The 60,948-nt window shown below is 38.0% G+C and overlaps 2 protein-coding genes across 2 annotated transcripts; both read right to left on the bottom strand.

Moving 5' to 3' along the window:
* Positions 1-1,007: 1,007 nt before the first annotated feature.
* Positions 1,008-7,845, bottom strand: LOC120531811 (extracellular calcium-sensing receptor-like). Its single transcript, XM_039757612.1, has 6 exons — positions 7,649-7,845; positions 6,693-6,987; positions 5,572-6,378; positions 5,099-5,326; positions 2,609-2,732; positions 1,008-1,915 (listed from the first exon to the last, which is right to left on the bottom strand). The coding sequence occupies exons 1-6, from the start codon at positions 7,843-7,845 to the stop codon at positions 1,008-1,010; spliced, it is 2,559 nt and encodes an 852-aa protein (XP_039613546.1).
* Positions 7,846-23,510: 15,665 nt separating this feature from the next.
* LOC120531751 (extracellular calcium-sensing receptor-like) lies at positions 23,511-44,382 on the bottom strand. Its single transcript, XM_039757483.1, has 11 exons — positions 44,186-44,382; positions 43,509-43,806; positions 42,588-43,397; positions 41,117-41,344; positions 40,565-40,599; positions 30,168-30,323; positions 29,225-29,519; positions 28,104-28,910; positions 27,631-27,858; positions 25,113-25,236; positions 23,511-24,418 (listed from the first exon to the last, which is right to left on the bottom strand). Exons 1-11 carry the CDS (start codon positions 44,380-44,382, stop codon positions 23,511-23,513), a joined length of 4,086 nt encoding a protein of 1,361 aa, XP_039613417.1.
* Between the last annotated feature and the right edge of the window lie 16,566 nt (positions 44,383-60,948).

The following is a 60,948-nucleotide window of genomic DNA, read 5'->3' as shown; positions in this document are numbered from 1 at the left end:
ACAAAGATCAAGATCTAAATGAAGATCTCTTTAGTTAATTTAAAGCACATCAATTTGTTTAGTTTGAATGTCTGTCTGTGTTTTGAGGTGTGACTGGAGTACTACAGTCTTCAGTAGTATAAGCCTGGAGGATTGCAATGCCTATGTTTTAGCTGTCTCTCTACTATGGAGGAATATTTCGGACAAAATGAAATAAATAAATAAATGCGTAAATAAATAAAAGTACTTTGAAATGTGAGCAGAAATAAATAAATGTGTCATGAAATGAGAGCCTTAATAAATAAATATGTCATGAAATGAGAGCATAAATAAATAAATGTGTCACGAAATATGTTTTTCGTTGCTTATTTATTTATTTCATTATGTCCGTAACATTCCTGCAAACCGTCATGAAATACGGCTTGAAATAAAACTGTCACTTTCACTCGTCAAAGTTGAGAGGGTGGGCTCTAACACGCCCTCTAGTTACTGATTGGTGAATCGATAGCACAAGAATTAATTAGAAAAATTAAGAATATTGCTAAGTGCTGCTGTCTCTGAGATCTATTGCCCAGGATTTAAATTCTAGACCTGGTCATAATTTTTGTGGAGTTTGCTTATTCTCATCATGTATCTGGGCTTTCCTCCAGGTATTCTGGTTTCTCCCACACCCACAGAGATGTGTAAGTTTGGTTAATTAATGATTTTAAAATGGTTTGTGTGTATGTGTGTCTAGTGATGGAGCGCCTTTTGCTCTTCACAACTCTAAATTTGTGTAAACAGCTTCATAAATATTAACTGATGAACTAATGGTAAACATTAGCAATACTTACTAATAGAATAGATTCTTCTTGTTTATAACATTTATTATGTATATTTCTTATATATTATGTTATGTTATTCATACATTCAAGAGGAAAGTGCAGCAACAAGTTTTGAAAAAGGTACATTTTAATCTTAAGTGAGATGGCCTAGGTTACAGTAATGGTGCATTTTCTGCCAGACATGGGGATTTACCATATTTCACACTAATTTGTCAATGCCTTACCCATTAAGTGTTTCTTTGTGTTTTCTTCTGGTTTTAAAAGAATTATATAGCATTTTGGAGCAAAAATACAGAGTAGCAAACCAAAGCTTGAAGTTAAAATAGCAAAGATTTCTACTGCCACAGTATACTTTCCTGGGGAACTGATGTATGCTGGGATAAAAGAGATCCAGACAGCACAAAACAAAAGCATACTAAAAGTGATGAATTTTGCTTCATTAAAGTTGTCAGGTAATTTCCGAGCCAAAAATGCCAAAGTAAAACACATGGCAGAGAGAAAGCCAATATATCCTAAAACTGCATAAAAGGCTGTAGGTGAGCCCAAATCACATTCAAAAATAATTTTCTCTTTGTATAACACAATATTTTTGTGTGGAAATGGTGGCGAAATTATCAGCCATAATGCACAGATCAACACCTGGATGAGGGTAAAGGCTAAAACACTTAACCGCTGTTGAGTTGGCCCAAACCATTTCATAATGTTATTTCCTGGAAGTGTTGCCCTGAAAGCCATTAGTACTACAATGGTTTTTGCCAGAATACAAGAAATACAAAGAACAAAAGTGATGCCAAAGGTTGTGTGACGAATGGTGCAGGACCATTCAGAGGGCTCACCAATGAAAGTGAGGGAGCAACTGAAGCACAGCATTAATGAAAGCAGAAGAAGAAAACTTAGTTCCGAGTTGTTAGCTTTAACAACAGGGGTTTCCTTGTAATAGAAAAAAATAGAGGCTACAAGTGCAGTGAGTGTGACACCAAATAGGGAGCATGTGACCAGAATTATACCCATGATTTCACCAAATGACAAAAATTCTATTACTTTTAATACACAATGATCTTTCTGTTCATTTGAATTGTAATCCAATGGACAGCTCATACAATCAATGGAATCTGTAGGAGAACAAAAAATGAAAAGAAAATACACATTATGGAATGAGCAAAACCCTCCAATACTAAAAGAAAAAGAAATATTCCTACTGGTTTTGAATATTTAAAGAGTGATTCATTAGGTAAGGATACTTGTGATCAGTTTATTTTTCACTATTTGAACCCACTGCTTTTCACCATATGTTTCTATTTTGTCATTTCTGAGGGAATGGGCAGATTAGCATTTTCAACATGCTTTCCCCATCAATCAAAATTGCTATTGCCAAACATGTCTAGAAACACAATATGACCAAAGGTAATGAGGAATCAGAGTTTGATTCAGGAAGGGACAGCCAGAAGGCGCACAAATTACAATGCCCAGTGCCAAGGAGATAGTGATATTAAGTAACTTTTTGAGATTTTTTAAGGCCTTGAAAGTAGAATGAGTACAGTTCATGTTCTTGCACAAGAGTCCTTTGGAGGACATGTTACAGGTTTATAACATTCTCTCTGTGTATAAATCATTCAACCAATACAAATCCTTTTGTTATTCAATTCAATGCAACTACTATTCATATTTGCTTACTTTTCTTAATGTATATACTTATAGTGAACATTATTTTTATTGTATATTTTGTTCATTTAAATTAAATAAATGATAACATCTAAACTGTTAAACCATTAGACAACTTCTAACTTTTACTTAACAAAACATACTTGTTGCGTTGCTAAATTCTCCTTCAGCACATGGAACACAGTCAAAACAGCAAATGGGTTTCCCCTTTTGAACAGCTTTTCGTGTGCCTGGCAGGCAGTCATCACTGCAGACTGATCTGGGAATCTTAAAAATTAATCACTTAGTGTTAGAAAACAAATGAAGCACTCACTAGTATGCAGTGTGTATTAGACAGTCTGAAATAGTTTCTAATGACTTTCTTACCAGCTGCCAAATTTACATTTAATGACCTCAATTACTTAATTATATTTTACTTCAGGGATTAACTAACTATAATACACAATTTAAAATGTGAGCTCAGTAGTTAATGAATGTACTGTATATTTATTGCAGTAGTATATAATGTGATTTTTCTCTCATAATCTCTTTGCAGTACAGTTTTGCTGTTGAAGTATGTTTCCTGCCTAGGTGCAGAAGCAGATATGATGCATTTTTGGGTCATTTAGGATAACTATAAAAGTGCACATAACAATAAATTACAAGAGAGTATCCATCCATTTTGCAACCCACTGAACCCGAACACAGGGTCATGGGGGCCTGCTGGAGCCAATCCCAGCCAACACAGGGCACAACGCCGGAATCAATCCTGGGCAGGGTGCCAACCCACCACAGGACACACACAAACACATCAAGCACACACTAGGGCCAATTTAGAATCGCCAATCCACTTAACCGGCAGTCTTTGGACTGTGGGAAGAAACCGGAGCGTCCGGAGGAAACCCACGCAGATACGGGGAGAACATGCAAACTCCATGCAGGGAGGACCCAGGAAGCAAACCTGGGTCTCCTAACTGCGAGGCAGCAGTGCTACCACTGCGCCACCATGCCGCCCTAAAAGAAAGTAGGATAATCTAATTTTTGCATGTGTCCTGTTGAATGTGTCCATTTAAAAATATATTTGACATATATAGTAAATCCTCTTCATACAAGATATAGAATTTTTTCATAGCTAACATGCAAAACATAAATGAAAAATGTAGAATTTTTTTTGTTATGCCAAAATGTTAATAAGAGGCAGTGCCGTTAATTTAACAAGTTAGGAAATGTAGACATGGAGTAACATTCAGGTTCATTCTGGGACTTGGAACATTTAACAGTTTCTTAGTTACTTAATCAAACAGCCAGTTATCACATTTTTGCAGTGGCATGCACAGCAAATACATGCTTTTAAATTGGACCTTCAAAGTAGCCCAAATAGACTTGTGGTGGCTCAATAACTTTCACAGACAGCAAATTCCAATTCAAGTGATGAAAAAATGAATCAATTGATGAGCGATTGTTAGTTGTTGGTGATGGAAGGTCTGTGGCCAACTGTTTTTCAGATTTCCTAAATAAAACAGCTTTGATAAAAGTATCAGTAGAGATTTAAAATTTCTGTTAAAAGTCTTAAGGTAAAATTGTTGGCTGCTTTGGACTGTGATGGAGAACAGGTCCGAAGTTTTACATTATACATATGTTATAGATAACATATTTTAAAAATATTGGATCATTACAATCTGAGCAGATAATGCAGCCAGGAGGTTTTTAGTGTCATGTAAATACTGAGTAGATATTTGTTCACTCTATGTTTATGGAGCAATGTTTAACATAATTTCTTTCCTACTACATAGATGACTTTTTTTTAAAAAACTTTTACAGTAAACTGACATCAAGAGACAGGAGAAGCAAGCTGGTATACCAGCAGTGCTGTTTGCACATGGCGAGTGTTTCTCCTGGTATTTGAAAAGCTTGCATTTCAGATCCATTTTGCCATTAGCAGCAGTTATTGGACAAATAAAACAAAAAAATATAAAAAATATACAAGATGGAGTGCCCTGTCTTTTGGTAAATTTGAAACAGTAATCACACAGAATGTTTCTCTGTTTTAAGATACATGAATTTTCTAATTCACCAATGCTTTTGAATATGATAGTTTAAAAATTTTTAAATTTAAACAGCACATTATATCTCTGTAAACAAAATATACTATCATTATGTCTCTTTAAGAGTGTAGAAATTAATAAAGAATTAAAAAAATTATACAGTGTATCTGAAAATTTCTCACGTTTAGAAGATGACCACGTTTCCATATTCTATATACCATATACAGTATTCTTTGATTGGTTTATTGTTAACTTATTAGTCAATCCATTAATTAAGTAACTGAATTTTTTTTAGACCTCATTTGCCGAGTGCTCTCTGGTTAGTGTAACTTCAGTACTGATAAGTGATCCTGATAATGATAAACGTTTTTTGATATAATCTACTCTATGTAATATTTAGACTTTTAACAGAGTTTTAGAAACTTTTCTTTATAAGGTACTGTTACTGCATACACTCAGAATTACACTACGGCATATATATGCTAATAAGGCTATTGATTCATATTTTACTTTTATTTATGGTTTTCATCTCCACCGCAAAACAAAAACAGAGTTTGATAAGTGAACAGTCATGCAGCACTTGTAAATAAGAGTACTAAACATTCTTACCCATGTCCTGTTTCCTGCCCACACAATGCCAATATTATTCATTATAAACTGGTGCCCATCAGGTAAAGATGCATCATAAATACCAATTTTAACAAATTTTACGGTCCCCAGATTATTCATTTGCCAGTTCACTAATTCATATTTTGCTGCTGGATCACCATTTCTATCAAAATAAATATTTTCTCCATAGATGGTTGTGAAATTAACATTTTTTAAGTGCTGAACCACCTAAAACCAAATACAAGCAATGTAAGATATACCTTTTACATGTGAAAAAACGTCTTTTATATTTATCTATAACAATGAAGATAATTAGGATATAAATATAAGGGCATAGATATATAGTATATATTATATTTACACACACTCACTCACAGATGAGCGGATGCCTATGCTGGTAGCACCAGTTGTAAGCCAGAAAACAGTGCAGGACACATCTTTTAGAGTTTAGTGCAAAAATCTAAATGTCATACCTGCCATGGCTCTACTGGTAATTCATTTTCACAGGTTTTGTTGCCTACGGCTACTTGCTCCTGTTTGCATTTCAAAAGACTATGCAATGAATATGCTACAGCATATGCAGCCTTATAAACATTATTAGGAATTCTTAGTTCTGTGACATCAGTATACTCATTTTTCATTTCTCTTAAATTTTCCAAACCCGTACATTTTGATGCATTGGTATTTGAATTCATTGAGCAGCTGAAAATAGTTTCCCAAAACTCATTCATCAAAGCATTGCCAGGAGTGTCAGATGGATGTACATTTAGCATATAGTCTTTTAATCCAGGTATTAAAGAGTCTGTAATGGCAAACCCAATTGCACCACCAAGAATTTGATTGACCTCTTCAGTTGAAAAGATTCTTGCTGAAATCCACCCTTCACTTCCAATCCATTGTAAACCTGTAACATTCTGCAAAATCAGTTCTTTCAATAGTATGTCCATATCCAATAAAGAGAGAAAAGCTACAATCACTTTAGAAGAAGATTGTTTTATAACATGTGCAGTTTTTATAATTTTTTCTCTTGGGTAACTAATATACACAGTCTCTGTATATTCAATACATATCCCTTCCTGCTGAACAGCTTGTATAAAGGTAGCCATTCCTAGGTTACCATAATCATTGTCACTTCTTACTGTCCCAATCCAAGTCCACCCAAAGTGCTTCACAAGCTGGGCTAGGGCTCGGCTTTGGTAATAGTCACTTGGTATTGTCCTGAAGAAAGTTGGATACTCCTGTTTGTTACTAAGACAAGCACAGGTCGCAACATAGCTTATCTACAGACATGAAAACATGTTGGAAAATATTAAGATGTTATGTTATTTTCTTTCTGTGCTTTTACCTTTCAATTAAAAACATTTGCAATTAGAATGTCCCAGTAAGAACAAATGCACATACTTTTATTGTGAATATTTACAGTGTGTACAGCAGTACACTTCTTAAAATATTTATTTAAGGCATTCTAACAATATATACAAAATAAATTGTTATATATGTTCCATTTATTTTAAAAAATGAAAAAATTACAGTAGATAAAGAGGTGATTTAGTCTGTAAATGGATATCAATGCGTTACTTTTTCATTTTCTTACCAGTGGTATGTGAAAGGACCGAATTACTCTGGCAACTCCAATGGTGTGTGAAGAACCTGACATCCCTATGATAGCGTGAACATTTGAGGATTTCTTGCAAGAATTGTCAGAGAACATGTCTTCATCAGGAGCGTTCATTAAAGCCATTGCAGCTCTTATACCCAGATGAATTGAAGTACAAGCATCATATATTCTGTAGCCAACAGAAACTCCTGGTAGTATATCTGAACTGTTGTTAATTTCTTCTATGGCAAAGATCATAGCTTTAGCAAGCTGGAATTCCCTAAAATTTAAACTTACCAAAAAACAAAAAAAAACATTCTTTATACGCTGTCAACAAAATGTAATACTATGTGTTATATGTGAAACATCTTAATCACTAAAGTCAAAGCACTTCAAGAAATATCATTATTAAATATTCTCAATGAAAACTTCAGAATTGAAGGCACAGTAAAACAACCATATTTATCATAGCTGGCACAAAAATACCACAAAGTTAAGTTTAGTTCAAGTCAACTTTTGCAACAAATGATTTTAGTTAAATGCATTTTTCACATTATACTGTGTGCAGTACATATCAATAATTAATTTTCACTGAAACATAATGGTTTTTTAAACCACTAGTAGAAAATCTTAATATTAAATATCATATTTTACATGATCAATTTTTTATAGGTACAGAAAGAAATCATCATTAATTTTCTATTAAAAATAAAAAGAATGAAAATAAATTGAATCAAAAATGTTATAAGGCAATGCTGTCATTTATGCATAGTACTATATACATGCTATGTCAGCAAAAATGTAAATTTTTGTGCATAATCATTTACATTTTTTTTTTTTTGCTGCAATAAACCCAGTATGTATTTTTTTTTACTTTTATAAATTTGACACTTATTAATTCTCTTTTGTAAATCTGCAACACCCTGTAATTACTTTTTAATCTGCCTTCTTACCCTTTACACTTAGGTAGTACAGGAACATCTTTAAATGCATTCTTGGTGTTTTCAAGACCATGAAAAACAAATATCCCTCCGATTATAATGTCTCCTTCCTTTGTGAAAACAGGCATTGCTGGGCTTGCTAGCAGACGGCAGGTAGGCTCCTCTGCCCTTATTAAAATAGCAAATAACATCAATGCAATTTGTAGCATTTCAGGTTTATTTTGTATAGTACATACTGTGTAAAGCTGTTTTCTGCTGCTGGTTATATAAACTGATGTGGATGACGTGGCTTAAAAAAAAACAATGTCAATTGGCACTCTGTACAAGTGCATTAATTCTCCAAGGTAAAATTTCACCATTGTGATCTGCTTCACATTAAGGAACTGGGGAGTGCAGTCAAGTGTCTCTCTGCTTCTGAAGTAAGAAGCAAGAAATTATTTTTAGAAGCTAGAAATCTTTCTGACATTGTATAAACACATTTAAATAATACATTTTTATTAATATTAACAGCCTATTTAGTAACATTTTTTAAACCCTAATTTTAATGTAATCACACGGCAATCTACATATAAGTATGTTAAATTGTATGCTCTCATTTTCTAACCTATTAATTCACTTTAAGGTCTGAGTCCAGAGTCCAGTTTGACTAGTTTACTTTCACGTCTTTGAATATTTTACCAAAATTCTATATTTCAGATGTTTTCCACAAATATATATTAGACTATGGAGTCTGCACTTAAGATATGTTGTTCAATATTTAGTTATTTTAATGAAGAGACCAAAGGATTTATAATAAAAGTCAAAAACATCCTTAGCTCTACCTTCATCGTAGAATCTTTCAACTTGGTTTTGTCAAATTTCACTTGCTTGCATGGGATGTTACTTCCTTTTAATAAATTCAACAAAATGAAAGAAAAAATCTTTAGAGTTCAGTCATTCAATAACAAGTCCATGAAGATTTACCATCACTCAAAATTTCAGTGTACACAATATTTTTTCTTATTCTCAAGTTAATGCTGTTTTGAACCCAAGGCTATATGAATTAGTATCAGTCTGCGTGACATTATTTCGTATGACTGGAGATATTTTTTGAAGTGCTCAGTATTAATATGTTGCATACAACAAGGCAACTTCAGATTAACAAGAAGTCAGTCATTATCCAACCCGCTATATCCTAACACAGGTTCACGGGGGTCTGCTGGAGCCAATCCCAGCCAACACAGGGCACAAGGCAGGAAACAAACCACGGGCAGAGTGCCAGCACACCGCAGGGCACACACACCCACACATTAGGGACAATTTAGGATCTGCAATACGCCTAACCTGTATATCTTTGGACTGTGGGAGGAAACTGGAGCACCCGGAGGAAACCAATGCAGACACGAGGAGAGCATGCAAACTCCATGCAGGGAGGACCCAGGAAGCGAACGCAGATCTCCTTACAGCGATGCAGCAGTGCTACCACTGTGCCACCATGCTGCCCATTAATAAGAAGTAAAAAAAAATTTTTTTTCTTTTTGCCTGACACTGCCTTTTTAATTTGCATCAATAAAAGCTGATATTAGCTTGTCAGACAATTGCAAACAAATACAACTCACAATTTAGTCTACAATGAAAATTGTGAGTTGGCATTTATACATAAATGACAGGTTAAGTGCTAAATGTTCTTAACTCAAATATATAGTCACTAAAAAGTTAACTGTTTTAACCCTAAAGATTGAAGTTTTCAAAAAAAAGTAAATAAGCACATGATGTTCAGCAGCTGATTTTTTTTTTATACACTTACATATTACAGTAAATCTTTTCCTTACCTAAGTAATTTAAAATACCCCAGGTACTTTCTCACCTAACAGGTCTAAATGCTAAAATTGTATTTTTACAGGAAACCCACTTACTAAGTAAGGATCAGTTCCGGCTGCAAAAAGACTGGACTGGCCAAATGTTCCATTCTAGTTTTACAAAGAAAACTAGAGGGGTGGGAATTCTCATACATAGAACAGTACCATTTGTAGCATCAGATGTAGTATTGGATCCTGAAGGGAGATATGTGATGGTCATGGGAGACTTATCTAACTGTAAAATGATTTTGATAAATGTTTATGCACCTAATGTTGATGATAAGGAATTTATACAAAATTTATTTGCATCCATTCCCAATCTGAACACTCATAAACTTATAATGGCTGGGGACTTTAATTGTGTTCTAAATCCACTTTTAGATAAGACTTCCTCCACAGGGGGAACGGCAACTAACACCGCAAAGATAATTACAAAGTTTATAACTGATCACAACTTATCAGATCCCTGGAGGTTTTTAAACCCAAATTCAAGAACATATTCTTTCTACTCACCAGTACATCATTGCTACTCAAGGATTGATTACTTCTTTATAGATAATAACTTCTTGCCTAAGATTAAATCTTGTAAATACGATGCTATTGTTATTTCAGACCATGCTCCGATGATCTTGGAGCTGAAATTACTAAGCCCCATACACTCACCCCAAGAGATGGCGTCTCAATCCGCTTCTATTAGCTGACGAGAATTGTACTGAATTTATATCCAAACAAATTGAATTCTTTCTAGAGACAAATACATCCCCTGAGATCTCTGCAGGAATACTCTGGGAAACTCTTAAGGCCTTCTTAAGAGGACAGATTATCTCATATCTTTCCCACAGAAATAAATCCGAAGCGAAGAAAGTAGCAGAGATAAAAAGCGAAATTACTAAAATAGATGAAGAACATGCCAGACTACCAAGCGAGACTCTACATAAGAGGAGGCAGGCTCTACATTCAGAATTAAACCTCTTGACAACTAAAGAAACCGAACAACTAATTTACAAATCCAGACATCATTATTATGAACATGGAGAGAAAGCTAATAAGCTTTTAGCGCAACAAATTCACAAGCAAGATGTACGCAACGCAATCTCGTAATTACTAACACGAACGGAGATAAAATCATCGAACACAAAAATATAATGTACACTTTTAGAGACTACTATAAATCCCTATATACTACTGAGTTTAAAGAAGACAATATACAATCTAATGCATTTCTGGATAAATTACAGATACCACAAATTGACGCTATTAGTGTGGAGGAGCTCGATAAACCTCTGTCATTATCAGAATTACTGGATGCTATAAAGTCACTCCAAGGTGGAAAAGCAGCAGGCCCTGACGGCTACCCTGCAGAGTTTTACAAGAAATTCTCCGCTCAGCTAGCTCCCTCCTATTAGCAACATTTACAGAAGCCAGAGATAACCAATCTCTTCCACAAACTTTTGCCAAGCACTAATCACTGTCTTTCCAAAACAAAATAAGGACTTATTACAATGTGCATCATACAGACCAATTTCACTTCTGAATAACGACGTTAAAATACTCTCTAAAATCATAGCTAGAAGGATGGAGAAAGTGCTCCCTCAGTAATATCACAAGACCAAACTGGATTTATTAGGGGCCGACACTTATCTTCAAATCTTCGACCCTGTTTAATGTAATATACTCACCAACTAAATCAAACACCCCAGAAATATTATTATCATTGGATGCAGAAAAGCATTCGACATGATTGAATGGAAATACCTTTTACTATTTTGGAGAAGTTTGGGTTTGGCCCAACATTTGTGCATGGATTAAATTACTGTATACTAACCCAGAAGCTTCAGTTTGCATCAATAACATTTGCTCAGACTACTTTAAACTAGAACGTGGCACAAGACAAGGATGCCCTTTGTCACCACTGCTGTTTGCAATTGCCATTGAACCACTGGCAATACATTGTCGAAATACTGATCAGATAAAGGGGATTAGCAGAGAAGGACTGGAACAGAAAATCTCATTATATGCAGATGACATGGTACTGTATATATCGGACCCAGAAAATTCTGTGCCTGCAGTCTTAGCAGCACTCACAGAATTTCAAAAGCTCTCTGGTCTCAGAATTAATCTGAATAAAAGTGTACTCTTTCCGGTGAATTCGCAAGCATATAATATTAGATTAGACACCCTTCCTTTTATCATTGCAGAACAGTTTAAATACCTCGGGGTAAACATCACAAGTAAACATAAAGCTCTTTATCAACAAAATTTCGTCGTCTGCATGGAAAAAATTAAACAAGACTTGCATAGATGGTCAACCCTTCATCTCACACTAGCTGGAAGAATTAACACTGTTAAGATGAATATTCTTCCTAAGCTCCTTTTTATTTCAAAACATACCAATATACATTAATAAATCGTTCTTTAAGCAATTAGATTCAACAATAACCTCATTTATTTGGAATTCTAAACATCCACGCATCAAAAGAGCGACCCTACAAAGACAAAAGGCAGAAGGCGGCATGGCTCTACCTAACTTCCAGTTTTATTACTGGGCGCAAATATACAGTCGATAAGAACCTGGACACAAATAGAAGAACATACACAGGCATGGACCGCAATAGAAGTAAAATCCTGCAGTACTTCTTTGTATTCCTTGCTTTGTGCTCCAATAAACACACGCTATCGGCAATACACTAATAACCCAATTGTGCTCCACTCACTTAGAATCTGGAACCAATGTAGAAAGCATTTTAAGACGGAGAAGCTTCTTTCTGTGGCACCCTGCAAAAGAACCACCTCTTTCAACCCTCACAAACATATGCAGTTTTAATATCTGGAAAAATTTGGAATTAACTTGCTTAGAGATCTTTATATAGACAACGTCTTTGCATCCTATGAACAATTACATTCCAAATTTAACATTCCAGCTACAAATTTCTTTCACTATCTTCAAATCAGGAACTTTGTTAAACAGAACCTTCCAGATTTTCCTCATCTTGCACCCTCATCCACGCTGGAAAAATTATTGCTCAATTTCAAGGAGTTAGACTCCATCTCTACAATATATAAAATCCTTTTACAATCCCTTCCTTTCAAAGATCCAAGAGGACACTGGGAAAATGACCTCTCAATTAATATATCAGAAAAGGAGTGGAAAGTAGCAATGCAGAGAATTCACTCAAGCTCCATATGCAAAGCATACAATTATACAACTCAAAATTATATATCGAGCACATCTGTCTCGACTAAAACTCTCCAAAATGTTTCCAGGGCATGATCCAACCTGCGAACGTTGCAACCAAGCCCCAGCCTCACTAGGTCACATGTTCTGGGCCTGCTCCAAATTAACATTATTCTGGACAAAAATTTTTAATTACCTCTCAGACAGTCTTGGACTCACAATCCCTCCTAACCCATTAACAGCTGTGTTTGGGGTTCTTCCAGAGGGTCTTAAAGTGGAGAAAGACAAACAAATTGTGATTGCATTCACTACACTGTTGGCACGCAGACTTATTCTGATAAACTGGAAGAACCCAAACTCTCCTCTTTTAAGTCAGTGGGAAACTGATGTGTTATATTATTTAAAATTGGAAAAAATCAAATACTCAGTTAGAGGATCTGTGCAGACTTTTTTCAAAACATGGCAGGATCTAATCAGTAATATTTTGAAATGATTTTACAAAGCACAGAGAATTTGTTGATTTAGGTATTTTTAAAAGCCTTAAATTTTACACCGTTTGGCTTGCTCTCTCTCTCAAGGGTGGGGATCGATCTGTTCTTAGCATAATTCTTTTTTTTTTTTGTAAAAACTTGATTGCTATGTATTGATTGTAATAAAATTAATAAATATAAAAAAAAAAAAAAAAATACCCCAGGCAGCCTAGGGCACAAAGTGGGAACAAACCATGGCCATCACAGTCCAAACACAAACACAAACCCACACATCAAACACGTCAATTTAGTGTCACTAATTCACCTAATCTGCATGTCTTTGGACAGTGGGAGGAAACCCACACAGACAATGGGAGAACATGCAAGCTTCACACAAGGAGGACCCAGTGTGCGAACCCTTGTCTTCTTACAGCGAGACAGCAGTGCTACCACTCTGCCAACATGCTGCCCCTCTGTATTAAAATCAGTCAGTCAGTCATTTTCTAAACTGCTTAGTCCTGAAAAGAGTCACTGAGGTGCTGAAGCCTATCCCAGGTAGCATAGGGGGCAAGGCAGGAACAAAACCTGGACAGGGTGCAAGTCCATCACAGGGTGAACACACACAAATATCCCAACCTCACATTAGGGCCAATTTAGTGTTGCTAGTCCACCTAACCTGCATGTCTTTGGACTGTGGGAGGAAACCCATGCAGACACAGGGAAAACATACAAAATCCACACAGGGAGAACTCAGGTCACAAGTTTCAGTCTTCTTACAACCACTATGCCACTGTGCCACCCCTGTATTAAAGTGTCTGCATTCATTTGTTTAATCTTTGTAAATTATACACATTAAAACATAATGAGCACACACAATAAAGGACCATGACTCCTCTTGTGTAAATGCTCTACATGGGTGCATTGTTTTCAATTTTCCTCCATTACATAAAAAAATCATGTTACTTTACATCTTTATTAGCTCAGGTGGCACCATTTGTGCTACCTTATTTCTATGTATCTGCTTTCAAAACCATTTGCAGAACTTTTGTAGTGGAAAAAATACTTTACTCTGTTTCCCAAGAAGTTATTCATGAAGACCAGATGAAAATGCAGCACAATTGTAATGCTCATAAAATACATATAAAGTTTGCTTCAATTGTTCAATTGTCAGACTTGCGCTTGACTTTGGTTGTCCAAAAACTGTGCTCAGTGCTGCCACTCATTGTGCTGTAATTTGTAATCTTCTACAAGAAGAGGAAGCAATGCATTGATCCAGTGCTGAATTACTGCCCCCACCTTTACTTTAGGATTAACCTCTTCAGTGTTTTGTTTACCTGAGGAAAAACGAGCCAAAGACAACTAGAAAAAAATATTATTACATGTAAGAGGAAAAAAAAAGTAAACACCAAAATGTCTTCATATATGCAGAAAAGATATATCCAGTGTACACAGCTGAACTGATGCAGATATAGCACATGTTCTTTGTGTGATGTTTTGAAACAGTGCACAGCCCAATGTTGTAACCGGGACAGTAGAAGCATGTTTATTTGTGTTTTTTCTTATAGTTTTTTCTCTTGCTTGCACATTAAAGAGTAAAATATCAGTGCGTGAATGACATGATTGATGCGGCCTTGGTGTTATTGTAGACTACCACAGTGCAAGGGTTAGTGACTTCCACATTTCCCTTGACATGAACATTGACAGTTGCTGCATTGAGAGCAGTGCTTATGGGCTAATGTCTTGGTTCTTCTTGCATTCGATCGCCATTATTTTGCCATTTTATCACACAGCTACTGTCATACCACGCTGAAGCTTCATGTGACCAATCATATCATGGTGGTTTGCTTGTATGGTTCGATTTCATGCAATAGATTCATTTTCTGTGTTAATGTCTGATTACTAATTCATATTGTCATCACTATTGCTTCAATCAAGCAAAGGTTCAGTTTCAGTTCATCCAGAAAATGCCTTTGCAGCTTTTCATTTGTTATTGTGTTTTTAGGTGGAGGCTCTACGCCACTAATAAATATTGACGAGTTACCTTAGAGTAACAAAATGCCTGGAAATATTCATGATTTGTTGCAGAATAATGTTACTTCATTCCCCTCCAGACTGCAGCAGAATATTGTCATGAGCACTATTTGGGCTTAAAAATGTAAAGCAGTTCATTTCATGTCATTCCAAGTGTGATTCATGGTTAACCATAATTGCATAGATTTCTGAGCCCAAGTCACACTTAGGGCTAACATCAAGGAGGTTAAGCTTGGAAGGGCGGACCATTCCTGCCTTGCCACACCAAGGTACTGTTTCAGATAAGGTGAAATATTTAAATGAAAAAAAGCCAGAAATTATATAGACCAGGGTTGATAATTTTAAGAACTCCAGGCATAGTAGACTGTTCAAGGAAATTAAGCAGAAAATTGTCAGCGAATGACAATGTTTCAGTGACTAGTACAATTTCTTAGTCTGAGAGCAAGCTGGGATTAAAAAAATCAAGAGAGCAGAATGAGTAAAGATGTCAAAAAGGACAGTAAACAAAAATTGTAGTCAGAAGAACAAAGGTAAATATTGACCTTTTTATTTGCTCCTAATTAACAGTAAAGAAAAGTCAAGAGAATAAATCATGAATCCAATGATAGGATTTCAGGATACTATGCCACCATCTTAAAATATGAATTGTGTGATGATGGCACAGTGTTTTCTGATTCTGCTGTGGCTTTGGGCCTGGTAGACTTACTCCTATAAGAATTTCCTCCTGTTTCCAAGCTCCTTTTGATGGTATAGGAAATTGTACTTACTTACATCTTGACTTTCTTTGCAATTACTATAAAGAAAAAAGTTGCACTTTTAAGGATTGTAAAGGTCAGTCTGTCTTGCATTTTTAATTGCCCATTTCTCACCATTATTATAGCAATATACAGTGCAAAATAGTCCAAATAATGCTTCAGAGGGTGTAGCAATATAGTTTGTTCCAATATTGCTTTTGTACAGACAGATGGTTTGTAAGTAATCAACAAAAGAATGGGACACCTGTAGGAATTGTTTACATCAACTTATTTAACTTCCATTGCTGCAGAGAAGTTGTAAGTTGTTAACCCATTATTTGTTCCATGTTTCAGTTTTTAGTAACCTAAACTTGAACTTGTTAAATTTAAACAAAAATTGGAAAATGGGAGTTGCTCTAAAACTATTGACTGGTAGTGTATAAAAATGTTACATTTTCTTAAAGTGATTTTGCGAGTGTTTTTCCCATTAGATGCTTTCTAGTGTTTTGGTCTGGTTTGAATATTATTACATAACATTTTGGAACAAATATGCAAAAGAGTAATCCAAAACTAGAAGCCAATATTGCAAATATTTCAACTGCTACTGTGTATTTGCCAGGTGAACTAATACAAGCTGGGATAAAAGTGATCCAGACTGAGCAGAATATCAGCATGCTAAAAGTAATAAGCTGAGCTTCATTGAAGTTGTCTGGAAGTTTACGAGCAAGAAAAGCAAGGATGAAGCACACAGCAGAAAGAAATCCAATGTAGCCGAGCACGACACAAAATGCTACCATGGACCCTACCTCACACTCTAAAATAATTTTTTCTTTGTATGACTTAACATTTTTATGAGGCAATGGAGGTGACAACAATAACCAAAGCATGCAAATTAAAGTTACAGAGTCACAAGGCAGGAACAAACCCTGGACAGGACACCAGTCCATCGCAGGTGAAGGAATGTTTCAAATAAATTTACAACCACTTTGGGCATCCGGTAAAAAATGACTTAAGATATCCAAAATATTTAGTAGATCTTTTTCAGGTGTGTTCTTTAATGTAGTCTCACTAGTACTGTTGTAAAATGGAGTCTCACACATGGTGAAATGGGTGTGTCATGCCTCCAAATGACCCATAAAACAGGTCAGCACCTTTATTTGTCTACTTGAAAGAGACTCACTGAAAATCAGGTAGCCCGCCAACTATAACCTGCAGGCTTCAACCTAAGCAAGCCCAACAATGGAAATCCGGCTTTTAAAAATAGGCACTAAAGTACCAAACTGAACAAAAATAATTTACAAGGGACAAACTGTGAAATTTCTGCCTTGTGAAGACTATCATAGAACATAATCTTTATAAAATAAGATTTAATAACAAAAATAAAAAAACTGGAAAAGGGGGGAAAATAAGACATAATGTTCAAAACAACAAAAAATGGGTTGTCTAAAAGGACCACAAATTCTAAAATAACCCAAATTTACAATTCAATAAGCAGTCAAGCATATTCAGAAATCAGGAAAACATGAAATAACAATACTAATTTTCTAAGCTCCAATGTAAACTCGGTGCACTACTATTGGATTCTCTTTCTTGTTATTGTATAAAGCCAGAAGGAAGACCCAACAACATTGACGTCAGTGGATCCTTCTCTTGGGGTTTCACCCAGAAAGTACACGGAATGACTGCACGACTGCATCGATGTTGCTGATAGAATCAATTTTTAAGTTTATCTTACTCTGCCTTTATCAGTGGAAGCCAAGTTAAATGTTTCATTGAGATTCTGAAGAATGCAGTGGCAGGTTTTGGGAGGTGACTAGCAGGAAAACTAGCTAAGGGGAGGAGGGAGAAGGAGATCGATGACCTGGTGGCAATGTGAAAACTGTTCTGCAAGTTTTGGCGGTAACCAGGGGAGCCTAAAATGGGATGAGTTAAGAGGAAGGCTGGCAAATCTAAGGAGAGCTGCGCACATTCAGTGATCAAGGAAAAGGAAGGATTAAGAGAGAGCATGTTTTTTCAGGATCCCATTCAGATATATGTATGGGCTCCACAAGGAGAAAGCTACTGGAACACTTGAAGTCACCGAAGAAGCAGCTGCAAAATATGATCCGTGGTAAATTCAGTGACCCTGCAAGGAAAAATCCATTGGAGCCACCAGGATACTTGCCCAAGCCTGCAGAGCCATCAACTCTGCTTGACATGTTTTTCCCCAAACTTAGTAATTTAGCAAGATCATCTGTTACATGGACAAATAGAACTCCGTACAAGCTGTACAAAACTACTCCTGAAATCTATCACCCTCAAGTACAGGCAAAAGAATGTAAGGCTAGTGATGAAGCTGAGACACTCTTCTGATACGGCAATGAAGAATATGAATGCCTGAGTAGGAAGCTGCAGAGGAGACAGGGCAATGTCCAGGCTTCAGCACCAGGAGGTAATGAACAGGGCAGGCAGGCTTTGGATGGGGGTAATCCTACATTTAGTCTATGATCAAAGGCCAGAAAGAAGGCCAGAGGTGACCAAGGTAGAGCAGGAGGATTAAAGTGTGAAAGCAGTAACACAAGTTCAACATGGGATCAAATTGTGAGCTAAGCAGTAAACTGAGCAATACTTATGGAAGCTTCCACAGGCTTGACTCAGTTTTCTTATCAGAGCTACCTTCTTAACACTGCAAAGCCCCCAGAATATCCAGCAGTGATTTTGCATAGAGCAAGTCCTTGATCTATGTAAGACCAGAAATGCCACCATCTAGCATATACTGTCTGGCTGTAAAATCTCACTGGCACAAAGTTGTTTCAGATAGCAGCATATCCAGGTGCTCAAGAAGCTGGCAAATGTGGTGAAGAAAGGACATCTTGAAGGCAGTCATGAGATCCCAGTAGCAAACCAGCAAATCTATTTTCAGAGGGAGCGAGAGTCCATGGATAGCTGCAGCAGAAAGCCAGCAACAACAACTTACCCATTGGAGACCTGCAGCACCATACTGCAGCTAGACATGATGCTGTGGGCTACAACTATAAAATATGTGCTTCTTGTTGATCTCACAGTGCCATGGTTATAAGGGATAGAGGAGGCAAATAAGAGGAAGAGAGTGGAATACTTAGACCTGGTCACAGAGTGCAGGAAAGCCATATGGTGTGTGAAGCTCTGCCTGGTTGAGGTGGAAACCAAAGGATCTGTGGGCCTATCAATGACATACCTGTTCAAGGACTTGTATTTACAGTGAAGCAGCCTGCAGAACACAACCAGGGAATTGTTGGGAAAAGCAGAAAAGAAAAGTTTTTGTTTGTGGCTGAGGAGAAGTGACAAAGATTGGGAATTGAATAACTAATGAGGAAAGCTGTAGGTGCCATCAGGAAGACATCTTTTTTCACTGCCCCACTATCAGGATATGTTCTGGGATATAAGGGGCATAAGATCAGGGAATGGAGGTCCCAACTGGTTACACTGCAGCTAACCAAGCAGACATGGGTGGAGATGCAGCAGGAAAACATCTTCCTGTGTATGTATGATCATTACAAAAGATAAGGTTTACTATATACAGACATTATTCTTTGTTCCACTGTAACAGTTTAATCAAGCATTAATTTAATTTTCCCTTCTGTATTTCCAAAAGTGGTTCGTAATCTGTGTTTCCAAATTTAAAAACTATCATGATCACCACATCCTCTTAATAGCACATACAGTAAGTCTTATTTGGTTAAATAATATGCTGTTGTATAAGCTATAATAATGTGATGGTCTGGAGCAAATTTCAATCACTAAATCTCTAGAATCTCTAAACTTTTTTTCTTACTAACCAGATTCATGGTGACTCTGATATGTTCTCTTCCTTGAGTGGAAGATGTTGATCTTTTAAGCCTGAATATCATTTTTTGGCATTTAATACCATACCCCCATCTAATCTACTTTGGCTGTCTTGCATAGCAGACAACACTGAGGCCCTATTCTTGGTAATGCCTGCATAGGCTGACTCTCTCCTTTATTCATTTTTGTATCTTATATTTATTATAAGATGCACAGTGGGACCTGGGTGGGCTTTTGTTCACAAATCCCCAGAAAATATATTTTCTGAACTGGAGATTTTTTCCCCTTCCCCACCTACCATCTAACCCATACTATAATTGTTTATTTTGGTCTTTTTTTTTTGTTTTGACTTGTTACCATTTGTAAAGCACCTTGTATTGAAAGGTACTATATAAATAAATGTTATGGCGGTTGTTTAGACCTTTGTGGTATAGCTGGTCCACAGCTCGTTTAGTAAAGGCCATTTTTAAATAAATAATCACTGCTCTCGCGGCGGCTTAGCGAGGGGGCATTGGGCCATAGCAAGCTACGGGGCGATCTGCGGTGTGGGCGTTTCTCACCGAGTGCACAGGTGAGGGACTGCCCACATCCGTGATTATTCCCGGGGCTAATATGCTACAGCTGCTATGGCCCCTCGCATTATAAGAAGCACGAGTCGGTTTAGAGAAAAGAGAGCAAAAAGTAAAGAGAAAGAGAAGGAAACAGAGGTGGACAACAGGAAGCAGTAAGGAGAGAGAGAGAGAGAGAGAGAGAGAGAGACCAAATCGGTGCTGCAGGAAGCGAGCGAGTGAGTGAACGCTAGCAGGCAGCTGAAGGCAGCCCAGGTGTTTGGCCAACACCTGGGAGAAGTTGTGGTCGCTCCCGCAGTGTTTGTTTTGAAGGGCGGGAGTGACCGGGAAGGTGCAGTACTCTCCGCGGAAGGTAGCAGGTGTCAGGACTTGGGACGTGGTGTTCCCTGTGTGAGAGCCTTGGTCACAGTGGAATTCCCAAGTCACTGTCAGGGGGAGCCAACCGGAGCCAAGGATCAGAAAGGCGACTGACAGTAGCAGCAGGAGTAGGCAGAAGGTCAGCTGCATTGAGAGCGTCACACCTGTTGCAGGGCCCGTATGGGAGAAGCAGGTGAGACGCTAACGATAACAGGGAAGAAGCACCGGGTTTGTTATTTGTTTTTAAAGACTGCTTCCTAAGAAACATTTTAACCTCTGGTTTTAAGGATTGTTTTTCTATCTATTGATTTTAACCTCCACATTTTCCTTTAATGGATTATTTATTTAATGAAGAATTAGAAAGCACTGTACTTTATTTAATTGAGCACTTTGACTGTTTTTGTTGACTGTTTTAATAAAAGCACTGTTGCACTTTTTTACCATCCCCTTTGCTTAATTGTTGCCTTCACTGACTATCTCACTCGGTAACCTTATCGACGGTGTTGGGTTCAAGGGCTCCCAAACAGCGATGGGAGCGTGGAGCCAGAACCCGCATCGTCACAACCTTTGATATGAAAATCGTCATCATCATTTTGAGGTGCTACTGTTATTACTTCCTCTTATATTGACATCTTACATAGAGCTACTTTTATAAAAAATCTATTGTTCTGACAATTTCTCTAAATAATAAGAATACAGAATAATCATTCTTAATCAACATCAGTTTATTTAGCATGCTGTCCTTTTCCTAATTAAAAAGCTATAGGGATGCCAGTTTACATGCCTGGCTACTTCCTATGTTTAACTTATAGCTTTCCACCATATTTTAATGAAGTTCCATTATGGTTAATTCTTACATCCCTATGTGATTAAAACATCAATTATATATTTCCTTGTTCTTGTGACAATTATTCTGATTGTCCCTTTCATTCATCTTATTCATCATTCTCTGCAAATAGAGCACTTACAGTATATATCATAATATCAGATTTAATTTGAGTGCTGTAATGATGGACTGGGAACAAGGTGAATCATTTTAAGCAGTGCTATATGTAATATATAATTCTGACAAAATTAAACATTATTTTCATGTTTTATTTATTTCATATTTAGCTATTTGAAATGTATGGCAGTTATTAAAATAAGAGTGATCACAAACACGGAGCAATGGTTATAAAAGGGGACACATAGGTATCCAGGCTGTTTAAAGCATAAACAGGGATCACTTCACTGACATGTGAGCAAGCCATGGTACAACTGTGAGATGCGCAGCACTTGCTGGCTACAACGTAACAATAATTTCCGGAACGTGCTGTTACGTTGTCATTCATTTTACCCACTGTCTTTCTTTCATTCATATGTTAGGAAGGCACGTACCTTTTATCTTCGGCAATCACATTCTCTAACCAGGCCTCAGGAGCTAATCAGCGTAACACTGTCCACCACCCCTTTCGTTATTCCGGCACATTGTTGACATCCGTGAGTAACAACAACTTACTAAACTGGAAGGTGGTCTAAGCATGCGTGGAATTCACGGACAAACAAAGATCAAGATCTAAATGAAGATCTCTTTAGTTAATTTAAAGCACATCAATTTGTTTAGTTTGAATGTCTGTCTGTGTTTTGAGGTGTGACTGGATTACTACAGTCTTCAGTAGTATAAGCCTGGAGGATTGCAATGCCTATGTTTTAGCTGTCTCTCTACTGCCATCTAGTGCTTCTTCTTCTAATTCATTCGCGGACAAGCAAAGGTCAAGATCCAAATGAAGATTATATATAGAGATATTATATCATTCAAGTGGTATTATTCTGCCATTGTTACTATGTGTCAGCTGCTTTTACAAGTTAAACATTCATTAAACTAAATCCATTTATATTTTTTAAAAGTCGTCTGCTCTGTATACAACAAGCAAAACATATTTTTCAAATGCATATTCTCAATAAACTCTACTATATAGTAGTGACCTATGCAGATTCAGCTCCTATCCTGTGCCTAAAGCTGCCAAAAACTCCTTACCCCAGCAGCCTAAATGGAATGAGCAAGATGAGAAAATGAATGGTTAGACAGATGAATGTATGGATTCTCTAATAGTTTTGTTTTTCAAACTCATGGTGAATAGTCTGCTCTAATTATTTTTATCCTCTTCAATCTTGAATAGAGAAGGCTATATACTGTAAGTGCCAATCCCAGATCTACAAAAATTTTAGTTAATCCAAAAAATTCTATACACTAAGTATTGAAATGTGCAGGGTCAAGGACAAAAAAAAATCAAACTCACATTATGGAAGCATTTATTTACATTTGTTCATCTTGAAGAAACTACAGAGTCTTATAATAAAGATGTGGAAACCATCGCAGTCTTTAAAAGTATATGGATGATCTAGAAGCTGTGTAATGTAAGAATATTGCTAAGTGCTGCTGTCTCTGAGATCTATTGCCCAGGATTTAAATTCTAGACCTGGTCATAATTTTTGTGGAGTTTGCTTATTCTCATCATATCTCTGGGCTTTCCTCCAGGTATTCTGGTTTCTCCCACACCCACAGAGATGTGTAAGTTTGGTTAATTAATGATTTTAAAATGGATTGTGTTTATGTGTGCCTAGTGATGGAGGGCCTTTTGCTCTTCACAACTCTAAATTTGTGTAAACAGCTTCATAAATATTAACTGATGGACTAATGGTAAACCTTAGCAATAATTACTAATAGAATAGATTCTTCTTGTTTATAACATTTATTATGTATATTTCTTATATATTATGTTATGTTATTCATACATTCAAGAGGAAAGTGCAGCAGCAAGTTTTGAAAAATGTCAATTTTATTCTTAAGTGAGATGGCCTAGGTTACAGTAATGGTGCATTTTCTGCCAGACATGGGGATTTACCATATTTCACACTAATTTGTCAATGCCTTACCCATTAAGTGTTTCTTTGTGTTTTCTTCTGGTTTTAAAAGAATTATATAGCATTTTGGAGCAAAAATACAGAGTAGCAAACCAAAGCTTGAAGTTAAAATAGCAAAGATTTCTACTGCCACAGTATACTTTCCTGGGGAACTGATGTATGCTGGGATAAAAGAGATCCAGACAGCACAAAACAAAAGCATACTAAAAGTGATGAATTTTGCTTCATTAAAGTTGTCAGGTAATTTCCGAGCCAAAAATGCCAAAATAAAACACATGGCAGAGAGAAAGCCAATATATCCTAAAACTGCATAAAAGGCTGTAGGTGAGCCCAAATCACATTCAAAAATAATTTTCTCTTTGTATAACACCATATTTTTGTGTGGAAATGGTGGCGAAATTATCAGCCATAATGCACAGATCAACACCTGGATGAGGGTAAAGGCTAAAACACTTAACCGCTGTTGAGTTGGCCCAAACCATTTCATAATGTTATTTCCTGGAAGTGTTGCCCTGAAAGCCATTAGTACTACAATGGTTTTTGCCAGAATACAAGAAATACAAAGAACAAAAGTGATGCCAAAGGTTGTGTGACGAATGGTGCAGGACCATTCAGAGGGCTCACCAATGAAAGTGAGGGAGCAACTGAAGCACAGCATTAATGAAAGCAGAAGAAGAAAACTTAGTTCCGAGTTGTTAGCTTTAACAACAGGGGTTTCCTTGTAATAGAAAAAAATAGAGGCTACAAGTGCAGTGAGTGTGACACCAAATAGGGAGCATGTGACCAGAATTATACCCATGATTTCACCAAATGACAAAAATTCTATTACTTTTAATACACAATGATCTTTCTGTTCATTTGAATTGTAATCCAATGGACAGCTCATACAATCAATGGAATCTGTAGGAGAACAAAAAATGAAAAGAAAATACACATTATGGAATGAGCAAAACCCTCAATACTAAAAGAAAAGAAATATTCCTACTGGTTTTGAATATTTAAAGAGTGATTCATTAGGTAAGGATACTTGTGATCAGTTTATTTTTCACTATTTTAACCCACTGCTTTTCACCATATGTTTCTATTTTGTCATTTCTGAGGGAATGTGCAGATTAGCATTTTCAACAAGGCTTTCCCCATCAATCAAAATTGCTATTGCCAAACATGTCTAGAAACACAATATGACCAAAGGTAATGAGGAATCAGAGTTTGATTCAGGAAGGAACAGCCAGAATGCGCACAAATTACAATGCCCAGTGCCAAGGAGATAGTGATATTAAGTAACTTTTTGAGATTTTTTAAGGCCTTGAAAGTAGAATGAGTACAGTTCATGTTCTTGCACAAGAGTCCTTTGGAGGACATGTTACAGGTTTATAACATTCTCTCTGTGTATAAATCATTCAACCAATACAAATCCTTTTGTTATTCAATTCAATGCAACTACTATTCATATTTGCTTACTTTTCTTAATGTATATACTTAATAGTGAACATTATTTTTATTGTATTTTTTTGTTTATTTAAATTAAGTAAATGATAACATCTAAACTGTTAAACCATTAGACAACTTCTAACTTTTACTTAACAAAACATACTTGTTGCGTTGCTAAATTCTCCTTCAGCACATGGAACACAGTCAAAACAGCAAATGGGTTTCCCCTTTTGAACAGCTTTTCGTGTGCCTGGCAGGCAGTCATCACTGCAGACTGATCTGGGAATCTTAAAAATTAATCACTTAGTGTTAGAAAACAAATTAAGCACTCACTAGTATGCAGTGTGTATTAGACAGTCTGAAATAGTTTCTAATGACTTTCTTACCAGCTGCCAAATTTACATTTAATGACTTCAATTACTTAATTATATTTTACTTCAGGGATTAACTAACTATAATACACAATTTAAAATGTGAGCTCAGTAGTTAATGAATGTACTGTATATTTATTGCAGTAGTATATAATGTGATTTTTCTCTCATAATCTCTTTGCAGTACAGTTTTGCTGTTGAAGTATGTTTCCTGCCTAGGTGCAGAAGCAGATATGATGCATTTTTGGGTCATTTATGATAACTATAAAAGTGCACATAACAATAAATTAAAAGAGAGTATCCATCCATTTTGCAACCCGCTGAACCCGAACACAGGGTCATGGGGGCCTGCTGGAGCCAATCTCAGCCAACACAAGGCACAACGTAGGAATCAATCCTGGGCAGGGTGCCAACCCACCACAGGATACACACAAACACATCAAGCACACACTAGGGCCAATTTAGAATCGCCAATCCACTTAACCGGCATGTCTTTGGATTGTGGGAGGAAACCGGAGCGCCCGGAGGAAACCCACGCAGATACGGGGAGAACATGCAAACTCCACGCAGGGAGGACCCAGGAAGCAAACCTGGGTCTCCTAACTGCTGAGGCAGCAGTGCTACCACTGCGCCACCATGCCGCCCTAAAAGAAAGTAGGATAATCTAATTTTTACATGTGTCCTGTTGAATGTGTCCATTTAAAAATATATTTGACATATATAGTAAATCCTCTTCATACAAGATATAGAATTTTTTCATAGCTAACATGCAAAACATAAATGAAAAATGTAGAATTTTTTTTGTTATGCCAAAATGTTAATAAGAGGCAGTGCCGTTAATTTAACAAGTTAGGAAATGTAGACATGGAGTAACATTCAGGTTCATTCTGGGACTTGGAACATTTAACAGTTTCTTAGTTACTTAATCAAACAGCCAGTTATCACATTTTTGCAGTGGCATGCACAGCAAATACATGCTTTTAAATTGGACCTTCAAAGTAGCCCAAATAGACTTGTGGTGGCTCAATAACTTTCACAGACAGCAAATTCCAATTCAAGTGATGAAAAAATGAATCAATTGATGAGCGATTGTTAGTTGTTGGTGATGGAAGGTCTGTGACCAACTGTTTTTCAGATTTCCTAAATAAAACAGCTTTGATAAAAGTATCAGTAGAGATTTAAAATTTCTGTTAAAAGTCTTAAGGTAAAATTGTTGGCTGCTTTGGACTGTGATGGAGAACAGGTCCGAAGTTTTACATTATACATATGTTATAGATAACATATTTTAAAAATATTGGATCATTACAATCTGAGCAGATAATGCAGCCAGGAGGTTTTTAGTGTCATGTAAATACTGAGTAGATATTTGTTCACTCTATGTTTATGGAGCAATGTTTAACATAATTTCTTTCCTACTACATAGATGACTTTTTTTTCAAAAAACTATTACAGTAAACTGACATCAAGAGACAGGAGAAGCAAGCTGGTATACCAGCAGTGCTGTTTGCACATGGCGAGTGTTTCTCCTGGTATTTGAAAAGCTTGCATTTCAGATCCGTTTTGCCATTAGCAGCAGTTATTGGACAAATAAAACAAAAAAATATAAAAAATATACAAGATGGAGTGCCCTGTCTTTTGGTAAATTTGAAACAGTAATCACCCAGAATGTTTCTCTGTTTTAAGATACATGAATTTTCTAATTCACCAATGCTTTTGAATATGATAGTTTAAAAATGTTAAAATTTAAACAGCACATTATATCTCTGTAAACAAAATATACTATCATTATGTCTCTTTAAGAGTGTAGAAATTAATAAAGAATTAAAAAAATTATACAGTGTATCTGAAAATTTCTCACATTTAGAAGATGACCACGTTTCCATATTCTATACAGTATACCATATACAGTATTCCTTGATTGGTTTATTAATTTATTAGTCAATCCATTAATTAAGTAACTGAATTTTTTTTAGACCTCATTTGCGGAGTGCTCTCTGGTTAGTGCAACTTCAGTACTGATAAGTGATCCTGATAATGATAAACGTATATTTTTTGATATAATCTACTCTAATATATTAATAAATAAATAAATTAATATTTAGACTTCTAACAGAGTTTTAGAAACTTCTCTTTATAAGGTACTGTTACTGCATACACTCAGAATTACACTACGCCATATATATGCTAATAAGGCTATTGATTCATATTTTACTTTTATTTATGGTTTTCATCTCCACCACAAAACAAAAGCAGAGTTTGATAAGTGAACAGTCATGCAGCACTTGTAAACAGAGTACTAAACATTCTTACCCATGTCCTGTTTCCTGCCCACACAATGCCAATATTATTCATTATAAACTGGTGCCCATCAGGTAAAGATGCATCATAAATACCAATTTTAACAAATTTTACGGTCCCCAGATTATTCATTTGCCAGTTCACTAATTCATATTTTGCTGCTGGATCACCATTTCTATCAAAATAAATATTTTCTCCATAGATGGTTGTGAAATTAACATTTTTTAAGTGCTGAACCACCTAAAACCAAATACAAGCAATGTAAGATATACCTTTTACATGTGAAAAAACGTCTTTTATATTTAACTATAACAATGAAGATAATTAGGATATAAATATAAGGGCATAGATATATAGTATATATTATATTTACACACACTCACTCACAGATGAGCGGATGCCTATGCTGGTAGCACCAGTTGTAAGCCAGAAAACAGCGCAGGACACATCTTTTAGAGTTTAGTGCAAAAATCTAAATGTCATACCTGCCATGGCTCTACTGGTAATTCATTTTCACAGGTTTTGTTGCCTACGGCTACTTGCTCCTGTTTGCATTTCAAAAGACTATGCAATGAATATGCTACAGCATATGCAGCCTTATAAACATTACTAGGAATTCTTAGTTCGGTGACATCAGTATACTCATTTTTCATTTCTCTTAAATTTTCCAAACCCGTACATTTTGATGCATTGGTATTTGAATTCATTGAGCAGCTGAAAATAGTTTCCCAAAACTCATTCATCAAAGCATTGCCAGGAGTGTCAGATGGATGTACATTTAGCATATAGTCTTTTAATCCAGGTATTAAAGAGTCTGTAATGGCAAACCCAATTGCACCACCAAGAATTTGATAGACCTCTTCAGTTGCAAATATTCTTGCTGAAATCCACCCTTCACTTCCAATCCATTGTAAACCTGTAACATTCTGCAAAATCAGTTCTTTCAATAGTATGTCCATATCCAATAAAGAGAGAAAAGCTACAATCACTTTAGAAGATGATTGTTTTATAACATGTGCAGTTTTTATAATTTTTTCTCTTGGGTAACTAATATACACAGTCTCTGTATATTCAATACATATCCCTTCCTGCTGAACAGCTTGTATAAAGGTAGCCATTCCTAGGTTACCATAATCATTGTCACTTCTTACTGTCCCAATCCAAGTCCACCCAAAGTGCTTCACAAGCTGGGCTAGGGCTCGGCTTTGGTAATAGTCACTTGGTATTGTCCTGAAGAAAGTTGGATACTCCTGTTTGTTACTAAGACAAGCACAGGTCGCAACATAGCTTATCTACAGACATGAAAACATGTTGGAAAATATTAAGATGTTATGTTATTTTCTTTCTGTGCTTTTACCTTCCAATTAAAAACATTTGCAATTAGAATGTCCCAGGAAGAACAAATGCACATACTTTTATTGTGGATATTTACAGTGTGTACAGCAGTACACTTCTTAAAATATTTATTTAAGGCATTCTAACAATATATACAAAATAAATTGTTATATATGTTCCATTTATTTTAAAAAATGAAAAAATTACAGTAGATAAAGAGGTGATTTAGTCTGTAAATGGATATCAATGCGTTACTTTTTCATTTTCTTACCAGTGGTATGTGAAAGGACCGAATTACTCTGGCAACTCCAATGGTGTGTGAAGAACCTGACATCCCTATGATAGCGTGAACATTTGAGGATTTCTTGCAAGAATTGTCAGAGAACATGTCTTCATCAGGAGCGTTCATTAAAGCCATTGCAGCTCTTATACCCAGATGAATTGAAGTACAAGCATCATATATTCTGTAGCCAACAGAAACTCCTGGTAGTATATCTGAACTGTTGTTAATTTCTTCTATGGCAAAGATCATAGCTTTAGCAAACTGGAATTCCCTAAAATTTAAACTTACCAAAAAAAAAAAAAAAACATTCTTCATACGCTGTCAACAAAATGTAATACTATGTGTTATATGTGAAATATCTTAATCACTAAAGTCAAAGCACTTCAAGAAATATCATTATTAAATATTCTCAATGAAAACTTCAGAATTGAAGGCACAGTAAAACAACCATGTTGATCATAGCTGGCACTAAAATACCACAAAGTTAAGTTTAGTTCAAGTCAACTTTTGCAACAAATGATTTTAGTTAAATGCATTTTTCACATTATACTGTGTGCAGTACATGTCTATTTTCACTGAAACATAATGGTTTTTTAAACCACTAGTAGAAAATCTTAATATTAAATATATTTTTACATGACTTAAGTTTTTATAGGTACAGAAAGAAATCATCATTAATTTTCTATTAAAAATAAAAAGAATGAAAATAAATTGAATCAAAAATGTTATAAGGCAATGCTGTCATTTATGAATAGTACTATATACATGCTATTTCAGCAAAAATGTAAATTTTTGTGCATAATCATTTACATTTTTTTTGCTGCAATAAACCCAGTATGTACTTTTTTTTACTTTTATAAATTTGACACTTATTAATTCTCTTTTGTAAATCTGCAACACCCTGTAATTACTTTTTAATCTGCCTTCTTACCCTTTACACTTAGGTAGTACAGGAACATCTTTAAATGCATTCTTGGTGTTTTCAAGACCATGAAAAACAAATATCCCTCCGATTATAATGTCTCCTTCCTTTGTGAAAACAGGCATTGCTGGGCTTGCTAGCAGACGGCAGGTAGGCTCCTCTGCCCTTATTAAATTAGCAAATAACATCAATGCAATTTGTAGCATTTCAGGTTTATTTTGTATAGTACATACTGTGTAAAGCTGTTTTCTGCTGCTGGTTATATAAACTGATGTGGATGACGTGGCTTAAAAAAAAACAACGTCAATTTGCACTCTGTACAAGTGCATTAATTCTCCAAGGTAAAATTTCACCATTGTGATCTGCTTCACATTAAGGAACTGGGGAGTGCAGTCAAGTGTCTCTCTGCTTCTGAAGTAAGAAGCAAGAAGTTATTTTTAGAAGCTAGAAATCTTTCTGACATTGTATAAACACATTTAAATAATATATTTTCATTAATATTAACAGCCTATTTAGTAACATTTTTTAAACCCTAATTTTAATGTAATCACACGGCAATCTACATATAAGTATGTTAAATTGTATGCGCTCATTTTCTAACCTATTAATTCACTTTAAGGTCTTGATGAGACTCAACAGAATCCAGTTTGTTTAGTTTACTTTCACGTCTTTGAATATTTTACCAAAATTCTATATTTCAGATGTTTTCCGCAAATATACATTAGACCATGGAGTCTGCACTTAAGATATGTTGTTCAATATTTAGTTATTTTAATGAAGAGACCGAAGGATTTATAATAAAAGTCAAAAACATCCTTAGCTCTACCTTCATCGTAGAATCTTTAGAGTTTCAACTTGGTTTTGTCAAGTTTCACTTGCTTGCATGGGATGTTACTTCCTTTTAATAAATTCAACAAAATGAAAGAAAAAATCTTTAGAGTTCAGTCATTCGATAACAAGTCCATGAAGATTTACCATCACTCAAAATGTCAATGTACACAATATTTTTTCTTATTCTCAAGTTAATGCTGTTTTGAACCCAAGGCCATATGAATTAGTATCAGTCTCCGTGACATCATTTCGTATGACTGGAGATATTTTTTGAAGTGCTCAGTATTAATATGTTGCATACAACAAGGCAACTTCTGATTAACAAGAAGTCAGTCATTATCCAACCCGCTATATCCTAACACAGGTTCACGGGGGTCTGCTGGAGCCAATCCCAGCCAACACAGGGCACAAGGCAGGAAACAAAACCACGGGCAGAGTGCCAGCACACCGCAGGGCACACACACCCACACATTAGGGACAATTTAGGATCTGCAATACGCCTAACCTGTATATCTTTGGACTGTGGGAGGAAACTGGAGCACCCGGAGGAAACCAATGCAGACACGAGGAGAACATGCAAACTCCATGCAGGGAGGGCCCAGGAAGCGAACGCAGATCTCCTTACAGCGAGGCAGCAGTGCTACCACTGTGCCACCATGCCGCCCATTAAAAAGAAGTAAAAAAAATTTTTTTTTTCTTTTTGCCTGACACTGCCTTTTTAATTTGCATCAATAAAAGCTGATATTAGCTTGTCAGACAATTGCAAACAAATACAACTCACAATTTAGTCTACAATGAAAATTGTGAGTTGGCATTTATACATAAACTAGCAGAATACCCGCGCTTCGTAGCGGAGAAGTAGTGTGTTAAAGAAGGTACGAAAAAGAAAAGGAAAAATTTTAAAAATAACGTAACATGGTTGTTAATGTAATTGTTTTGTCATTGATATGAGTGTTGTTCTCATATCTATCTATCTATATATATATATATATATATATATATATGTTGTTCTCATATCTATCTATATATATATATATATATATACCCGCGCTTGGCAGCGGAGAAGTAGTGTATTAAAGAAGGAAAGAGAAAGAAAAGGAAACATTTTGAAAATAACGTAACATGATTGTCAAAGTAATTGTTTTGTGTATTTGGTGGCAGCGTCACAGTTATTTTCGTCTAGCTGCATCAGAAAATGTACCACGACGTATGACACGCCTCCTTTTACTGTTTTCTCACAGCTTGGATTGCTGCTGTCATATATACACACACACACACACACACACACACACACACACACACACACATACATACATACATACATACATATATATATATATATATATACACATACATATCTTCATATCTATATACATATCTACATATACACACACATATATATATATATATATATATATATATATATACATACCTATCTACATCATATATACACACCCATACATACACACACAAATTATATATATGTGTGTATGTATGTATGTATGTGTGTGTGTGTGTGTGTGTGTGTGTATATATATACACATACATATACTTGTGTGTATGTTTGTATGTGTCTATATGTGTGTGTATAGGTTTGGTCACTGAGTGCAAGGGAAAAATAATAAATTATAGTCTATAAGTTATTAAACAGTAAAACATTAACGTTTTAAGAAGTACAGGTACATTGAAATTACATTTTCTATGTGAACGTTCAAATTTGTGCCTCTGGTAATGTGCCTTACCGGCATTTAAAGAAAATTAGTTTTGTGTCCTCTGCAGTGTTAAGAAAGAAAGACTTTGGTTTGGGATAAAAGGAAAAAAGGTGTAAAGAAAGGAAAGTTGCCTTTTTCTTTTATATAGTATAGAGAGATGTGTTCGCTGACGTTATGATCGCCTTTTAGGGACAGTCGCGTGGGTCTTGTGTAGACTGGTGAGACGTCCCGCCATTAATCGGCTGTGATGGCACTGTCAGTCCTCCACTCCTGTGCGTGTCTTCATAATCCGAGCTGAGGACCTCATAATCGTATATCGTGCAAAGAAAGTGTGAATCGCCTTAATATTATTTTGCCGTGGTGTAGAAAAGGGGTCCCGTGTTTGCACTTGTCTGGGCTATAGCACAGGGGGAGGATGAAAAAAATTAAAAGTGTTCACTTTGACTTAAGGCAGAAGCGCAGTCAGCGTCTCAAAGGCCGGCACAGCTATGCACGCGCGCTGGCTGCTCGACTTTTGCTGGGCAGGAGACCCCAGTTTTGCAGACACGTTCATGATATCAAAAGTCTCAGCGCTCTTTGGAGGTCATTAATATATTATATATATAGCAAAATACCCGCGCCTCGCAGTGGAGAAGTAGTGTGTTAAAGAAGTAATTAAAAAGAAAAGGAAACATTTTAATAATAACGTAACATGATTGACATTGTCATGAGTGTTGCTGTCATATATATGCCTGCCTAAATAAGTCACACTCGCTTTGCTCTTACTTTTTTACCGTTCATTTAATCATGGCTAGTGGCGGAAAAATTATAAAATGGAAGGAGGATGGCTTTACCAAAACAATTATTGATGGCGAATCGATTATTCATAAAGCTTGAATTGGTGATCTGTTTTTCTGTGTTAACCTCATATTTTTTCATACTTCTTCTCAAACTAAGGTGGTGCGAGGGTAAAATGAATCGGGATGCTGATCAATGTAATCGGTGTACCAGGAAATCATGCATTGACAGAAGCTCCCCTTTGCTTGTAATGCAAAGTGTGATTAAATGCATTATTTTTAACGTTATGGAGCACATGCATCGAAGCTTCTCAGCTGTGCTTGTGCTAAGAAAAGGAAAGATTTTAAAATAACGTAACACGATTGTCAATGTGACCTTTTGTAAGTAGTGCCTGGAGGATTCAGTGTGGAGAAACTCTAGAGACAGCGTGTGTATTAACTTGTGGATTTTTCTGTGAGTATTTGGTGGCAGTCTGACGAAGTTGCTTTGGAAGACGGCGTTAGCCGCGGAGCTCAGCTCAGAGCGAAATAAGATAAATGGGAGGGGAGATGATGACGTGACTCCCCCACCCGCCTTAACTGTCAATCCCCCACAAACAGTCTCTCGGAATTTGCATAAGCACACCCCTTCACCTACAATTTTAACTTAGTTACAAAGTGATCAAAACTCTCGTTTATATCCTGCGTCCTCTCATTAAACGTGTATCCCGCATTACCTGTGGGCATGTGAAACGCCAGCGGTAGCCTGTCTATGAACTTAATTTAAAGTTTAGGTTTACACCTTGCTTTCTTTCCGAGGTAGCAGCACTCTTGAATATGGTAGTATATGTCACTCGTTCGCTTCTTATTGTTTCGCTGCCTTCTCAATTATATAATGCATGTTTTCTTAAGCGCTTTTTGGAGGTCTGCCTGGTTTTCTACGCACTGCGTTGACAGTCAGTTCACGTGATTATGTGGGAGGCGTGATGATGTCACACGAAACTCCGCCCCCCCACGTCTTTCCAGCTCAACTCTATTACAGTTAATGGAGAAAAATACCTTCCAGTTATGACCATTAGGCGTAGAATTTCGAAATGAAACCTGCTCAACTTTTGTAAGTAAGCTGTAAGGAATGAGCCTGCCAAATTTCAGCCTTCTACCTACACGGGAAGTTGGAGAATTAGTGATGAGTGAGTGAGTGAGTGAGTGAGTGAGTGAGTGAGTGAGGGCTTTGCCTTTTATTAGTATAGATGACAGGTTAAGTGCTAAATGTTCTTAACTCAAATATATAGTCACTAAAAAGTTAACTGTTTAACCCTAAAGATTGAAGTTTTCAAAACAAAGTAAATAAGCACATGATGTTCAGCAGCTGATTTTTTTTTTTTTATACACTTACATATTACAGTAAATCTTTTCCTTACCTAAGTAATTTAAAATACCCCAGCCAGCCTAGGGCACAAAGTGGGAACAAACCATGGCCATCACAGTCCAAACACAAACACAAACCCACACATCAAACACGCCAATTTAGTGTCACTAATTCACCTAATCTGCATGTCTTTGGACAGTGGGAGGAAACCCACACAGACAATGGGAGAACATGCAAGCTTCACACAAGGAGGACCCAGTGTGCGAACCCTTGTCTTCTTACAGCGAGACAGCAGTGCTACCACTCTGCCAACATGCTGCCCCTCTGTATTAAAATCAATCAATCAGTCATTTTCTAAACTGCTTAGTCCTGAAAAGAGTCAGAGGTGCTGAAGCCTATCCTAGGTAGCATAGGGGGCAAGGCAGGAACAAAACCTGGACAGGGTGCAAGTCCATCACAGGGTGAACACACACAAATATCCCAACCTCACATTAGGGCCAATTTAGTGTTGCTAGTCCACCCAACTGCATGTCTTTGGACTGTGGGAGGAAACCCATGCAGACACAGGGAAAACATACAAAATCCACACAGGGAGAACCCAGGTCACAAGTTTCAGTCTTCTTACTGCGAAGCAGCAGAACAACCACTATGCCACTGTGCCACCCCTGTATTAAAGTGTCTGCATTCATTTGTTTAGTCTTTGTAAATTATACACATTAAAACATAATGAGCACACACAATAAAGGACCATGACTCTTCTTGTGTAAATGCTCTACATGGGTGCATTTTTTTCAATTTTCCTCCATGACATAAAAAAAAATCATGTTACTTTACATCTTTATTAGCTCAGGTGGCACCATTTGTGCTAATTTATTTCTATGTATCTGCTTTCAAAACCATTTGCAGAACTTTTGTAGTGGAAAAATACTTTACTCTGTTTCCCAAGAAGTTATTCATGAAGACCAGATGAAAATGCAGCACAATTGTAATGCTCATAAAATACATATAAAGTTTGCTTCAATTGTTCAATTGTCAGACTTGCGCTTGACTTTGGTTGTCCAAAAACTGTGCTCAGTGCTGCCACTCATTGTGCTGTAATTTGTAATCTTCTACAAGAAGAGGAAGCAATGCATTGATCCAGTGCTGAATTACTGCCCCCACCTTTACTTTAGGATTAACCTCTTCAGTGTTTTGTTTACCTGAGGAAAAACAAGCCAAAGACAACTAGAAAAAAATATTATTACGTGTAAGAGAAAAAAAAAGTAAACACCAAAATTTCTTCATATATGCAGAAAAGATATATCCAGTGTACACAGCTGAACTGATGCAGATATAGCACATGTTCTTTGTGTGATATGTTTTGAAACAGTGCACAGCCCAATGTTGTAATCGGGACAGTAGAAGCATGTTTATTTGTGTTTTTTCTTATAGTTTTTTCTCTTGCTTGCACATTAAAGAGTAAAATATCAGTGCATGAACGACATGATTGATGCGGCCTTTGTGTTATTGTAGACTACCACAGTGCAAGGGTTAGTGACTTCCACATTTCCCTTGACATGAACATTGACAGTTGCTGCATTTAGAGCAGTGCTTATGGGCTAATGTCTTGGTTCTTCTTGCATTCGATCGCCATTATTTTGCCATTTTATCACACAGCTACTGTCATACCACGCTGAAGCTTCATGTGACTAATCATATCATGGTGGTTTGCTTGTGTGGTTCGATTTCATGCAATAGATTCATTTTCTGTGTTAATGTCTGATTACTAATTCATATTGTCATCACTATTGCTTCAATCAAGCAATGGTTCAGTTTCAGTTCATCCAGAAAATGCCTTTGCAGCTTTTCATTTGTTATTGTGTTTTTAGGTGGAGGCTCTACGCCACTAGTAAATATTCATGAGTTACCTTAGAGTAACAAAACGCCTGGAAATATTCATGATTTGTTGCAGAATAATGTTATTTAATTCCCCTCCAGATTGCAGCAGAATATTGTCATGAGCACTATTTGGGCTTAAAAATGTAAAGCAGTTCATTTCATGTCATTCCAAGTGTGATTCATGGTTAACCATAATTGCATAGATTTCTGAGCCCAAGTCACACTTAGGGCTAACATCAAGGAGTTTAAGCTTGGATGGGCGGACCATTTCTGCCTTGCCACACCAAGGTACTGTTTCAGATAAGGTGAAACATTTAAATGAAAAAAGCCAGAAATTATATAGACCAGGGTTGATAATTTTAAGAATTCCAGGCATAGTAGACTGTTCAAGGAAATGAAGCAGAAAATTGTCAGCGAATGACAATGTTTCAGTGACTAGTACAATTTCTTAGTCTGAGAGCAAGCTGGGATTAAAAAATCAAGAGAGCAGAATGAGTAAAGATGTCAAAAAGGACAGTAAACAAAAATTGTAGTCAGAAGAACAAAGGTAAATATTGACCTTTTTATTTGCTCCTAATTAACAGTAAAGAAAAGTCAAGAGAATAAATCATGAATCCAATTATAGGATTTCAGGATACTATGCCACCATCTTAAAATATGAATTGTGTGATGATGGCACAGTGTTAGGCATCTATCATAAGCTGTGGACTCTCAAAAACTTGTTTTCTGATTCTGCTGTGGCTTTGGGCCTGGTAGACGTACTCCTATAAGAATTTCCTCCTGTTTCCAAGCTCCTTTTGATGGTATAGGAAATTGTACTTACTTACATCTTGACTTTCTTTGCAATTACTATAAAGAAAAAACTTGCACTTTTAAGGATTGTAAAGGTCAGTCTGTCTTGCATTTTAATTGCCCATTTCTCACCATTATTATAGCAATATACAGTGCAAAATAGTCCAAATAATGCTTCAGAGGGTGTAGCAATATAGTTTGTTCCAATATTGCTTTTGTACAGACAGATGGTTTGTAAGTAATCAACAAAAGAATGGGACACCTGTAGGAATTGTTTACATCAACTTATTCAACTTCCATTGCTGCAGAGAAGTTGTAAGTTGTTAACCCATTATTTGTTCCATGTTTCAGTTTTTAGTTACCTAAACTTGAACTTGTTAAATTTAAACAAAAATTGGAAAATGGGAGTTGCTATAAAACTATTGACTGGTAGTGTATAAAAATGTTACATTTTCTTAAAGTGATTTTGCGAGTGTTTTTCCCATTAGATGCTTTCTAGTGTTTTGGTCTGGTTTGAATATTATTACATAACATTTGGGAACAAATATACAAAACAGTAATCCAAAACTAGAAGCCAATATTGCAAATATTTCAACTGCTACTGTGTATTTGCCAGGTGAACTAATATAAGCTGGGATAAAAGTGATCCAGACTGAGCAGAATATCAGCATGCTGAAAGTAATAAGCTGAGCTTCATTGAAGTTGTCTGGAAGTTTACGAGCAAGAAAAGCAAGGATGAAGCACACAGCAGAAAGAAATCCAATGTAGCCGAGCACGACACAAAATGCTACCATGGACCCTACCTCACACTCTAAAATTATTTTTTCTTTGTATGACTTAACATTTTTATGAGGCAATGGAGGTGACAACAATAACCAAAGCATGCAAATTAAACCCTGAGTTAATGTGAAAGAAGCAACACTCATTCTCTGTTGATAGGGGCCAAACCACTTCATGACATTACTGCCTGGTAGTGTAGCTCTGAAAGCCATTAACACCACAACTGTTTTTGCCAGAATACAAGAGATGCAGAGTGCAAAGGTGATCCCAAAAACTGTGTGTCTCAGCATACATGACCATTCTGATGGCTGACCAATGAAAGTAAGTGAACAAAGGAAACACAGGATTAAGGAGAACAGCAGAAGAAAGCTGAGTTCTGAATTGTTGGCTCTCACAACTGGAGTGTCATGGTAAAGGATGAAGATGATCACAACACAAAAGGTCATTAAAGTTCCTAAAAAAGATAAGAAAACCAGTAATGAACCCATGATATCTTCAAAGGAGAGGAATTCGGTATCTTTCAGGATACATTGTGTTTTTTCTTGACTGGTCCTGAAGTCGAGAGGGCAGCTCATACAGTGAAGTGAATCTATTAAACAAGGGAAAAGTTGCAGTATCAGTATTTAATATGTTTTTGGGCATCTGCAGATCATTTACACATTTTTTTCTGTACAAAAATCCATGTTTTGTTGAAACAAAGTTATCACAATATACATCAGAAAGAACTCTCTAGGAAGAACACAAAAAGAAATGTCAGGCTTGAAGGACAACAGAAGTGTTACATTTTTACAAAATAAATTTTTAAATATGCAAACTTGAATATCTCTTCTATATATACTGTAGTAGAAGGTCAAATGTTATTGCAGAAATCAATACTGTGGCCAGAGCAAAAAATTATTACACATTTAGAGAGATAAATGACATATTTAAGGAATGTGATAAAATGTTTTACTCCTCTTGAAATACCAGAAATGACACTCTAGTTTGTTTTTATAACATACTAGCTGTGTAAGCCCGTGCTGTAAAAAGCCAGGCTCCTAGAAACTCCAACCCCCCCGTCTATAAGCGAGTTTGTCTCTAACTCGTTAACTTTGGGCTGCCTTCCCGGGCTGTTTGAGCTTTGTTGCTGTAGCCTTGCACTTCCGGGCCAAATCTCACTTCCGGGCCAGACAGACAGACACGCACACTTCCAAACATAGACGTTTATATATAAAATATATGATAATTCCATCATGTATAAATAAGTAAGATACATCTATACCATTCATTGAAATATCAGATGCTGCTTAATTCCTACAAAGTCAAACAGATGTAGCCCCATGGAGCGTATTAGACCTCTCACTACTCTCACGTATCTGTCTCTAATAATCTAACATAATCTTAAATTTGGCATCAGTTGCGAATGATGCAATTCACTTAACCTGCATGTCTTTGGACTGTGGGAAGAAACCAGAACATCTGGAGGAAACCCAGTTGGACATGCTGAGAACATATACGTTTCACACAGGGAGACCCAGTCTCCTTATTGTGAGGCAGCAGCGTTACAACTGCCCTACTGTGCTGCCCCTATCCCAATCCATCATTACATAACTCAATGATAAACTGATTTCTAAGAATATCTTATATATAAACATCTATGCATGGAAGTGTATGTGTGTCTGTCCGGCTCAGAAGTGAGAGGTGAAGTTGGGGTAAGGGCTCTGCCTCCAAGGAAACAGAAAACTCGCTTAGCCACTAATAACACAAGCGAGGTCCGCACATCAACAAAACAAAACCTCAGAAGAAAGACAAAGTTGCTTAGCTGCTAACATTGGCAAAACGGTATCCCTTTTACTTTTCTTCCCTCTGCTAATGCACAAGCGATGCAAGCAAATCGACAAAAGGAAACCTCCTAGGAGAGAGATGCCCAGAATAGTTCCTTTCAACTACCTGACATCTCTACATTTCAATTTTTTTCTGACGATTTCAATAGTCTGTAGGACCCTGGGCTTTTTACAGCATAGGCTTACACAGCTATATATATATATATATTATGGTTAAAAAATTAATGGTACAAGGGTACTTCAGAAGTTGACCTAAACAGACTGAAATTTTTTGAATTTGTTCTGTTTTTTTGACACTTTAATATACATAAGGAACTGTCTTATAATTCACTCTTTGGTAGGGTCAGGGATGTTAATTACAATTTAAGGTATCTTAACTTGGAAATTAATGTTTAGATTGTTATACTGATTATATTCTTAATGTGATCTATAAACTCATTAAAACTATTAAATATTAATCTCTCACCTTTGACTTTCATAAACAATCTCAGAATCGGGGAACTATAAAAGAAAGCCTTATACATTTTTTATGTAGATGAACTCGTGCTTTATAACATATTAATTGGATCTCAAAATTAAATATACACATATTTTGCTACTCACTGGTCTGATTACTTATTTCACCTTCAGCACAAGGAATGCAGTCAAAGCAGCAAATATGTTGTCCTTTTTTAACTGCTTTGTGAGTACCAGGCAGACAACTTTCTGTACAGACATATTTAGGTACCTCATAAACAACAACAAAAAAAACACATCATTTCAATAAAGCTTGCACAATATATAATTAGGGTTCAGAAACTGTAAATACTCTTTTTCATTGATAACAAAATATACACTAAGTACACTGTTCACTACTGGAATTGATTTAAAAATAAGTGTTCACAAAACTTTTAAGTAATAAACAAATACTTTGCATCTAAGAAATGTGTATATGAAATGCTATAAATCTTACAACTGCAAAATGATGATATCATTTCTTTTTAGTTTAGAGTTCTTGCTAATAGCAAGTTAATCTTACCTCATTGTGACCTCCTGCCCAGACAATACTGACATTATTCATCTGAATTCTTCTTCCATCTGGTAAAGATGGATCATAGAAACCAACTGTTACAAATTTTATGAGTCTCTCTTCACCAAGTTGCCAATTTACCACTTCGTACTTTGGTTCTGGATCACCATATGCATCAAAATAAACATTGTCTCCATAGACTGTGGTAAAGTTAACATTTTTAAGATAGTGTAATACCTGCAAAAAAGATAAAAAAAAATATCTTCAGAGTGGCACAACTGTCAGAACTATGGTTTTGCAAGCCTAATGATTTGGGTGGATGTCACATAAGTAGGGAGCCTGGGTCTTAAAGTTAATTTATGGAGGGCTGCAGTGATTTTCAGTGGTTTCCTTCGATGTGTTGCTTAATCAAAATATAATCCTTGCTATTAATAAAATGTGTGAGTTAACTGTATAGCTTATAATTGTTTTAATTATATAACATATTACTAAATACACTATGTCAGTTCTTTTTCTGAGGATGTCATCAGAATGTTTTGTGAACTGGAGTTAACTACTGTTTCTCAGTATTTCATTGATTCTTTTTTTCCCTTATATTTTTGAAAATCTTATTTTATGAAGACATGAACAAAGATGCAAATGACACAAACTGATAGCTTTGTCAATTTTGCATCCCATAATTAATAGAAATTAAAAACAAAGTTCCATAATTGTACTTTTTAAAGGTAAAAGTAATTAAGGCTTCTGCATTTTAAAAAATTTAATAAAATTAAAGCAATAAAAAAAATCTTTATCAGTAGCAATGATTAGCTTCTATTTCTCTTTAACCAGTTTTACGTCCATTTTCTTGTTTCACCCAGGTTGGTAGTTACCCCCCAATTTAAGAAAACTGTCTGGGAACAAAACCTGTAGCATATCATCTCTCCAGAAATTCTCCTTGTTTCCATTTAAGTTTTCTCCAGGTACTCATGATTATTCACACTTCCCCAACACAAGAATATTAGGCACAATACAGTATACTGTACTGATGAATTAATGAGTGTGGGTATGTGACCAAAAAACCTTTAGTGTGATGTCATACATAGCAGTTATTCGTGCTTTTTGCTGCTGATTGCATATTGTTATTCATTTTGTTTTCCATAAATCCATTTATTATAACCTGTTTTTTTCTTATTAACGTTTGTGCAGCAAGAGTGTATCCATGCAGAGATGGGCATACCATGAGAATAAGCAATAGACAGCATTTCAGTGTTTTACTGGACATGTCTATATCAATACACCTGCACATTTATTCACACCTACATTTAGGTTGCTATCAAAGGCACAGCATTGTCAGGGAAAGCACTGCATTGAATAGTCTAAGCACCTTAATGTAACTATGCATGATTTTACCAGCCTAAAAATAATAAAAGTAATAATAAAAATGAGAAAATCAGTACATAGGTGATTGAGTATTAGAGCACACAATAGATTTTCCCACCTGCCACGGCTCAACTCTCATCTTGTCTGCACACGTCTTATTTATAAAAGGACCCTGACCATCCTTGCAGTTGTACACATTGTGGAGAGCATGTGCTACAGCATACAATGCCTTGTATACACAGCTGGGAACTCGAAATTCACCTTCATCATTGTATTCTGTTTTTATATCTCTCAGATTTTCAGCCCCTGTGCATTTACTTTTTGTGACATCCTTTGAATTCAAACTACAATTAAAGATAACTTCCCAAAGTTCTTTTAAATAAGAATCTTCAAGATTCCAGAAGGGGTGTATATTCAATAAATAGTCCCGTAAACCAGGGATTACAGCATTGGGTAAAGCCATTCCAATTGTTCCACCCATAATTTTGTAATATTCCTCTTTTGCTGGAAGTCTCTTTGTTATCCAGCTGAGGGGTCCTACCCACTGAATGCCAGTAGCATTTTCAAGGGCTAGCTCCTCAATAAATGTTTTCATTGCTACTGCATTTAGATAAGCAACAACAACTTTTGCAGAAGATTCTTTAATCAGACGGATGACTTTGATATACTTTTGTCGTGTCATGACAGTTGAAATGACAGCTGAATATTCTATACAAATGCCTTCTTCTTGAGCAGCTTGTGCAAAGCTAGCAATTCCATCATTGCCATAATCATTGTCAGTCCTAACTGTCCCAACCCAGTTCCATCCAAAATGTTTTACAAGCTGTGCCAGGGCTCTGCTTTGGTAGTAATCACTTGGAACTGTTCGAAATAATGTTGAGTATTTTGTTCTGTCACTTAGGCAAGCACAGGCAGAAAAATAATTTACCTGTAAAAACAAATATGAACATATAGTTTAATTTTGAAATTAATAATAGGTGTTAATTTTAATCTGTGTATATACGTATATACCAAGTAGAGCTTAAATTACACCACTTACTTGTGGTATTTGAAAAGCATTTGTAACTGAAGCCACAGCTTGTGTGTAGGTTGTAGAAGACATCCCAATAACCGCTAGGACAGGAGCAGGAGCCCTGCTGCAAGGCAGGTTACTAAATGTTCTGCTTCTGGGATCATTTAATGCTGCCAGCGTTTTTTTAATAGACAATTGCACAGATGAACAAGCATCATATATCTTGTATCCCAATGAGATATTAGGAAGCAGTTTGCTATTATTATTGATTTCTTCTATGGCAAAAATCATAGTTTTAACACTCTGGTACTCTCTTTCATTGAAACTATAGAGAAAACAATGTGAAAAAATTACATTTTTAATTGTTCAATTCTTGATTCAAAGTGTGTTACATGCTATAATTTTTCATCAGTTAATAAAAGATTTTCAGATCTATAGTTTGAAAAAGTCTTTGTCGATTCTAATTACTGTAAAAGTATGCAGACTTTTTAAATGAACAAAAGTAATTGAAATTAAAAAAAAAAAACATTGATATATTTTGGTACAAAGAGTAAAGGTATCATGTAGGTAAATGTTGATACACTTGAAATATATATTTGTTAATTGCATTAAATATATGTATCAATTATTACAGAATTTCAAGCTGCAGCCTAGCTTTCCTTCATAAATTTCATTCTTTAATTATATTTTATAATTGTACTTACTCTTTGCATTCTGCTTGTTTGGGTTTAGATTTAAAACTAGCCACTGTATTCTCATTGCTGTGAATGTTGAAAATTCCTGCTATCATTATGTCTCCATCCTTAGATAAGAAAGGTGCATCTACAGTGTCATACAGGCTGCAAACAGGCTCTTCTGCCTTTACGCTGTTTACATACAGCACCAGCACCAGGAGCAGCATCTTAAACATGCTGTTTTTTGACAGCTCACCTGTTCTAAACTCTGTCTTTTATGTGATATACTGTGAATTAACCATGCTTCACTTAACTTAGAAAAGAAAACATCTTTGTCACATACTGTATTCTCTGGTGTCCAATACTGTACATGTTTTTTGTCTTCATGCAATGTCCCTTAGCTAAACTTAGGACATAATTAAACAGAGGTGGATATTATTACCAGGTCCTAAGTGGTGAATATCCCACAGCTCTTTTAACATTCTGGTCAATTGTTACAGAGTATGTGTTAAATATCTATTTTTTTTCTGTAAATAAATTTTCACTGCTTCAAGTGACCTGTCTTACAGTGGTACTTTTATATTCCTTATCAAACCAGTGACTTTGACATTGATAAAAATCAAAAAAGGCTTTTTTCCTCAAATGCTACCTTAAGCACAATTAACAACTTGCACTTAATCAGGAGTGACAGTCCTGTCACATATAAAAGAAATACTTGGAGATTGTACGGTCTTATTGTTTTATTTTACAACGACAACCTTGACGATCTTTCATTTTGATAGTTGTTGAAATTTTCCTTTACATGTCAGCAAATACTGTAAATCTGTTCAGCAGACTACATGCTAGCAAGCTAGGGGCATGAGTGCATTCTATACATTGTCATTTTGCTTTATGTGTTATCTTGTTTTTGTGTACTATAGTATTGTTTGCTGTTGTTGTATATAAAGTTGTGATGATATATTGTATACTATACAGTGATCCCTCGCTATATCGCACTTTGACTTTCGCAGCTTCACTCCATCGCGGATTTTAAATGTAAGCATATCTAAATATATATCACAGATTTTTCGCTGGTTCGCGGATTTCTGCGGACAATGGGTCTTTTAATTTATGGTACATGCTTCCTCAGTTGGTTTCCCCAGTTGATTTTTATACAAGGGACGCTATTGGCAGATGGCTGAGAAGCTACCCAATCCTCAATGATATACGATATGCTTCCCACGCGGTGCTTGGCATACTTCCCGAACAGCACGTATTGATTTTTGATTGTTTGCTTTTCTCGCTCTCTCTCTCTCTCTGACATTCTCTGCTCCTGATGGAGGGGGTGTGAGCAGAGGGGCTGCTTGCACACTGGCCTAGAGGATACGGATGCTCATCTAAAAAATGCTGACAGACTGCTTTCACATTGCTCCCTTCTTTGCAGCTGCTTGGCGGTGCTTCGTATTCTTAAAAGCCGAACAGCCCTATTGATTTTTGATTGTTTGCTTTTCTCGCTCTCTCTCTCTCTCATAATATTATGACAACATAAATCCATTAACATTATAATTGAGATATGGTCAGAAGAATACAATGAAGAAAAAAGTAAAATCTCCAGTCAATGGCATAATTGGAGTAAAATAAACATTAGAACACTCTAGACGAGAACAGGCCATTCAGCCCAACAAAGCTCACCAGTCCTATCCACTTGTTTCCTCCAAGAAAACATCAAGTCGAGTTTTGAAAGTCCCTAATGTCTTACTGTCTACCACACTACTTGGTAGCTTATTCCAAGTGTCTATCGTTTTTTGTGTAAAGAAAAACTTACTAATGTTTGTGCGAAATTTACCCTTAACAAGTTTCCAACTGTGCCCCCGTGTTCTTGATGAACTCATTTTAAAATACAAGTCTCGATCCACTGTACTAATTCCCTTCATAATTTTAAACACTTCAATCATATCACCTCTTAATCTTCTTTTGCTTAAACTATAAAGGCTCAGCTCTTTTAATCTTTCCTCATAATTCAACCCCTGTAGCCCTGGAATCAGCCTAGTTGCTCTTCTCTGGACCTTTTCTAGCGCTGCTATGTCCTTTTTGTAGCCTGGAGACCAAAACTGCACACTGCACTCTAGATGAGTCCTCACCAGTGCATTATAAAGGTTGAGCATAACCTCCTTGGACTTGTACTCCACAGATCGTGCTATATAACCTAACATTCTGTTAGCCTTCTTAATGGCTTCTGAACACTGTTGGGAAGTTGATAGCTTAGAGTCCACTATGACTCCTAAATCCTTCACATAAGGTGTACTCTTGATTTTCCGACCACCCATTTTGTATTCAAACCTAATATTTTTACTTCCTATGTGTAATACTTTGCATTTACTGACATTAAATTTCATTTGCCAAAAATCTGCCCAAGCCTGTATACTATCCAAGTCCTTCTGTAATGATATAACGGATTCCAAATTATCTGCTAATCCACCTATCTTGGTATCATCTGCAAACTTAACCAGCTTGTTACTTATATTCCTATCTAAATCATTTATATATATTAAAAATAGCAGCAGCCCTAGCACTGACCCCTGTGGAACACCACTCTTAACATCGTCCAGTTCTGATGAGGTTCCTCGCAACATCACCCTCTGCTTCCTGTGTCTGAGGAAATTCTGCACCCATCTAAAAACATCACCCTGAACTCCCACTTCTTTTAACTTGATGCCCAACCTCTCATGTGGCACCTTATCAAATGCTTTCTGAAAGTCCAGATAAATAATACCATATGCTCCACTTTGATCGTATGCTTTTGTTGCAACCTCATAGAATTCCAACATGTTTGTAAAACACGACCTCCCTCTTCTGAACCCATCTTGACTGTTCAGAATAACTCCTGTCCTTGCCATGTGTTGCTCAATCTTATCCTTAATAATTCCTTCCATTAATTTTCCTGTGATGCATGTTAAGCTTACTGAGCTATAGTTGCTTGGATCTGCCCTGTAACCCTTTTTATATACTGGGATGATATTTGCTATTTTCCAGTCCTTCGGAATCTCTCCAGTGCTCAGTGACTTCCTAAAAATATGTGTCAAGGGTTTATATATGTACTCACTAGCCTCCTTAAGAACACAAGGATAAATATTATCTGGCTCTGGTGATTTGTTTGATTTCATCTTATTTAATCTGAGCAGCACTTCTCCCTCTACAATTTCCAAATCCCTCAGTACCTCCTTAGTAGTTGCATTTACCTCTAGGAGGTTATCCACTTGCTCACTTGTAAACACCTCAGAAAAATGTAAGCTTAGGGCATCTGCTATTTCATTGTATGTATCTTTTAATTCCCCTTTACTATTCCTGATGAACTTGACCTCCTCCTTAACTGTTCTTTTACTACTAAAATACTGAAAGAATCTCTTGGGGTCTTCTTTCGCCTTATCTGCTATATTCCTCTCCAACTGTCTTTTAGCCTCTCTGATATCCTTCTTAATGGTTGCCCTCATTTTCTCATACTACGATTCGCTTTGCAGTCATTAGTCTTATATGCCTTATACAGCAGTTTTTTCCTTTGCAACTTCTTTTTTAAATCTTTATTAATCCATCGTGGAGTTTTTCTTAGTTTCCTATTAATTCCAAATTTAGGTATGTATCTGTCCTCCATTACATGTAAAACATTTTTAAACGAGTTCAACTGCTCCTTGACTGTCTCCACATTTAAAAGCTTATCCCAGTCTATCCTATTTAGACTTTGTCGCATCTGCTCAAAATTAGCCCTACTAAAGTTCAACTTAACAATTTTAGTCTTTGCATCTGTACTCTTACAAAATACTGAGAACTGTATTATATTATGGTCACTTGACCCTAGTGGTTCAATCACCTCTACACCCTCAATTCTATCCTGATTATTACAGAACTAGCAAAATACCCGCGCTTCGCAGTGGAGAAGTAGTGTGTTAAAGAAGCAATGAAAAGAAAAGGAAACATTTTGAAAATAACGTAACCTGATTGTCAATGTAATTGTTTTGTCACTGTTGTGAGTGATGAGTGTTGTTGTCATATATATATATATATATATATATATATATATATATATATATTTACACACACACATAAACATATATATATATACATATTTATACATATACACATATATACGTACATATATATCTACATATATACACACACATATATACACACACATACATACATACACACACATATATACACAGAAATACATATATATATACATACATACACACACACATATAAACATATATATACATTGTCACACACGTGTGCATGGGAAGCAGCTGAAGGGCTTAGACAATACTGTTTATACATCTGCCCAGGGGGGGGCGGGGTACGCTGACGCTCTTTCTGAGTTCTCTGCAGGTCTTACCGGGAAATCCCACCAGGAGCCGCCATTTCCAGGAAGGACACACCACCTCGGTTCCGGCCCCAAGAATGAGGTCACTTCGGTTCCGTTCCGCCCCAAGGGTGATGTCACTTCCAGTTCCGGCCCAGAGGACGACATCATTTCCGCCCTCTGAGCTATAAAGCTCACTGCCTTGCTTAGGCAGGCAGTTCTGTTTTGGACTCTGTTGTGTAAACTTGACTATGATGTCTCAAAGACTTTGCAGCCAGGAAACCGAATTAAACGGGTGGCTGCCCCAAACCTTTTCACGCCTCAAGTCTCTACTTATTACAGTGGCGTAGCCGGCAGGATGGTGTCCCTGAAGAACCGGGACACGACCTTCAAGGAACCAGGTGGGTGAGTACCGGGGCCGAGTTTCGGGCAGGGAGTGCGCCGGGGGGTCAGGAAGGACGCGGTGCAGGCTCTGCTCCACGAGCATAACCCGGGGCTACCAACCCATCTCGTGGAGAAAGTAGAGGGGACCCACAGGCGTGGGCTGGCTTCTGGGGAACACACACGAGTGGCTCAGTATGCTCTTCCTGGGCAGGAAAGCCGAGCCGCCCATCGGGACCAAGGTCCCTGTTAATGATGGGTTATCCCCAGGCCAGCAGGTAAAGAAATATAAACTGGGAGTTTAACCCAGTAAAGGGCTGTCAGAGCAGGCTATGGCTCTCTGGCAGCAGGTGGGTGAGTGGCTACGGCCATTTGAATTAACCCCTTACAAATAGTGCAGCAAGTGGCCTGTTTTTTGCTGGTACAACACCTACCCCAGGACTTTGCCCAGCCGGCCTGGGGCGAATTTCATTCAATGGACGAGCTGCTACAGCTCCTAAACCCAAGGCCGGCTGTGAAACCTGGGAGGGCAGAACAGCTGCTTTGTGGACTACCGGGAGTTATGTCCCACTAAAGCAGTCCCTTCCACGCAATCCAGAGCCTGTTCGAAGTCGCGGGGCCGCCTGGCTTGCGACCTGTCGGGAACAAGGCGGACCGTAGGGGACAATGGCGGGTTGTTTGTGTGCCCTTAGCAATCCCTGGCGGATAAACATACGGGAGAGCTTATTATTAATGGACATAGGGTAACAGCGCTGTTTGATTCCGCAGTAACGTGTCTGTCGTTGCTCGCCGTTTTGTTCTACCGCAACAATGGATTAAGAAAAGACCAGTCTAAAATGTATACACGGAGATATCCGCTCGTACAATACCGCCCGGTGTTACGTGTGTCTCGGAGGAACCCTTCGCGCTTACGTGCGGTACACCCGGATCCTCCGCTTCCGTAATCCTCGGGCGGACTGGTCTGACAGTAACGCGGTAGTTTAGAAAGCATTCCCGAAAAGCTTTTGGCCTCGTTATAGATGATAAAGACTCATCTCAAGCTGCTTCCACACCGTGTAATCAGCCGACAGGGAGTGGGCGGTAGGCCAAGAGAGTGACGAAGATACTCCCGGACCGTCGCGGGCTACTACGTCATCCACTAGCGCCCGCAGCGAGGAGGATTCTCCGCCCCTTGAGGTCAGACCGACCCGCTCTCTGAGTTGCACTTTCAGTTTAGAGCGACTCCGGCTTCTTTCAAGAGAGAACAGTGGAATGACGACTCTCTGAAGCACATAAAGAATGCAGTGGTTCTCGTTAACGCCAACGACGCATTTGCCCATGCCACAGGGACCTCACTTTGTCATGGATAATGAATTATTGTATCGGGTTGCTGAACATGAGGGGAAGGTCCGAAGTTGTTGCTAGTCCCGCGGACCTACCGGCGGCAGGTTTGCGAAGTTAGCCCACTCTCACCTTCTTGGAGGCCATCTCGCCCGATAAAACATTAGAGCGCATTAAGCTCCGCTTTTTGGCCGGGATTAATGAGGAGGTTCGCTTTTGCATTTCCTGCCCGGAGTGTCAACTGCGGCAAATTCCTAGGAAGGACCGTGCTCCTCTGATTCCCCTTCCCCTTATTGGCGTTCCTTTGACAGGATTGGGGTGGATATAGTAGGACCCTGGAGCCCTCAGCCCGAGGATATAAATATATACTCGTCCTCGTGGATTATGCAACCCGATTCCCTGAAGCCGTTCCATTGCGCCGCTACCACTAAAAATATTGCACGGAACTAGTAGGAGTCTTTTCACGGTGGGCATTCCTAGAGAAGTCCTGACGGACCAAGGAACGCCTTTCACCTCGGAAACGCTCAAGGAGACTGCCAAGTTACTGAAAATAAAGCATTTAAAACCTCGTGTATCATCCTCAAACCGATGGGCTAGTGGAGAGATTCAATCAAACTCTCAAGCAAATGCTACGTAAGGTAGTCAGCAAGGATGGGAGGAATGGGAGCAAGTCCTCCCCCTTGTCCTCTTTGCCTACGGAAGTCCTCAAGCCTCTACGGGTTCTCTCCCTTTGAATTACTATACGGAAGACAGCCCCGGGCTTATTAGATATTTTAAAAGAGGGCTGGGAAGGGGAGGCACAGCCCTCCACTAACATTTTGGAGTATATCGCCCAATTGCGCGATAGATTTGATGTAATAAGACCTATACTAAAAGTCATATCGAGGAGGCACAATCAGCACAGGCCGCCTGTATGACCGTGGCACGACTCTCCGGAGTTCCAACCGGGGATCGCGTCATGGTATTGGTTCCTACTTCACACTCTAAACTGCTCGCACATTGGCTAGGCCCCTACGAAATTAAGGAGAGGAAGGGATTGGTCGACTATTTGGTGAAACAGCCCAATCGCCGACCAGCTGAGCGAATATATCATGTAAACCTGCTGAAACCGTGGAAGGAGAGGGATCCCATCCCTCCTCCGGACAGCCCTGCTCTCTCTTGCGAAGTAAGTGCCCTTAATTTGCGAACAGCTATCTCCCAGACAGAGACAGGAGCTCAAGCAGCTATCCGCCGGTCCCAGAGGTGGTAAGTGAACAGCCAGGTCGGACCTCTCTGATTGCGCGCGACATATTGACTGACCGGGGTGATCGTCCGTGAGCGACCCTACAGACTCCGGAGGCAAAGAAAGTAGAAGTGGAACTGGAAATCAAGCGAATGCTGGCACTAGGAGTGATCGAGGAAAGTAGTAGTCCCTGGTCCAGCCCCATCGCCTTGATTGCTAAGCCTGACGGCAGTTGGAGGTTTTGCAATGACTTCCGTCGGCTCAACCAAGTTTCCGATTTGATGCTTATCCCATGCCTCGCGTGGACGACCTCCTCGAGACTGGGACCAGCCAAATTCTTGACTACACTTGACATGACAAAGGGGTACTGGCAGGTTCCTTTAACGGAGTCCGCAAGGAAAAACCGCGTTTAGCACTCCTAGCGGACACTGGCAGTATCGTGTCCTTCCATTCGGGTTACACGGGGCGCCTGCGACTTTTCAGCGTCTGGTGGACAAAGTGCTCCGCCCCATAACTCGCTCTGTGCTGCCTATCTGGATGACGTTGTCATCTATTCCAGCACCTGGAAGGAGCACATACAGCAGGTCACAGCAGTATTACGGACATTGGGAGAGGCCGGGCTCGCATCAACCCCAAGAAATGTTACTTGGGTTGAGGAAGCCAAATATTTGGGCTACCTAGTGGGCGGGTACTGTGAGGCCACAGTGTTCCAAGTTGCAAGCCATAATGGCCTGGCCCGTCCAAAACCAAGCGGCAAGTCCAATCCTTTCTCGGTTTGGCGGGTACTACCGCCGGTTTGTGCCTCGCTTCTCCGAGAGAGTGGCGCCCTTGACCGACTTGACAAAGAAAAGAGCTCCTAATACGGTGGTATGGTCTGATAAAGCGGGGCTGCATTCAGTGACTTAAAAAGGGCTCTGACTTCAGCACCTATCTTAATCTCCCTAACTTCTCTCCCTTTTGTCCTCCAGACGGACGCCGGACACAGGCTTGGGAGCCGTGTTGAGCCAAAGCGCCGACGGTGTTGAACACCCGTTATGTACCTGAGCCGGAAACTGTTGGACCGGGAGACCAGGTACGCGGCGGTGGAGAAGGAGGCTCTGGCGATCAAATGGGCGGTGACGCAGCTGCGGTACTACCTCTTGGGTCGCGTGTTCACTCTGGTGACGGATCATGCGCCTTTAAAGTGGATGGCCCTTCACAGGGAGTCGAATCCGCGGGTCACGAGGTGGTTTCTTGACCTGCAGCAGTACAAATATACGCTCGTTCATCGACAGGGGTCCCTTCATGCCAACGCCGATGCCCTCTCCGGGCCCACGACCTCTCGGTGCAGGTCGCCCGACCCGGCGGGTCTGGGCTGAGGGGGGAGTCTTGTCACACACGTGTGCATGGGAAGCAGCTGAAGGGCTTAGACAATACTGTTTATACATCTGCCCAGGGCGGGGTACGCTGACGCTCTTTCTGAGTTCTCTGCAGGTCTTACCGGGAAATCCCCCCAGGAGCCGCCATTTCCAGGAAGGACACACCACCTCGGTTCCGCCCCAAGAATGAGGTCACTTCCGGTTCCGGCCCCAAGGGTGATGTCACTTCCAGTTCCGGCCCAGAGGACGACATCATTTCCGCCCTCTGAGCTATAAAGCTCACTGCCTTGCTTAGGCAGGCAGTTCTGTTTTGGACTCTGTTGTGTAAACTTGACTATGATGTCTCAAGTACGTTTGCAGCCAGGAAACCGAATTAAACGGGTGGCTGCCCCAAACCTTTTCACGCCTCAAGTCTCTACTTATTACAACATATACATACATATCTACATATATACACACACAGCTATTTCGTATCAGTGCAATACGCTGTTTGTTAAAACGGTTGACTCCCGCTCTTACGTGCAATAACAAATCAAATCATTCAGTTGTCTTTGCTCATATGTCATTTTAGAGCTGGACGCCTGCATCTTTTTGGCCACAAGTTCGTTTCTGTTTGGTGTGAGGTTCTGTGTTGTGGAGATTCTCAGGATGGATTGCAGGTGCTCATCAGTGAGGCGACTCCTGTGTGCTGTTTTGTTAGTCTTTATCACTGAGAAGAGCTTCTCACACAGATATGTGCTACCAAACATGCACAAGGTTCGAGCCGCATGTAGACAGACTTTTTTTGTTCTTCAAAGTCACCAAAGCGCCGTGCAAACTCAGTGCGCAATAACTCTAGCTTCGCAATAACTTGCAGCATCATAAGGTAGACTTGATTAACGCGGTAAGTGTTCGGCAAGGCAGCTGAAGCGCTGCATTATGGGATCTGTAGTTTATTGTGTTACCAGCGCTTCATATACCGGGCTTTAATAACAATAATACAGTATATAAAATGATCTCGGGCGGATATAATTACACCCGGGCGGATGTGGCCCGCGCCCTTGAGTTTGACACATATGGACTAAATTTAACTTGAAAAGATATATTTTTTCAAATGTGATCGCGCAATTCAGATAGAGTTGACGCCAAGACTACAGCCTGCATGCCTCAATGAGTCATCCTCCCCTCGCTCTTACTTTTTTACCATTCATCTAATGAATACACTGAGTATGGCTTTACCAAAACAATCATTGATGGCGAATAAAGTATCCATTATTCGAGATGTAGAGCGGGATATATATATATACATATATATATACCCGCATCGCAGCGAGAAGTAGTGTGTTAAAAAGGTAGAAAAAGAAAAGGGAACATTTTAAAAATAACGTAACATGACTGTCAATATACAGTATTTGTTTTGTGAGTGTTACTGAGTGTTGCTGTCATCAAGGATTTGATTATCATTATTTCTTTCAATCAGGTTCGTATTTGTAGGATGTGTTGTGTTCAAGTTACATTCCGTGTTTGTCAATCGCTGTAAAGATGACAGGTTTCATTCATCGATTTGTTTCTTACTGCATCAATAAACAGCTCGTCTTCTTCTTTATCTGAGACCTGACACACTGCATGCACGGGTTTTTTACACTGTCTTCCTTTAGCGGACATTGACTTTTTCCACCGTGTGCTTTGTTTCCACAGTAGCTGCATTTATGAATATGCTTATCAGGCGCTTCATATTTTTGCTGCCTTTTCAATTGTGTAATTCGGTTTTGTTCAGCTCTTTGGAACTGTTGCTTTTATCTGTGCACTGCGTCCAGTTCACGTGAGCCACTCGGTGTACTTGCATCGAAGGTTCCCAGCTGTGCTGGTGCCATCTTGTGCTATGTCCATAGCTTTATTTAATGTTACCTTAGTCCTGGCACTTAAAACTTTCTCTCGCAGTTTCGCTGAGTTTGTGTCAAACACCACCCTGACCATCTCATCTTCCTCTCCATAAGCACAGTCCTTCACCCGTGAATATTTACCCGTGGCAGTTTGCTATTGGATTGCCGCTGACGGACGGCCTTATATGGGCAGGCACTAAATTACAAACGCCAGCGGCAGCCTGTCTATGAACTTAATTTAAAGTGTAGGTTTACATCGTGCTTTGTTTCAAGTAGCAGAACTCATGAATATGGTTGTATATGTCACTCGCTCGCTTCTTATTGTTTCGCTGCCTTCTCAATTATATAATGCATGTTTTCTTGAGTGCTTTTTTGAGGTCTTCCTGGTTTTCTATGTACTGCGTGATTACGTGGGAGGCGTGATGATGTCACACGAAACTCCGCCCCCACGCGTTGAAGCTCATCTCCATTACAGTAAATGGAGAAAACTGCTTCCAGTTATGACCATTACGTGTAGAATTTCGATATAAAACCTGCCCAACTTTTGTAAGGAAGCTGTAAGGAATGAACCTGCCAAATTTCAGGCTTCCACCCACACGGGAAGTTGGAGAATTAGTGATGAGTCAGTGAGTGAGTGAGTGAGTGAGTGAGTGAGTGAGTGAGTGAGTGAGTGAGTGAGTGAGTGAGTGAGTGAGTGAGGGCTTTGCCTTTTATTAGTATAGATACTAAATCCAGACAGGCTTCACCCCGTGTTGGTGCTTTAACATGCTGTGTTAAAAAACAGTCGCTGATTACTTCTAAAAACTCCTGCTCTTGTGCTCCTCCATCTGCAAGGTTATCCCAGTTAATATTTGGATAATTAAAGTCCCCCATGACTATAATATCCCCCTGTAAACTTGCCTTTTTGATATTACTAAAAAGATGTTTATTGAAATTACTGTCTGAATTGGGTGGTCTATAACACACTCCTAAAATAAGACCTCTTTCCCTAATATTTTCTCAATAACATCACTGTGTTAAATGACAGACCACTTTCTTCTCTGGTCAGTTCAGTGTTGAACGCTATTCTATGTACATCACTGCAATAATTTATACTCTTTTGCAGCCAGGGACAATATACTGGTGGTTGCTCCAAACCTTTTTTGTGTGTGTCGAGGCTGGTTATTTCACAGTTTTATTAATTTAATCTCTACTCTATTCTCTTTTGTATAGCTCCTTTGAAAATGTTTTACTATGTTATCCTCTTCCTATTTTTTGAAATCAAATAAAAAATGAATAAAAAATAACTTTGAACAACAAGTGAGAAAAATATTTAGTATAAACTACATATAAAACTGGCCCATAGCGGGGATGCTACTGCATCAACACATGTTGAAATAAAAAAAAAACATGTCAGGAAATGCTGTGTATTCAAGGCAGGTAAATGTCAGTGCATGATTACCAGAATTGTGCTTATTGTTTAACACTAGAATTACCAGAGCCTACGAAAAAACTCGTAATTCCGTCCCACCTTAAACTGCTTCTTAAATCCCTTCACACCTCTCTGCCAGCGCCCTTTGTCTTCTAAATGTGCTGATAAAGAGAAGCCAGGAGCAGCCGGCTATTCCATCCCCCACCAATTTAGAACGTGCACGAACTTCTCTCAGCTCATGCCTTGATTGAGTATCTGGGAGTGAAGTGGAGTTTTAGAGTGGAAATAATAGATCGTTGTTTGGAACACACGCATTTCATGTCTGTTCCGTTTCTACAGTAATCTGTGTCAACACATTGTTAAAACAGAAACTTTTTTATATTCTAGTAGTAGATGACAAAATGTAGGCATAAACTATATAATGTATGAAGCCTGAAGTCCAAATAGCAAAGAAACATTTTCACAAGAATAACACAATTGCACTTTTATTCAAACATATAACTGCAGAAACAAAAAGCTACCTTAACATGCGACATTGACACCAGTTTACTGTAACTGACTCTGTGGTTCAATAGATTCAGCCCCTGCTTGGGAATCAAGGGGTCACCGGTTCGATCCTGCGCCCCTCCGTTTTGAGAAGTAAACTGCTCTTAGTCTTACTGTTTTAGAATAAAAGCATACATTTGATTTCAGTCTGTAACAGCCGGTGCAATTTATGATCTTTGTAAAGGTTAGCTTTTTTTTTTTATTCACTTTTCACTCTCTCAGTCGCGTTCAGAATCAATCCATACAACCCCATCTGACACGGCTGTTTTCACTAAACACGCGCTATAGCTCTGCAGTGTACCACGATGCATACTAACGCCCCGGTTCTGACACACAACGCTGGCGAAGCTGCCTTCTTCGTATCTCACCGTCACTTGCTTTTCTTTTTATTCAGTTTTATTGAGTGTTCCTGCCAGTCCCGCATGTTGCTGTATGCTTTTTCTTTTGTACTCCAGGACATGCAGAGGAAAGAATGGTAAAGACCAGTAACTTCGGTGCTATATGCAATCATCAGACACTCCCCATCTGCCCGTGTCGTTCAAACACAGGAACATATGTTGGTGTAAAAGTATAACAAAAGTGCACTTTTATTCAAGTGTACTTTTTCCATCGCCTTTTCCTGTAAAAAGCAGTGTACACACTTCTCTCTATGCTGTGGTTTCTATTACACACCTGAAAGAAAGAGACAATACATATGAACATATTCAGCATACAGCAACATGTGGGGACTGGCAGGAACACTCAATAAAACTGAATAAAAAGAAAATCAAGTGACGGTGAGATACTAAGAAGGCAACTTCGCCAGCGTCTGTGTGTCAGAACCGGGTGGGGGGGCGTTAGTATGCATCGTGGTACAGCACAGAGCTCCCCATCTGCCTGTTGTTTTGTTATACTTTTCAATACTTTTTATACTGCTCAAACGGGCATGCTCAAAAAATACACGTGTAATGCCACGAAAAGTGCACGCAGACACTTCATTTCGCAAACAAAACAAGTGCACTTTTATTCAAAACTACCTGTATAACCGAAGAAAAAAAGAAAGCAAGTTACAGTAGGCGATTGATACGAAATCTTGCATGGTGCAATGCTAAGAAGTGCAGATTTTCATTCCGTGCTATATAAAATCATCACATTCAAATATTAACAGTTCCCACACACCCAAGGACCGTCCTTCCTACATTTACGACACGTGTACTTGTTGCCGTGTACACACCTCTCTGTGCTATGGTTCCTATTACACTGAATGAGCACCTGACACTGTACTTTCTTCCCTGGGGAAGGTCCCGCATCAGAGAATTTCCAGTTCCTGCATAAATTCACACCCGATCTGACGCTGTTCGTTTTCAAATAATATTGCATTAGTGCGATTATATTTTCACATATATTGTCTCTTTCTTTCAGGTGTGTAATAGAAACCACAGCATAGTGAGAAGTGTGTACACTGCTTCTTATAGGAAAAGGTGATGGAAAAAGTGCACTTGAATAAAAGTGCACTTTTGTTATACTTTTACACCAACATATGTTCCTGTGTTTGAACGACACGGGCAGATGGGGAGTGTCTGATGATTGCATATAGCACCGAAGTTACTGGTCTTTACCATTCTTTCCTCTGCATGTCCTGGAGTACAAAAGAAAAAGCATACAGCAACATGCGGGGACTGGCAGGAACACTCAATAAAACTGAATAAAAAGAAAAGCAAGTGACGGTGAGATACGAAGAAGGCAGTTTCAGAAAACAGCCGTGTCAGATGGGGTTGTATGGATTGATTATGAACGCGACTGAGAGAATGAAAAGTGAATAAAAAAAAAAAAAGCTAACCTTTACAAGGATCATAAATTACACTGGCTGTTACAGACTGAAATCAAATGTATGCTTTTATTCTAAAACAGTAAGACTAAGAGCAGTTTACTTCTCAAAACAGAGGGGCGCAGGATCGAACCAGTGACTCCTTGATTCCCAAGCAGGGGCTGAGTCTATTGAACCACGGAGTCAGTTACAGTAAACTGGTGTCAATGTCGCATGTTAAGGCGGCTTTTTGTTTCTGCAGTTATATGTTTGAATAAAAGTGCAATTGTGTTATTCTTGTGAAAATGTTTCTTTGCTATTTGGACTTCAGGCTTCATACATTATATAGTTTATGCCTACATTTTGTCATCTACTACTAGAATATAAAAAAGTTTCTGTTTTAACAATGTGTTGACACAGATTACTGTAGAAACGGAACAGACATGAAATGTGTGTGTTCCAAACAACGATCTATTATTTCACTCTAAAACTCCACTTCACTCCCAGATACTCAATCAAGGCATGAGCTGAGAGAAGTTCGTGCACGTTCTAAATTGGTGGGGGGATGGAATAGCCTGCTTCTCTTTATCAGCACATTTAGAAGACAAAGGGCGCTGGCGGAGAGGTGTGAAGGGATTTAAGAAGCAGTTTAAGGTGGGACGGAATTACGAGTTTTTTCGTAGGCTCTGGTAATTCTAGTGTTAAAAAAAAAGCCAAAACACACACATACACTTTCATTATTGCCTTGTTTATCTAATTCTGGAATAGATTTATACATGTTTTGAGAGTGCAAACATGTGACTGATCAGATGTGTGTTGCAATTATTTAATTTGTCCTGTATGAAGTTGTAAGAGAAGATGATGAGCTTTTTAATATTGTGTTCAACACAGCCGCGATATGGGAACAGAAGCTTTGGATTTATTATGTGATTGTGTGACAGGTGTCTGATCACACTAACAGGTAATCTAACCTAGACACCGTTAAAATATCTGACTATGCCACCCAGTTTTATTAAGAGACTGGGAACTCTTGAAATTTAACGATAATAGCACACAGGTTTGTTTAAATTGGACGGTGAGTAAACACACAATGAAAGACACAACAGTAATTTTAGGAAAGGCAACACTAACTTCTATTACACAAGACAATATAAAGTACATTAAAAAGATAAACGAACATAACAAAATCTAAAAATATCAGGAATGAAATACCCTTTTTTTAAAAGGGAAACACACGGTCCACACTCTAAAAGTCTGTTAACAACAAGAATTGGAGGATACAACCTTTAGTGGTGCAGAGTTCAGTTTGCGCACTGTTACCCCAACAATGTATTGTCCAACTGTCCACCGATGCACTCTGTTCACTGGACACTCGTTTCCCAACAGAAGTTTTGTCAAAATCATGGAATCCCAGTCAGCATCTCCTCGTCATTTTTTTCCCACTCTGGGCTCCTTGTGTTGCTGTAACCTTGGCACTCCTTACTTCTCGTCCGCCAGCTTTGCTCAGTCCTTTCATGCAGCTTCCCTCTCTTGCTGGACCCACAACCATCTTCTTGTGGAGATGTCTCTTCCTCCCTTGGGGTAGGTGTTGCTGTGTGCGTGCCTCACGTCGCACCAGCCACATACCGCAGTCTGCCAGCGAGCCCCTGTACTCTCTGCAAATATCTTGGCAGCATTCTCAGTGGACCGTCCCTCCTTTGCTTTCTCCTGCCCAGAAGTTTAAATCTCCTTAAGTCCCTGCCATTGTCAGTCCTGGACAATCGGTTTAAACAATGTCACATCTAAATTTTCTGGTTTTAACAATTAATGAAAACACAAGTTAACAAAATGTACTGTATTGTTACCAACCATTAATGAGTACAGATATGCTGATTAGAAACCAATATTGTCAGAAATGTTAATTTCCAAGTCAGGTAAATACAAACATCCTCCAAAGAAGGAGCAGTAATGTTATCACAACTTTGTATTATTTGTATACTCAACCAGCCAAAATACTCTTGACATACTGTTCCTTTAGAATAATCCCTACTCCATTTCTCCTCCCATCCACACCATGATAGAACAATTTGAATCCACCTCCGATTCATCTGGCCTTACTCCCTTTCCATTTAGTCTCTTGCACGCACAATATATCAACCTTTTTTTCTCTCCATCATATCTGCTAACTCTCACCCCTTACCAGTCATACTGCCAACATTCAAAGATCCTACCCTCAGTTCCACTCTCTTTACCTTCCTCCCCTCCTCTTGCCTCTGGACACGTCTTCCCCCTCTTCTTCATCGGCCAACAGTAGCCCAATTTCTGCCAGCACCCTGTTGGCTAACTGTACTGGTGGCAGTCGTTGTTAACCTGGAGCTTGACCAATCTGGTATGGAAATTTGTATTGTTGTCTACATATTGATTTGGCAAAATTTTACATTGGATGCCCTTCCTGATGTAACCCTCCCCATTTATCCAGGCTTGGGACCGGTACGAAGAAACACACTGGTCTGTGCATCACCTGTGGCTGGGTTACAACAGGTAATGCCAGTGTAGTTAATTAACTACAACAGGTAATGGCCGTGTAGTTAATTA

Source organism: Polypterus senegalus, chromosome 1, assembly GCF_016835505.1.
Source record: "Polypterus senegalus isolate Bchr_013 chromosome 1, ASM1683550v1, whole genome shotgun sequence".
NCBI classification, from domain to species: domain Eukaryota; kingdom Metazoa; phylum Chordata; class Cladistia; order Polypteriformes; family Polypteridae; genus Polypterus; species Polypterus senegalus.
Note: the sequence above shows the minus strand (reverse complement) of the source record. Positions and strands in the feature narration are given on the sequence as shown.

Coding starts and splice junctions, on each gene's coding strand:
- LOC120531811 (XM_039757612.1), bottom strand. CDS start 7,845: ATGCTACAAATTGCATTGATGTTATTTGCTATTTTAATAAGGGCAGAG. Junction 6,379..6,692: donor GGTCCTTTCACATACCACTG/GTAAGAAAATGA, acceptor TCATGTCTGTAG/ATAAGCTATGTTGCGACCTG. Junction 2,733..5,098: donor GGGCAGGAAACAGGACATGG/GTAAGAATGTTT, acceptor TTAATTTTTAAG/ATTCCCAGATCAGTCTGCAG.
- LOC120531751 (XM_039757483.1), bottom strand. CDS start 44,382: ATGCTGCTCCTGGTGCTGGTGCTGTATGTAAACAGCGTAAAGGCAGAA. Junction 43,807..44,185: donor AAACAAGCAGAATGCAAAGA/GTAAGTACAATT, acceptor TTTTCTCTATAG/TTTCAATGAAAGAGAGTACC. Junction 27,859..28,103: donor TACCAGTAGAGCCATGGCAG/GTATGACATTTA, acceptor ATTTGGTTTTAG/GTGGTTCAGCACTTAAAAAA.